Source organism: Juglans regia, chromosome 7 (assembly GCF_001411555.2).
Source record: "Juglans regia cultivar Chandler chromosome 7, Walnut 2.0, whole genome shotgun sequence".
Lineage (NCBI taxonomy): Eukaryota > Viridiplantae > Streptophyta > Magnoliopsida > Fagales > Juglandaceae > Juglans > Juglans regia.
Window position 1 is genome coordinate 35,273,341 of NC_049907.1, and position 63,503 is coordinate 35,336,843.

The following is a 63,503-nucleotide window of genomic DNA, read 5'->3' on the forward strand; positions in this document are numbered from 1 at the left end:
GTGTCCATTCGGGTTGGTTGATAACTTACATTAGAGTAAAGCATTTTTTCTATTGGGAAGGAATCAAGAAAGCCGTGAAAAAGCTTGTGGTCGAGTGTGATGTGTGCCAAAAATCCAAATATGACACAAGGCCACCATCCGGGTTGTTGCAACCATTACCAATTCCAAACAAAATTTGGAAGAAATTGAAAATGGACTTTGTAAAGGGTTTGCCGACTAGTGGAGGACATGGGGTGATTTTGGTGGTTGTTGATCGGCTTAGCAAGTATACTCACTTCATTCCCCTCAAACATCCATACACGGCCAAGAGTGTGTCCAAAGCCTTCATTGATAATGTTGTGAAGTTGCATGGGTTTCCCAAAAGCATTGTGATTGATAAAAATAGGGTGTTTATGAGTACCTTTTGGAAAGAGCTCTTTGAATTGCAAGGGAGCAAATTGAGAGCAAGCTCCTCTTACCACCCACAAACCGATGGGCAAACCGAGGTGGTAAATAAAACTCTTAAACAATATTTAAGATGCTATTGTCATGAAGAACAAGTGAAGTGGAGGGATTATCTTACATGGGCCGAGTATTGATATAACACATCTTTTCATGCTTCCATTCAAAGAAGTCCATTTGAGGTAGTTTATGGAAGACCTCCACCAATATTGGTAAATTATTAGAGGGTAGCCGTAAAAAATGATGAAGTTGAGAAAGAGTTGCTTACTAGGGATGAAGTCCTAGTGAAGGTAAAGAAGGAGCTCAAGAGAGCACAAGAGAGAATGAAGAAGCCCTATGACGGGGGAAGACATGTGGTTGTATTTGAAGCGGGGGACTATGTTTATTTGAAATTACAACCATATGGGCAAAAGACATTAAGAAAAAAGCTTAGTTTGAAGCTTTCAAAAAGATACTATGGGCCTTTCAAAGTGTTAGAGAGATTGGAGAATGTTGCTTATAGATTGGAGCTTCCTCCATCATCAAGATTACACCCGGTCTTCCATGTGTTTGTATTGAAGAAGAGGATTGGTGATCCAAACCTCATAGTTGAGGAGCTTCCAAGCTTTGATGAGGAGAGTAGGATGCTTTTGCAACCTAGAGTGGTGCTTGAATATAGGGTGGTGACACAGGGGAGAAGTATGAGAAAAGTATGGCAAGTGCTAATCCAATGGCAAGGGGTGTCGAGAGGGGAAGCCTCTTGGGAGGATTATGATGATATAGTGTCGAGATATCCACATTTGATCCTTAAGGGCAATGATGTGCTTGAAGGGAGGGGGAATGTCAGAACCCCTAGGAAAGTGGCCCTCGGCCATGCCTCGACACTGCCCCTAACATGCCAAGGCAACCCCACAACCAGCCTGCATGCGTGCCATGGCCCATGCCTTGACATGCATGAGGGGCCTAATGAGTCTACTGGCTGCGCGCTACCTAGCATGCACATGCCTGGCGAGGCTAGTGACCACGCCCATGCGCGCGCTCCTACGCACCCCTTGTGCACGCCCCTATAGCAGTAGCCAATGAAGTTAGTGGCATGCCTCCACAGGCATGTCATCCAAGCACGACCCCAGCCCGTGCCCTGTAGGCAAGGCTAGTGGCATGCCCATCAGGCATGCCATCCAGCGCATTGCTCCAACCCATGCCTTGCAGCACCAATGCCCAGGCCACTTGCTTGGGCCATGCGGAGTCAACGCCGAGGCCACCACCTGGGCCATGCAGCAAGCATGCATGGCTCGCCTGCCAAGACCAACAGCAGGCCTTGCATGGCACCATGTCGTGCCCACCAGTAGGCCCATGCATGGCACCTTACTATGCCCATTAGCAGACCATGTTGTGCATCACACCAACCTTGGACCAGACCAGCCCAGCCGAGGGCCATGAACCATCCAAGCCCAACCATGGGCCAATGCATGCAACGGACCACCATGACCCTTAACAAGATTATCTTATTGCTTTCTTTTATTTGTATTTTAATATTTTCCAAGGGACCCATTGTGAGTTTTCACTTTGTAATCTCTATAAATAGGACCATTAGTAATTTCCTTTACATCTTTTGACAATTACCTTAGAGGACGGCATATTGTTCTTGAGATCATTTTTTGTGCTTTACACTTGGGCTCTTTGGAGTGCAATTCGTGAATCTTCTAATAGAGAATCACACCTTGCAATTCGTGAATAAATGTGATTCAATTTATCAATATATGAGGTTTCCTTTCATCTTTGTGCAATTCGTGAATCAAAGTTGATTGGTTTATCTTTGCGTTCATTCAAGTTCTTGAGTGTTCATACTTTTGCATTGTATTCATCCATTCCATTGCATCCATTCAATCCTCTCCATACACATATTTCGACCACCACAAGTGTTTGTCCTAATTTCCATATTCGGTCACTTCCATAATTGCCCTTCATCCATCCCACTTTAGCTCGAAATCCTCACTTATCATATTTGGCTACACCATAAAATACTTTCCTTCCATACTTAACTTGCCCTAGCTGAAAGTCCCACTTGCCAATTAAGGATTCTTAAAATTTAGGAATCTTAATTCTCATCTATATGTGAAAGTTATCATCCTCGGTGATTGGTCTTACTTCCATTTTGAGATCCCTTAATTCTAGAAATCCTTCTAGAATCTCTCAATCGCAAGTCAATCCTACTCATCTTGCCTTAGCCAAAATCTATCAATTCAAGATTGTCTATAATCTTGCAAACCCTTCTTCCATCCAAACTCTACCCTCACCAAACATCCCAACCCTAATTGCATCTAAGTGGCGCCAACTCCAAAGATCTCCATGCATGTCATGCCTCTCTGTTTGGTTGTTGAGTTCATCAATTAATTTACCCTTTCATTATCATCATACATCATTCCATCATTAAATACTAAATCTACATTAAATTAGGGACTCATCATTGTCACGTGATGTCCAAGGCTAAGCAAGAGGGATAGTAATTTCGGACACCAAGAATCAAGAAAAAGAAAACATAGTGTTCAGAGATTAGAACGAGGTACCTAACACCACCCCCCACCCCCCGCTCTCTCTCTCTCTCTCTCTCTCTCTCTCTCTCTACATGTTTTGTTCAACAAACCACACACGATCGTAATCTCTATTTGCGAGAGCGCGAGTCGATCCCGAGAGAAATGGCAATGAACCTGTTAGCTCCTCCTAGAATACTTCAGGCTAACGAGGGTCTTTTGCTTAATGATGATGTGAAATAGTAAGAGTAGCGATGGAATAAATGCAGAAATGTATTATGGATGAATGTATAAGAATCTGTCAAGAAATGAGAATGAAATGAACGCCGGTAAGATGTATGATGAAATTCCTCAAAGGGATAAACTGTTAATCACGCTGGGAGCATTCGAGGTCTCCCTTCCTCCAATAAGTTCCACTACAAGATTCTGAACGTTCTCCCCACTACCCCACTGTCAGACTATATTCCCTTCTAACAAACTCCTCCCCTTTGATAAAATCACATCACCCAACAGAATGTAAATGACAGTAAAATTGCTCCGTTTAGGACACTTCCCCAAACGGTGCGTTTCACAATAAAAACTGAAAAACGACAACACTAATTAAAATACTCAAAACGACAATAATTCCTTCTCCATTAAACGGTGAGCTTTGGTCTTCACTTATTCTACTGCTTCCTCCAACGACGCCGTCCCGAGTACCTGTCTCGAACACTTGAACTCCACTTCGCACTTCCGAACCCTTCTCACTTTGATTCACTTCATCAGTTCTTCTAGGGTTCTTGACAACTGCCCCCTTCTTCACAGCACCTTGCCCACAAGGTGCGGGTACAGGTGCTGCAACTCCCACAGCTTCTCCCAAGTGTTATTCTCCTCCGTTGCCCCTACCCACTTCACTAAAACTTCTATAATCGCGTGATCTCCATGGCGCTTCATCCGCCTTTCAACAACAGCTTCGGGTTCAGGCTGGACTTCGCCGTGTATATCGACTGGAGGTAGAGTGGCTAAAGGCTGCGTTTGGACTCCAATCTTCTTCTTGAGACAAGACACGTGAAAAGTGGGGTGGAGCTTGGACCCCTTCGGCAATTCCAACCGATAAGCAACTTCTCCCACCTTCTGCAGTACCTTGAACGGGCCATAAAAAACGAGGAGAAAGTTTCATATTTCTTCGATTAGCCACCGATTTCTGTCTGTAAGGCTGAAGCCTTAGGTAAACCCAATCTCCAACCTCAAAGTGTCTCTCCGATCTATGTTTATCTGCTTGAATTTTCATGCGATTTCTTGCTTGGTCTAAGTTCTCCTTAAGCACTTGTAACACCTTATCTCTATTATGTAATGTTTGGTCAACTTGGTTGTTTGCTGTTGTTCCTGGTATATACGCCAACAGAGGTCGAGGCGCATAACCATACAGGGCCTCGAATGGGGTCATTTTTGTGGAGGTGTGGTATGATGTATTATACCACCACTCTGCAATTGCTAACCACTGCACCCACTTCTGGGGTTTCACACCAGCATAACATCTTAAATAATTTTCTAAACATTTGTTTAAGGCCTCAGTCTGTCCATCAGACTGTGGATGATATGCTGAACTGTGATTGAGAGTCGATCCTTGTAGTGCAAAGAAGGCTCTCCAAAATGAGCTCACAAAGATCGGATCTCTGCCTGAGACAATAGTTCTTGGTAACCCATGTAACTTAAAGACATGATTTAGGAATAAGTTGGCCACTGTTGCAGCAGTATATGGGTGGGACAGTGGAATAAAATGGCCAAACTTAGTGAAACGATCAACCACCACTAAGATGACATCGAATCCCTGGGATTTAGGCAATCCCTCAATAAAGTCCATTGAAATGTCCATCCATGCCTGTTTCGGAATAGGTAAGGGTTGCAAGAGACCCGCGGGGGAAGAAGTTTCATACTTAATAGTCTGACAAACCCCACATTCTCTTAATGTCCTTCTTCATACCACTCCAAAAAAAATCTCTCTTAGCCCTTTGGTATGTTTTCAAAAACCCGGAATGTCCTGCCATTGGATTGTCGTGTATGTACTGCATTATCTTGTTTTTGAAGGCTGAATCAGCCACAATCACAATCCTACCTTTTTTGAGTAAGAGTCCTTGCTGTAACTGGTAACCTTTTGGAGGGTTGCTGTCATGCTGTAATTTCTGCATTAACTGCTGCATTTCGACAGAAACTGTGTAGTTGGCCTTTAATTCTTCTACCCAATCAGCTGTAGGATATGATATCATAGCTAGAGCAGCCCCCACATCCTCCTTTTGATCCTCCACCCGTGATAGAGCATCTGCCACTACGTTCTCCTTCCCCTTCTTATACATGATAGAGAAATCATAACCAATCAATTTACTGATCCACTTCTGTTGAGCTGCAGTACCGACTCGTTGTTCTAATAAAAACTTTAAAGCTTGTTGGTCGGTTTTAACTACGAATGATTGGCCCAGCAAATAAGGCCTCCACTTCCTCACTGCTGTGACTAAGGACAACAGCTCCTTTTCATAAGTAGAGAGTAGTAATGCCTTTCCTTTTAAGGCCTTACTCATGTAAGCTAGTGGCTGTCCAGCTTGCATGAGTACTGCCCCCATTCCGCGTCCACTCGCGTCACACTCGATAGTGAAAGTTTGTGAAAAATCTGGAAGTCTTAGGACCGGTGGCTGTGCCACTGCTGACTTCCAGTTGTTAAAGGCTTCCATTGCATCAGTCGACCACACAAAGGCATTTTTCTTTAGTAAATCCGTAAGGGGAGCTGCTATCACCCCATATTTCTTAATAAATTTGCGATAATAGCTAGTCAGCCCCAAAAAACCTCTCAATGACTTTACATTCTTTGGTTTAGGCCACTGTAGCATAGCTGCTACTTTCTTAACATCTGCTGCCACTCCCTTTTCACTTATCACATGACCCAAATAATCAATTTCAGACACTCCGAACTGACATTTTGATAATTTAGCAAACAACTCATGCTGCTGTAATGTTTCCAACACCTTCTCTAAGTGACCCAAATGTTCCTCCCAGCCCCTGCTGTAAACAAGTATATCATCGAAAAATACTGGTACAAACCTTCTCAAATAGGGTCGAAACACATCATTCATTAACCCTTGGAAGGTTGATGGTGCATTCGTTAGTCCAAAGGGCATAACTAGAAATTCGTAGTGCCCATCGTGAGTCCTAAATGCTGTTTTTTCCACATCTTCCGGTATTACCCGTATTTGATGGTAACCGGATCGTAAATCTAACTTGGAAAATACAACCGACCCTTGCAACTCATCTAGTAGTTCATCAATGACGGGAATCGGAAATTTATCTTTTATAGTCTCCTTATTAAGTGCCCTATAATCGACACACATCCTCCAACTTCCATCTGACTTCCGTACCAACAACACCGGGGATGAAAAGGGGCTGGCGCTAGGTCTTACTACCCCTGCTTCTAGTAATTCAGCAACTATTTTTTCAATTTCCTCCTTTTGATAATAAGGATATCGATATGGTCGTGCTGTAATTGGCTTGGTTCCCTCCTTGAGGGTGATTTTGTGATCATGTCCACGTGAGGATGGTAGGCCTTTAGGTGTTTCAAACACCCCTTTGAACCGTTTGAGCAGATTCTGCATCTCTTTTCCCAAACAACCCACATTTCCTTCATCCTCCCTTATTAATAGCTGTAACAACAGCTATTTTCCCTTGTTAATCGAATTAAACAAGGATTTGTTGCTCTCCACCAAGGAAACTTCCCTTCCACCATACTCAAATTTCATTGTAAGATTCTTGAAATCCCATTGAATGAGTCCAAGAGTTTCCAACCACTCTACTCCTAACACCAAATCACAACCACCAAGAGGTAAAATGTAACAAGGAGAGTTGAAATAAGTACCTTGTATTTTTGTGTGAGCTGCCTTGCAATAACCTTCACTATATATAAGCTGTCCGTTTGCAACCCTCATAGCAATTTTCTGTGTTGCTTCCACTGCCAACATGGTTTTCCTCACGATCGCCGGGTCGAGGAAATTGTGTGTACTTCCCGAATCCACCAGAATCACCACTAACTCTCCCCCAATGGTTCCTCTCAACCTCATTGTCTTGGCACTAGGAGTTCCTGTGAGAGCATTTAATGAAATCTCGGGTTCTAGGATTGTTTCTTGGACCAAAGCTGGAGCTTCTTTAGTCAACTTCTTAGCTACCTCCTCCTCTTCCCCTCCTTCCTCCAGCCCATCATATCCTTGTAATAAGTAAATCCGGGGCTTCGTGCACATGTGATTTGGGTTCCATTTTTCTTCACAATGGAAACATAGGCCCTTCTTTCGTTTCTCATCCATTGATAATGAGGAAACTGCTTTCTGGAAAGTTCTCGGCCCCTTACTAGTACCTTCACCTCCAACCATCGAGTAGCTAGGTCCATGGCCTGCTGGTATCATGCCTCTCTCATTGTGCAGCTTAATGGGTTTACGAATGCTACTTACATATTCCTCTTGCACCCTAGCTAAGCCAAATGCAGCGTTTAGATTAAGAGGATTAAACATACGTAAGGGTAACCTTATTTCATCTTTCAGTCCGCTGAGAAAACAACTCAACTTATGATGGTCCGAAAGGCCTCGTAATCTGTTGGATAGTGCCTCAAATTGTGCTTTGTAGTTAGCTACTGACGAAGTTTGCTTAAGACGAGTAAGGGTCTCCATAGGATCGTCGTAAGCTGTGGGTCCAAAACGGACCAGCAAGGCTCTAACCATGGTGTCCCAGCTATTAAACTGAGCTGTATCAAGAGCATCCTGGTACCACACTAAGGCTTCCCCCTCCATGTGATAAGAAGCAAGTAGAAGGCGTTGAGCATGGTTTGTTTGATGGTATTCAAAATATTTAGAAGCTTTGAATACCCATGCTGATGGATTTTCCCCACTGAAATGGGGAAAGTCTAATCTGATTCCTCTCTGAAATCCCCCTCTATTTTGATGTTGATCTCCTTCATGTGCTTCATACAGGTCTCTGTTTGCATGGACATTTTGCTGGGTATTCTGATTGGCTACCATCGTACGCATCATATCCATGAACTGGTCCATCCGAGTATCAGCTGTATGCTGGTTTGCCCGTATCTCATGTAGCTCTTCGCCCAAAATGTCGATCTGGCGTTGAAGACCCTCCAGATTGTTCTGCTTGGAACCAGTTGCATCAGCCATGCTGTGAGTGGTTGTATGAGACTAAAATGGATTTCTGGTTTGGAATGAGTGTTGAGTGCGTATTGCGGAAGGTGTTTCTGGGTAGGATCAATGCTCAGGATACCAATTGTTAGCTCCTCCTAGAATACTTCAGGCTAACGAGGGTCTTTTGCTTAATGATGATGTGAAATAGTAAGAGTAGCGATGAAATAAATGCAGAAATGTATTATGGATGAATGTATAAGAATCTGTCAAGAAATGAGAATGAAATGAACGCCGGTAAGATGTATGATGAAATTCCTCAAAGGGATAAACTGTTAATCACGCTGGGAGCATTCGAGGTCTCCCTTCCTCCAATAAGTTCCACTACAAGATTCTGAACGTTCTCCCCACTATCCCAGTGTCAGACTATATTCCCTTCTAACAAACTCCTCCCCTTTGATAAAATCACATCACCCAACAGAATGTAAATGACAGTAAAATTGCTCCGTTTAGGACACTTCCCCAAACGGTGCGTTTCACAATAAAAACTGAAAAACGACAACATTAATTAAAATACTCAAAACGACAATAATTCCTTCTCCATTAAACGGTGAGCTTTGGTCTTCACTTATTCTACTGCTTCCTCCAACGACGCCGTCCCGAGTACCTGTCTCGAACACTTGAACTCCACTTCGCACTTCCGAACCCTTCTCACTTCGATTCACTTCATCAGTTCTTCTAGGGTTCTTGACAGAACCCTAGCAACGTTCTGGTAACTCTTACTGTAACTCCTTCTTTTGTTCACTTCCGCGAATTTTCTCTTCTTTTCCGTTTGTTTGCTGCAAAACTTGCAGGAAACTATTAAATTCACAATCGAGTCCCTTACGGACGTGTAACTAGTCTGCAGATTCGAGCGTTCTCTCCGTAGCCAAACGGATTTTATTATTATTATTACTACTATTGTTTAGTAGTTTTGCGTATTCATTTCTTCGCCTTTTGTTTTCTTTCCTGTTTTGTTGTTATTTTTTTCTAAGTTTTTCACTTGTTTTTTCAGCAACCAAACAAACATCTAAAATCTGAAATGTTTTTTATTTTGATTTTTTATTGCGATCAATTTAATTAGCTGCATTGTTTCCCGCTTGCTCATTAAAAAAAAAAAAAAAAAAAATTGATATTCGAATCCCTACATAATTATAGTAGTAATTGTCTGAATTTTTCGTCACTTTCTTTTCTTCGCTTTTATTTGATTTAATTTCAGCTTGCTTCTTCTTCTGCCCGGAAAATGGCAAGTGGAGGAGGAAGGAATGGTCCAACTCTAGTTTGTGCTCCAATCATGGCGGAATCGGTGGGTAAGATGGTGGCTAATATGGAGAAGGCAAAACAAGGTGGTGCTGACCTTGTGGAGATCCGATTGGACAGTTTGAAGAGCTTCAATCCTCATGAAGATCTCAAAAACCTTATTAAAGAGTGCCCGTTGCCCACCCTATTCACTTACAGGTCCACAACTGGGAATTCTTTTAGGATTGATCTGTTTATGCTTTATGTGTTTTTGTTTTCAAAATTCCATATAATACTATCATGATAAGTTTAAATGCTATTTTTCTTTAAGAAGATTTTTCATTTGGTTGAATGGGTGAGCATGATCGGGGAGGTAATATATTTTGATCTTGTTACATAACTTTGAAGGGTCAGCATAGACCTATCTGATTTTATGTATTTTTTAGACCAAAATGGGAAGGTGGTCAGTATGATGGTGATGAAAAGAAGCGATTGGATGCCCTTCGATTAGCCATGGAGTTTGGAGCTGATTACATTGATGTTGAGATTCAGGTTGCTTCCCATTTAATACACAAATCAAATCAATTCAAATAGTGGCATGATTATGTTAACAAGGAGTTAGGATCTGTGATTTAAGCAACAACTAAAAGATTTTTTCTCCCTATATATATATATATATTTTAAAATATAAAGTATGCTTTGGACAGCAGATTTATATAGTATCAATCTAAAATATAATGACCCAGGGAAAGTGCCAGCCACATCCTCTCTATAACCCCAAAAATTTAGTCAATTTGAAGCTTTCCTAGAATCACTTATGAAGCCTAGTTTCACCTAGTAAGTAGCCAATGCAGGACTTAGCACCCATGACTACCTTTATAACCTACCCATTCTATGTGAGTTATCCATATTCCCAATGTGGGATAGAGGCGTTACACAACAGCATCCATCGTGTAATTGATTGTTCAATTTTCTTTTCTCATTTTATTCTTAATTCTTATAAGATTGGTGACTTCTAAACGAAGGGGCATTATTAGCTTTTTCTTGCTGAACTAAAAGCTTGAATGGCAGAACTAATACTAGTATCTAAGTTTCATACAAGATGTTGTATTGTGATCTCAATGTAATGTACCAAATTATTGATAAACTTGTCAGAATATCTTCCAATGCTGCTCATATGCAAAGAGGCTACATTTGTCATTTACCAAGGGCTATTTACAAGATGTTTAATAGTAGTATCTCTGTCCTCCTTTACTAAGATAATAAACTTCAAGTTATCTTCACTTCATTATCTGCTTTTTGAAGGTTGCTCGTGAATTCAATGATTCCATTTATGGAAAGAAGCCTGAAAAGTTCAAAGTCATTGTATCCTCTCACAATTATGTAGATACTCCATCTGTGGAGAACCTTGGCAACCTTGTGGCAAGAATACAAGCAACAGGTGCTGATATAGTGAAGATTGCAACAACTGCCGTGGAGATCACTGATGTGGCACGTGTTTTCCAAATAACTGTGCATTCTCAAGTAAGCAGCGTATGTATTACTGAAATCACTTTTTTAAACTTTAACCTTATTCCATAAATTCTCTCCATCTTCATTGAAATTTATCTGATTTTTCTTCTCTATAACCTTAGTCCATAATTTCTCTCCTTTATCATTGAAATTTATATCATTGTTTTGATATAAATCAAGGTTGAATGAGTCATATATGGATTGTGAGAATGGTGTAAGGTGCATAAATTATTGATTGCTAGAAGATGCCACTTTAAACCTACCAAATTTCACTGCAAATGACTAATCTTTGTGCTTAATAAGACTGGCTTAATAATAAGGAAAATCTGGCTAATCATGTTATAAGGCTTTTGCCATCAGACTTCTGAAGCAATGCATTTGTAAGTTGGACTAGTGTCAATTTTGAAGCTAAATATCCACTTTGACCTTTTTCTCTTTCTATTCTGTTGCTTATTTATTTTTTGTTCTGAGCAGTAATGGTAGAACCTCTTCACATCACGTACTCTTAGATTCTTCACATATTTAATTAATTATTTGTTTATTTAATAATGGGAATTTCAGGTTCCAATTATAGGAATTGTGATGGGTGAGAAGGGTTTCATCTCACGGATTCTGTGCCCGAAATTTGGTGGCTTTCTCACGTTTGGTACCATTGAGTCAGGAATAATTTCAGCTCCTGGTCAACCAACCATGAAGGAACTTTTACATCTATACAACTTCAGACTGATAGGACCAGATACCAAATTGTTTGGCATAATTGGGAAGCCCGTTCACCATAGCAAGTCACCTATGTTATACAATGAAGCATTTAAGTCAGTTGGTTTCAATGGAGTTTATGTACCTCTCTTGGTGGATGACGTTGCAAATTTTTTCCAGACATACTCATCTGCAGATTTTTCTGGATTCAGGTTCATTCTTTTTTGTTGAGTACTCTTTGAGTGGATCTATAGCATATTATTATATTTTTTGTATGATGTGTTATTGGTCTACTTTCTTCAAGATCACAGTTTCGATAATTTCTTTTCTTCCAGTGGCCAAGGTTTTTGGAGGGTTGGACCGTTTATTAGAGTGATGGGGATTTTGTAGCTTATTTGCTTACTTGATGATGTTATTGTTAGAAGTTGTTCCAATGGTTCTGCTTTGATATATTAGAATACTGCTAGACAATTCTATCTGAAAGATTTTAGAATATAATAATAGCTCTATACTTGAAGCATGAGAATCCTTTAACTCTTTTTCTAACTGCAGTTGTACAATTCCTCACAAGGAGGCTGCTCTAAAGTGCTGTGATGAGGTCGATCCAGTTGCAAAGGTTTTGAAAATTCTTTTCATGTTTTAGTTCGTGTGATTTCCTAGCCCAAAATCTCTGGCATCAATAAATTAAATAAGAGTATTTGGGGGATGCCTTAGCTTTATTTTTTGTTTTTCCCATAAGCAATGGTATGACTTGTCACATCCTAATAATATTTCGCAGTCAATAGGAGCTGTGAATTGCATTATAAGGAGACCTACTGACGGGAAGTTAATTGGCTACAATACTGACTATGTTGGTGCAATTTCTGCCATTGAAGATGGACTAAGAGGTATCTATCATGTTGTATGATCAAAGAAAATATAAGTTAAAATGCATTGTTATACATATAAGCTTCTATTCTCTCTCTCTCTCTCTCTGGTTTAACTTCAAGGTCCTCTGGATGCTTTGTTTTTCATTGTAGGTTCTCATAATAGCAACAATACTGGTGATTCACCCTTAGCTGGTAAGCTATTTGTGGTCATTGGTGCTGGAGGTGCTGGCAAGGCACTTGCTTATGGTGCAAAAGAAAAGGGAGCACGGGTAGTGATTGCAAATCGCACTTATGGTAAAGCTCAAAAACCTTTCAAAAAATCTTGATGGAGTATGATAACTTTAACCATCAGATTTCTGTGCTTTCAAGTTTTCTATCCATCCTATCTATGGCACTGACATCTTAAATGCATACAAAACAGGGAGTGTCCATGCATGACATTATGTCCGTGCTTGTAATTGACACATGTTTGCAATATGAATGCTTCCCACTACCTCCAGAATACCATTTCTGAGGTTTATAATTACTTCTATGGTGATTTCTGATTTATACATTTATTTTGGTTCAAGACCGAGCTAGAGAGATTGCTGATACTGTTGGAGGAGATGCTTTATCTATTACTGATCTAGATAAATTCCATCCAGAGGATGGCATGATACTTGCAAACACAACATCTATTGGAATGCAACCAAAAGTTGATGAAACGCCCATTCCTAAGGTCTGCCTCTCTGCCATGATGTTTCTGTTACATGCGATTGGTTTCCTTAGAGAGAGACAGAGAGTTTGGGTCCCTTTGGTTTGGCAAGAACCTACAGCAACTGACTGGTATCACTTTTTTTAACATGAATTTGGGACTGAACTGCTGTGTTGAGAAACCAAAATAATGAAAGTTGATGCTGGGCTTCTTTGGGGCTTACTATGAACATTAACCAAAAAAGAAAAGAAACAAAGAACAAGGAACATCTCAATTATTTTATAAATATTAGATGATAAAATTGTTTTTGGAATGAGGTATGAATTGCCAGCAATATTGTTCAATAATTTGGAAATTTCCTAATGTAACGATTAAAAAAAAGCAATTTGGGTTGTTTGCTGGTAGTTTTTGCTGGTGTGAAGGCAGAGCACCAATCAGTGTAAGTTCATAATTAGGGTAAGAATACAGGCTAAGATTATATTGCAGGATGCTCTGGCTCAGAACTTCACTAATTTGGTTCTCATATAAGGCAAACAAAACCTACCCAAATTGTATGGTTGAAATTGTTTCCTGTTTTGATCGAGTTCTTATTGCTTCCTTGCACTCTGTAGTATGGGTGTCAAGTCATCATTTTCCCAGAATGAAACCAAAATGTCAACTATTTTAAACTAAACTCAATTCTTGTGTATTTTTGGATTGGCATGGACCCTTCAGTCCTGGGAGGGATTTTTAGGTATAACAATGACATTGAGCCTTGAAGTAACCAGGCAACGGAGTAGATAGCGGAGAAACAAAAAATAAAAATAAAAATGAATTCTCTACTCTTGTTTAATGCAAAACGAAAGGTCATCATGAACAAACCAAATCAAATACATTGAGATTGAGTTTGTTTGCTCCTTATGATACACCAGGGAAACTTGCACCATGCTATAGTGTTTTGTTGAGAAGTTTGTAAGCACTTTAATGATTCACAATTTGCAGAAAGGCACCGAACTTTTTGTGATATCAATTGGCAATCACATTCGAAGCTAGAGAGTAATTGGCTCTCTGTTTTGCAGCATGCTCTGAGATCTTACTCACTAGTTTTTGATGCTGTTTACACCCCCAAAATGACTAGACTTTTGAGGGAAGCAGAGGAATCTGGAGCCGTAATTGTTTCAGGGTTGGAGATGTTCATCGGACAGGCATACGATCAGTTTGAGAGGTTCACTGGGTTGCCCGGTATGTTGATTGTAAATTGCTTAGTAATCAGTCTACTTCATTGGCTATTAACTGATTCTATTCTATTGGCATTTTGTTTCTTTCTGCAATTGCAGCCCCGAAGGAACTTTTTAGGAAAACTATGGCAAATTACTAGAGGTTTGTTTGGTTACTCCTTTCATGTGGGCTTATTATATTTTCCCATGTAGCTCAATTTGAACTTCTTTTTTGTCTCTGTTTATTTGTTTTCGAGAGATTTAACGCCAGCTATTTTTGTCTGTTGCTGGCAATTACTTCACATGAATGATATTAAATTTTTATTTCTTTGATTTATGTGCCACTCTCTTTCTCCTTCATTTGGTGAACCATATCTATGACAAAAATTAGTACTGCTACCTTCCTTTGTTGCATGCCAATGAGATGGCTTGGCCGTCAGTTGTCATAAACTGGGTACTGTTATCTTCTTTATTGGGGGGTGCGGGAAGAATGTGTGATGTTATACGTGTGTTAATGTATAAATATAATTCATATGAAGAATTGCATATTGTTGGTCTAGCATCGTGGTTGCAGCCATGCAATACTCTCGCATTATCAACCCTGGTTTATGCTATGTCACCTGATCTTCCTACATTTCTTACCTCCTCTGCTTTGTATGAATTCCTCCCAGACAGGCCAATGCATTAGCATTAGCACTAAGGTCGTTACACCACACTTGCTCTCTGATTTCAATTGTCAATCTAACAGGAGCACACCTTACTGGAAACTTGAAGCCGGGGATTTTTTGTGGGAAGCCAGTGCAATAGATTGCAATTGCTGTGGGAAAGTTTATTCCTCTCTCTCTCTCTCTCTCCCCTTTTTAAGGAACAGTTGGGAATGGCAATTGATTACAAGCACACAATGCAGTAACCTTGCCCAGAACAATCTCATGGTCTTTTTGTAACTCTATATATCTATCCTCTAACCAACTTAGAAGTTCAGGTTCTCAAAGCTTTCAAAGTTTTATGAAATGAAGTTTTTGAGTTTTCCAGTTATATTCAATTCTTCTGTTGGTAAATATGATCTGGGAAGATATGAAAGTACCATTTAAAAAAGAACGCTGAAAAAAAAGGCTCTCCTTTGCAAAAAGCAGCCTAACCATTAAAGATTTTTTTTCCCTAGTAATCTCTCTCTCTCTCTCTCTCTCTCTCTCTCTCTTCCTAAGCAAGCTTGCATATTATAAATTAAAAGAGTATTACAGGCATCTAAGGTGGGTCTTTTTCACTATCAATATACAAAATAGTTGAAGGAATAATATCTAACGGAATGCTACCAAACAAAGAGTTTGTAGCTGTCCATTACGCAATTGAATGCGCAAATCGATTTTGGGATCGATTTATCTTGTTAAAACTCCAGCCATTGTGAGATTTCAATGAGTTTGCAATGTTGTCCGAGATTGGTGTTATTTGCCAGATTTGTTCCTCTTTATAAATAAAATAAATCACCAACTGAGAGTCTCCAGCTAAAGAGATGGAGGGATACTTGAGATGTTTCGCCATTTTGAAAGTTAATTTTGCCACTAGTGCCTCTGTAATCACCGGGGTTGTAGTAAAATTTTCCTCTATCCAAATTTCGATGACTTCACCTTTTGAATTTCTGCTCACTACTGAGGTCAAAGAAAAGGAGTTTCTGACTGCTGCATCAAAAGATATGCAAATTTGATTTGTGAGAGATTTTTGCCATTCTTTTTCCACTTTAGTATTGGTCTTTTCTTTCCATGCCTGTAGATTTTCTTGATAAGAGAGATTCAACTGTTGTGATCATTTGTGGAGAGAGGGGTCCTTGTGATTATGGACTTGGTCATTTCAAAGCTTTCAGGTAAAATCTAGAATTAGACTTGCAAAAATTGTGAAAGGATGTTCTTCCTAGGAGGTAAGGCCAAGTTTTTGCTTGGGGTATAGAATGAACTGAAACCAATCCTTCATTGAGTTTATTGCTAGGGAAGAGAGATTTAAAGGCCATCTACTATGACTCAAGAGAATTATAGTTATGGGGCCTTTAATGAATAGGTGTAGGAGAGTCTTTTCTTTTTCATCACAAAGAGGGCAATTTATGGAGGGAATACTTGGAATAAATCCTTTAAGGTGCTCTTGTTGGTAGAATATCCCAAAGTATCTTTCATAATAGGAGCTTATGGCGGTCATGGATCTTGAGATTCCAAATTTTCCTCCATGGAATATCCGGGATTGCTTCTCTGGTAGAGTTTGTCATATTTGATGCAAGGTGGTAGGCACTTTTAATTGAGAAAATTCCATTTTGGGTTTTAGTCCAAGTGGGGCAATCCGAAATTTGATTGGAGTTGGGCAAAGGAATTTTTAGAATTTCATTTATACTTTCTTGTTGGAAGAGAGATGTTAATATTGAGAGATTCCAAGTTCTATTATTTTGAATAATCAGATTTGAGACCTTGAGAGTAGTCGAGAGATCAGTTGTATGGGTTAGAGGGAAAGACTTGAAATTTTCCAGTGTCGGGATACATGGGTCGAGCCAAGCTCTCACAGACAAACCATTTGCAATTTTGAAACATGTACATTTTTCCAGTAATGGTCTGGTCTTCAGAATTCCTTTCTAGAGACTCGAGTCAGTTACATTTTGGGTTGCTAATTCGAAAACGCTTGATATGAGATATTTCTTTGATAATAGCTTCTGCCAAATACTATTATTTGGTTGGCTCAATTCCCATCCTATCTTCACTAACAAGGCTGCATTCATATTTTCCATCAGTCGTAATCCCAGTCCTCTATCTTTTTTTGGTTGGCAAATAGTTTTCCATGATTTTAGGCAGAGTTTGTACTTTTGATCTTTTGATTTTTCCCACCAAAAATTTTTGAAGCTAGTATTCAGTTTCTTACAGATTGATTTTGGAAGCATGTGCGTTGACATTTGGTATGTGGGGATGACGCTTGCTACAGTTCTACTGGCTTGAGAGAACATTTTTTATTTCCAACCATTCAGCCTTTTGTTTATTTTTCCCAACATTTCTTTGTAGTCCTCTTTTCTAATCGATCAAAAGTTGTCAGCATTCCTAAGTATTTTATTTTTGAGGTCGACTCTTTGTATGATAGGTTCTCTGAGATTACTCTTCTTATTACTTGACTAGTATTTTGGGTAATGAAAATAGAGGATTTGCTTTGATTGATGTGCTGGCCTGACCATGCTTGGCATTTCTCTAGAGTATTCTTGATCACCTGAATCAACTTTTCCTTTTTGATTTCTCAAAAATAATTAAATCATCTGCAAAAAGAGATATTGGAGGGTTGTCTCTACTAATTTTAATACCTTCTAGCTTTTGCAAAGGTTCTGATCTAGCAAATAGTCTTGAGAGTATCTCCGTACACAGGATGAAAGGAAAGGTGAGATAGGGTCACCTTGCCGAAGACCCCTCAGTGCATTGAAGAAACCTTTTGGAGTTCCATTGATGAGAATAGAGAAAGAGGCCGTCGAAATGCATTCCTTGATGAGATTTATCCAGGTCGAGTTGAAACCCAAAACTCTCATGACAGCAAAAGGAAAATTCCATTAAATAAAATCGAAAGTTTTTTCCATTTAAAGCCATCCGACCTTTTTTCCCCTTGTGATGCTTTAGATGATGAAACATCTCATGAGCAATTATGCAATTTTCCTTGATGTTACGACCAGGTACAAAGGCTATTTGGAAATGAGAAATTATGGTTGGAATGGATTTTTCAGACGGTTTGCAAGTATTTTTGTGATGACTTTATAAATGACATTGGTCAGGCTTATTGGTCGGAAATGCTGAAGGGAAACTGTGCTTACATTTTTTGGAATGAGAGTTATGTGGATGTGGTTTATTTATTTCAGAAGTTTCCCACTTCTAAAAAAATTTTGAACAACCGCAATCACGTCTCTTTTGATGATATGTCAGTAATGTTTGTAAAAAATATATGTCATCCTATCTGGTCCCGGAGCTTTATGGTTTGGGATTTGCTTGAGTGCTCCATAAATCTCAGTTTCTGAAGGCATGGCTATTATGCATTTATTTTCATCCTCTGAAATCTGTCTTTCAAAAAGGTTTTCAAGATGCTCCGGGAAAATAGGATTTGTGGAGGTATAAATGGATTTAAAATAATCTATGAAAGTAGATTCAATAATATCACGATCCATTGTCCAGTTACCTGGGCTCAGCTTAATTGAGTCGATCCCGTTTCTTCTTCGACGGATTGCCGTTGACAAATGGTAAAACTTTGAGTTCAGATAAGTTGTGGTGTTCCAGTTGATTTTTTACTTTTGTCTCCAGAGAGTTTCTCCATTTTTGAGTTGTTCTTGAAGCTTGAGGTGAAGGAATTTCTCTCTCAGTAAGCTCCATGGGTTCGGTGGGTTACTCTGAAGATTGCTTAGCTTTGACTCGAGAAGTTGGTTATTGGTCTGGATCTTCCTGAAGTGGGTTTTATTCCAATGATTGAAAACCTTTTTAGTTTCCTTGATTTTATTGCATAAAATAAAAGCTGGATTCCCTTAGAATTGTTGGTGCCATGCTTCTTGAATTATAACATTCCTGAGTAGTTCTCGAGTTTAGAATTCCTCAAATTTAAAAGGAGAGAGATTCTTCCTTAACTTCATAGTGTTAAGCATAAGAGGATTATGGTCTGAGGCTAAGGAAATTATGTGCTGTATATTGGCATCCGGGAAGAGTAGGTGCCATTTTGCATTTGCTATACCGCGGTCTAGCCGTTTTCTAATCATCGCTCTTCCAATCCGATTATTTGTCCATGTGAAAGTGGGTCCCGAAAAACCAATGTCAATAAGGCCATGAGAATCCATTAAGCATTGTAAGCCTCCTATGGATGAGGATGTTACTGGTCTACCACCATATTTATCTTATTGGCTTAATAAGTCGTTGAAATCACCTATGCAGAGCCAAGGACCAGTAAAGGAGCTGTGAGTTAAGTCCAAATGAGTCTAGAAATTCATTTTTTGTTGCCATTGTGCTGGGGCATAAACCAAAGTTACTAACCAAGGGTTTTTGGGGGGATCAAAATAAACCAAAATAGAAATAGCATTAGTATTAGTATGAACCGATTCAATATCGACACTCGGTAGCCATAATAACAAAAGGCCTCATTTTTTTCCCGAGGTGGGGACATGTACAAAATGGTGGAAACCTAGTCTATTTACAATAATAGAGGTGCTATCATTAGACACCATAGTTTTCGACAAAAAGATAATATTCGGATTAATTTTATTTATAAAAGCCCCTGTACTCTTGATTGCTTTGGGGAGGGCTAGTCCCCTGCAATTCCATACCGAAGACTTTATGGAATGACTAGAGGCATGGTAGAGCCTGTCTCGTTAGCTTTTTTAGATTTTCCAAACGATGATGCCTTTGGTGTAGCTCTGCTATACGGTTTTGATCTTGCAGCTTCCTTTGTTTTTTTTAACTTTCCCATGTGGCTTTGATTTAATAGATAGTAACATAATTGCCACTTATTTTTCCTCATCTCCAATATCTTTGATAATGTTCCCTGACTGTGGGTTACCAACCTCAAATATTTTCTGCACTTTTGCTCTCGTTGAGTTAGATTCCTGAACATGAAGAGGAGCCGCCCTTTTCTGTGAAGCTTCCAACTCAGAAGTGGGAATTAGTGAAGTTGAGCTTTCTGAAGAGAAATAAGAAAGACCGTGGGCTAGAGGACCATCTTGAAGAGAGGAAATATTTTTTGCCACATAACGTATGGTGGGCCTTGGTTTATTTGAAGCAGACTCATAGCATGAGACTACTGAAGGAGCACTCAACTTAACCAGATGATAAATAATGGAGGGCAAGAAATTTAAGTCTTTTGGTTTTGAACCCAACGGACTTTGTGCATTAAAAGGGGGGTCGGACCTCCATTTACTACTCTGGGCCTTACCTTCCGAATGAGGTTGGTCTTCAGTTGGGCTTTGAATGCCCTCAATCTTCCCCCACGGGCCCTGTATAATAGGCTCAATCGATTGTTGTTGTGAGACATTATTTTCCACGAATGAGAAACTAGTCAGTTTGGTTTGCATAAAAACTTCCGCACTTGTCTTCAACCATCGAGAGACCCATTCTTCGGTGTTTATAGTTGAAAGGAGAGTAAAGTTCTTCGATTTCGTCCCTGTGAGATTATTGTAGAGGGTCTGTGGAGCAAGTGATTGAGAGACCTGTGTATCTTGAGTGATTGATGGGGACATGTTTGGTGGAGGATAAATTACACTCGGAATGAATGAGGGTTTCTTGGTTGTTGGAGGGCCATTTAATTCTAGCAAGGGGCTACTGTAGTCTACCGTAGAAGGACTCATCTCCACCTTCCAATCCAATAGGGTTTTGCTCGCTAGAACACCGCTGCAAGGGGCAGAAGAAATCAGTGGAGACGTTGGAAATGGGCCAGATTCCCTCTGCCTAGCCGAATCCCAGAGGGTGAGATTTTCACTTTTAGATCTACTGCTTGCACCTGCTTGAGACTTGAGACTTGAATTGATAATCTTTTGAATTTGGGCTTGAAATAAGTTCATAGGGTGACTTTACCCTGATCGGATGTTTCTGAAGGGTGAAAACTTGATGAAAGCTCTTGTTATTTTCTTGATGAAGATCCCAGTTATTCTCCAACTCTCCTCTAACGAAAGAATTTCTTCTTACAAAGAGACTTTCTTCTGCTATAACAACTTTTACTTTCCCATACAAATATTTTGTTAGTGGTTCTTTCCTTTTTTCATTAAGAGGGGAAATGGGCAAAATGAGGGTCGACGAACCAAAACTCCTGTTTTCCAACATTTCAGTGTCTGAAAGTGTATTTTCTTGGCTCATTTCTTCTTCTGGAAAGTGATTCATAGAGAGCCTAGGGACCCTTTCTTGACCCCGATGAATAGGATTAACCGACATGAAGATAGAAGATTCCGCATGTAGCCAAGGCCCAAATGGCATCTGTTCTGTGGTGGAATTTAGAGAATTACAGAAGGTTTGGGAATGCCCAATCCTACCACAGGCATAACAAAAGTTAGATAGGCGTTCATATTTAAACAAGACTCATGTGTCAAAATTGTAGTCCATTGGTTCCAAGAGTCCTTGTTTCAAGGGTTTGGTGATGCCAATGTCCACCTTGATCCTTATGAGTTTCTTACATGCTAAACCAAACAGATGATCAACATCCACTCCTAAATATATTCTAAGAGCACTTCCTATTTTATAAGCATTTTTTCCGGTCATATGATTTCTAGCAAGCGCGTCGATTTGAATATGGAAAGGTGATATATTGAGACGAATATCTTTTCCATGTGGATTCTCAGTACAATTTTTGAGGATGAGGAGATGCCCTTTGAAGTTCCAAGGGATTTGGCTCAGGATTCTCTTTTTGTCACCAGCATTTTGAAATGTAAAGAGAAAGAGATTTACATCAAGATCTTCAATGTGGAACTTACTGAGGAAACTCCAAGCAACTCTGAAAGAAGCATGTAAGGAAATCATGTTTAGAGGTCGAGTTGCAACTATTTTACCAATGAGTGCTAACTCACGATCACCATTAGCTGGTTCGATTTTAGAGGATAGGTTTAGACCTTCCCAAGAAAGGGCTCTGTCTGGTGAATCAACTGCTCCATATCCATAGTGGGACGAATTTTAGTGAGAAGGAGCTTTGAAATTTTGTGGAAGGTCATCGAGTAGCACTACTAAGAGATGTAGAGAGAACTCAAGGAGAAGTAGAGCGGGATTTTGTAATCTTTCTCTATTTGAAAGAGGAAAGAAGAAAATTAGGGACGGAAGAAGATGTTGAACTTACTAAATCCTAGCCCAAGTTGTTTCAACTAGTAAAATCAGAAATCACCTCCCAAGACTTCATTTAAAATATCTTAGGTTGCGTTTGTGTAGTGAGGTGATTTCATATATTCTGTGAATAATAGTAAAAAAATAATGATAAAATATTGAATAGTAGTGAAAAGTAGGTAAAAAATAATAATAAAATAATGAATTGTAGTGAAGTATTCTCCACTACCCAAACTAACTATTAATCTCCTAAATTTCCGTTACTTTTACCAAATAATGTCGAAGTTTTAACTTTTTTTTCTTTTCTTTTATATTTTTTTCCAAATAAGCTTCATTCACAACAAAGAAAACTCTGCCTATTACGGTAGTACATTTAAATATTACAAACAAACAGGTGGATCTTTATCGCTATGAAAGTCTAACAGCTAAGAGCATTGGCAGTGATTTATGCATCTTTATATTCATCTTTATATTTGCATAATATCTCTTTAAATTCATCTGCATTGGATTATGCATCTTTAAATTCTTACATAGTTATGAGTAGTATTTCTTCAAATTAATACCATTCACTCCCCAAACATTATTTTTATTGTTTTTTCTCTCTCCCCAACAGAACTCTCTCGAATATTTTTCTCTCTTTACTCTCTCTCTTTCTTCAAATACGAAGGCATTGGAACAACTCTCAATTCTCTCTATTGTTCTCTTCTCTTTCTTCGACTACGAAGGCACCGAAACAATTCTCCATTGTTATCTTCTCTTTCTTCAATTCTCTCTCATCTCGTCTCTCTTTGACAACGATGGCCTGTGAACAGACTAAGAGAGATAAGCATGAAAACTAGGGGCTAAATCACACCCACTGCTACCAACTTTGAGTGGGTTTTCATCGAAGAAGACAAAGACGATTTTCTGACCAGCTTTCTGATATCTCTTGCTGCTTCTATATGGGAATCAAGATCCCCATGGATGAGCTTCTTGGAGAGTTGCAGTACGTGGGTTTGCTTTCTCTGGTTCCATGTCTCCACCACCTCCTCTTGCTTTCTCACTTCTACTCCTACAGTGTCTTCCAGTTCCATTCACATGGCCGCCTTCTCTCTCTCTCGCGAAAGACTGGAACTGAGTATTTAATAGAATAAAAAATATTTTATTATTATTTGGTTCAAAGATGCATAATTCAATGTGAGAGTTTTTCTTCATATGCAAAATCAATTTTCAAAAGATGTGATTTTGCATATGAAAATGCATAAGCCACTACCAATGCTTTTAGGGGAATTGAAATAAGGGGTATGCTTCCATCGAGACTATTGGAAGTTGTCCATTGCGTAATAGAATACGCACATCGATTAAGTTCTCGATGAATTTTCCTGATTTGCCAGCTTTGGAAGGATTGCAATGCATTCCTGATATTATGAATTATAGGCTAGATAGTCCAATCTAGGATGTTATCTAGTTCATTCACTGCTAGTATTGTTCCTAGTGAATCGCTTGCAATCATAGTCTTCTTAATTTGCTTTTCCTTAGCTTCCATTACTCCTATGAGCATTGTTGTAGCTTCTCCTTGATTTGGATTCAGACTTTGGATAAATCTGGTGTAGACAAATATTAGAGAGTCATCCTCTGACTTGATAGTTCAACTCGCAAGATGCATTTTATCTAAAAAGAAAAACAAAAAACAAAATGCAATTTAATTTTTTTTTCTTCTCCATATTGGAGTTGATAGTTGAGGGAAAATTCATAATATAATTCTCGTTTATAATATTTTAAACAAATGTATATATATATATATATCTCTCTATTATATAAGCGGCTATCGAGCCGCTACAATAATGAATAGTGAATTCTTGTCCATCTGTATAAAAGTTTTGTATTGTATTGTGTCTTTTTTATCCTTCTTCTTTATTTCTTTGTGTCCGTTTTTGTAAGGATGTAAATGTCTTTTGAGTGTTTTTTTTTTCGATTTATGTCAATGGGGTTAGAAGTGACAGTGAATCATTTTAATTTAGGGGAAGGGGATGGTTTTGCTTCTATCAGTGATTTCCAAAGGTTTCATCTTCTCTTTCATTCTTTCGTTCCATCTCTCTGCTTCCACCAATTGAAATCATCGACCTTAATATTTTCATTCGCCTTTTGCTCTTATTTGTTCCTAACTTTTCCACACAAAATTGTCTGTACCTTTCGAATTGCTCTTCATGCTTCTCAATCTGCGCATTCCCTGTATATGCTTTCCATTATTTCTTCTGTCAATCCAACATTTGTGAATTTTTACAATATCATCAAGTACATCATATGCATATAGACGAGAGGAAATAAAATTTACCCAAACAGTGTTTAATACATGTGGGTTGCCATGTGTATAATCGGTAGGGTAGACCTTCAATTGTATTAAACACTGTTTGGGTAAATTTTATTTCCTCTGTCTATATGTTTTGTTCAGTGAACAAAATCTTCCGATTTTCATAATTTTAGTAAGAAAATTGTGCTCATATACATAAATTATGTGTACATATGTAAAGAAAATCTCCCTCAATAGACAGAGAAATCCAGACCAAGCGCCTCAAGAGACAAAAAATAGAGAAGAGATTAGAACTTTTTGGAGTTAGATTTACATTAATAGATCCAAACATTCTATAAAACCTCAAAATATATGGAAAAAGTTGAAAAAAATCTCACCTCTGGGAAGATCCGTCATTGTTCTTGTTTTGGAGGCACATCTGTTTGTCATTTGGGTGGAGGATGGGAGTTTCTCGACATTCGTCTTCTTGGACCAGAATATGTGAGAAAAATATCGAAGAAGATGAGGAGTCTCAAGTCCCTATAGAATGCGGAAGCACCATTTGTTATTACAAGAAGATAAGAACCAAATTAAACTTTGGTGGAGAATTTGTGTGAGACCCATTAGGGAGAGAGTTGCGGGAGGGAGAAGAAAAAAATAGAAAGGAAAAAGAAAAAAAAAGAGTAAAAGGTTGCGACACATATGAGAAATGAGGAAGAAAAGAAAAGAAAAATAGAGAAGGAAAAAAAAAAATTTTTGCTTTCTTATAGAGGAGCAAATAAAAGATGTAGAGAAAGAGAGTGGCTCGGTGTGGGTTGCGATACAGATGAGAAAGGACGAAGAAAGGAAAAGAAACAAAAGAAAGAAAAAATTTCGAGAGAAGAAGAAAGAAAAGACGCAGAGAAAGGTAAAAAAAAAAGCCCAAAAAGCAAGGGCTCATTAGCTCGCTTGTTGATTTGGAAGTAAATCAGGGCCGGCTCAATGGTAAGACCATTTAGGCCATTGCCTAAGGCTCCATTCTATGTAAGGCATCCAAAAATAAAAATGAGGTGTGTTTTTTTTTTTTTCGAAAAAAAATAAAAACTATTTCATTAAATAAAATTTTTAATAATTTTTATAGTTTTCAATGTGTGCAAGGCCCTATAATACTAAATTTAATATTTAATATAATGAATTATTTATATACTAAATACGTTTTTAAGATCTTATTAAATTGAGGAACAAAAAGACCTCATTTTAAGTTATTGTAAATATAAATTCACAAAAATTATATTTAAAGATTTTAAATAAAATCTTATTTTATTAAAAATTTTGAAAATATTTTATATAATATTTTATATTTTATTATATTATAATTATAAATGACTTACTTAAATTTTACCTTAAATCTCAATTTATATTGAACCGCTTCTTAAATAAATTAATGTTGCTTGTCGGTTTCTTATTAATTTGCATTAAAAAGAGAGCCCGTTCTCGTGAATTGAATAAGGCTGAATTATAAAATTGTCTTTTAAGGGTAGAAATTCTTTTAAAATTTAGATGTACAAAAGATCTTATCTTATTTTAATTTATTTTATTATTATAATTTTTTAAATTTTTATATAAAAATATAATAAATAATTTAATTTTTTAAAATTTTAAAATTTTAAAATAAAAATAATTTTAAAAAATTATATTTAATGAAAAATTGAATAAATGTATAAAATTAAATTCATTTTTAATTAAATTATATGATTATATTGATTGATTGAATTAATTTAATTTTATATTTTGCAATAAGAATAAATTCTGAAGTTTTTAATTCAAATATAAATAGTAAAAGGAAAACAAATTGTTTAGTAGTAAAACAATAGTAGAAGAGGTATGATTATAAAATTATAATTTAAAAATATTTTAATTTTATAATAATTGTTATTCAACTGTTATGTTTCATTTTTCAAAATCTAATAATTATTTAATCGGAAACTACATATTTATTATTTACAAACTTTATTATTAATATTCATAAAATTTTTTATTTCATTTTATTTTTCAAGTATCTTTTAGATGCATGTTATTAGTTATATATGCATATTAATTAAATTTTCGATTTTTAAAAATTTCAACATTTTAGTAATTGATTATGTATAATTATATGGGTAAAACTGTAAATATTGATGTAAGTATTTACATATAGAACTAAATTTGTCGGTAAAATTTTATGAGCAATTTTATAGTAATTTTTTTTAAAAAAAAATTTCTGTAAACATGCATATATAACTAATAAGATATAACATTTAATTATGTCGGAATGTTAGTTTATAAGTTCACAACTTTAAGAAATTGATATTGTTTGATGATAAAAATGAACTCAAAGAGCAAAAGAATGTTAAATTTTATAAAATTAAATTTATTTTTAATTAAATTATATGATTATATTGATTGATTCAATTAATTTTATTATATATTATGTAATAAGAATAAATTATGAGGTTTTTAATTCAGATATAAATAGCAAAAGGAAAAAAAATTGCTTAGTAGTAAAATAATAGTAAAAGAGGTATAATTAAAGAATTATAATTTAAAAATATTTTAAATATATAATATTTTTTATTCAACTGTTATGTCTCATTTTTTAAAATCCAATAATTATTTAATCCAAAACTACATTTTTAAAATTTTTATTTTATTTTATTTTTCAAGCATCTTTTAGAGTATAAGTTTATATACTATATTATTTTTAATAAGTATGTACTCTATTTTATCAATTAGTTATATAAAAGTTGCTACATTTGCAAAAGATTCTAGATGATCTACAGTGGAAGATATCAGGAAAAATCTTCTTAAAACGTAGTATTATTTTTAAACTAATTCGAAATTATAATTTAAAACAACTCAAAATTCATGCAGAATAATTATTGAATAAATGATATTAAATAAATGACTTAAAAGATTCTAGAATCAGAGAAGCAAAATAAATTATTTCAGTTATTAATTCACAGTATGAAAATAAAAAGTTAAAAGATCCATACTTTTGATACTTTTATAAGTAGCTAGTTGTTGGGATATCTTGTTTCCACATTCAACTTCACGGAGCTCAACCTATATAAAAAATTCAACAATGTAATATTCTAGTAAGAACAAAAGTAAAGTTGTAAAGAAAAAAAAAATTACTATTATTTAATATTTTCAGATGGGAAATTGTAGAATAATAGAATATATAAATAGTTTTTTAAGTGATTTGTAGGAAAACATTTTTATTTGTAAACTCTCTCTCTCTCTCTCTCCTAGGCGATCCGGGAGCACGGGTGGTTCTCCTCCAGCGGAGCCCGGTGCCGCCGAGCCCCGGCCATGATCACCGCCAACACCGGCGTGTTCCCCTCACGCCGACGAGCATCCCTGGCACCACCAATGTTCCCTACGCGCAGCCATGGCTCTCCTCCGTGGAAAGAGAACCGAAATGGGTTTCTCCCATTTACGTGATATTGCGCCGCCGTACGCGGCCACCGAAGGTCACGACCACCACCGAGGAGTCCCCCTCAACGCGGTGACCGTCCCACCCACCTTCGAAGTCCGCCACGCGCAGCCGTCCGTCTCCCCCACGGAAACCGAACGGAAATGGGTTTCACCCATTTGTTTCATGTTACGCCGCCGTACGTGGCCACCGAACCTCACGACCACCACCTTCGGAGTCCCCCTCAAGGCGGCGACCATCGCACCCACCTTCGGAGTCCCCCACGCGCAGCCCTCCGTCTCCTCCACGGAAACGCACACGGAGAAACAGAAAAAAAACTTGCGAGAAACAGAGAAAATAAAAACAAGATGCAGAAGTTAGAGGTGAAATTAGAAGAGAACCGCGTACCAACGGCGAGAAGAAATCTCAAGAGCACGGGAAATTTTTTTCTTCCTGGAGTTGAGTTTGAGAATTGTTCTGTAAATCTGAATTGTAGATCAGATATTTCATCTATTATATGTAAAGATCAGATATTTTACATGTATTGTTGTATGTAAGGATTAGATATTTGAAGTCTGTAAATCATGCTAACTGAACGAAGAAGAAGACTAAAATCGGAACTGAATTTGAGAAGGCAATGAGACGATGAAACTGAATTGGAACTGAATTACTATTCACTACTGTTCATCTTTATACACGCTTTTAAGTATTAGGAAGATTAGCAGTGGCCAAACGTGCCACATCTCCCTAATTGAATAAAAAAATAAATTGTAACTTCAAATATTGATAATAATCTAATGCATAAGAATAAAATTACTATTTATTTATGTTCATATAAATTATGATATTTAAATTATGTTAAAAATTTAAATTAATTAAGTAGTTTTATTCTCTTAAAAATATTTAACAAAACTTCATCATTTATTTAATGATGAATAAATTAAAGTTGATTTTAAATGTATAATATAATATTTATATTTTAATTATCTAAACTTCATCATTTATTTAATGATGAAATATTAATATTTTATAAATTAAAATTGATTTTAAGTGTATGATTTAATATTTATATTTTAATTATCTATTTTATGTTAATTTAAATAATGTTTAAATCTCTACCGTTAGATTAAATCTAGGGATTCAAACTAAAAGGTTGAGATTTAAAATCCCAAACCTAACATTTTCCCCTCATTTTTCTTTTCTCCCTCTCTCTCATTCCCCGCGCGTCTTCCCTCTCTCTCTCTCTCACCCCATCTCCTCCCTTAAGCAGCCCAATGCCGTTGTGTGCCACCCTGCGGCGTAACAGATCATCTCACCGGCTTCCTCTCACGCCGGCGAGCAAATCCCACCGTCGAAGCCCCTTGGCAGGTCCTCCCTCAGCCGCACGCGAGCAACCTGAAATAGGTCTCGACGCACGAGTTCTCCACCCTTGCGCCACCCCGGCTCAGCCCCGGCTCCACCAAGCACCACCACCAAGTTCTCCTCACGCCGTGGATTACTTCCATGGAACCCACCACCTGTAGCTCCTCCATAGCCCCACGCACGCAGCCCCTCTACGTAGTGCTCCTGTTAGCCACCCCTACGCTACCACACCACCATCAGTAGCCTCGTCCTTCGCTGACGATCCCTTCACTTCCTCCTTTCCTTCAGCCGAAGCCCCAGCTCCTACCTTCTCTCTTTACGAGATCTGTTGATTTGTGATTTGTGTAGAAATTTATTTGGCAATTTTGTGATTTGTGTGGTGAATTTGCTGTGAGGATATAGAGAGAGACGTAAGGGGAAGTTGTGATTTTGCTGTGAGGTAGAGAGGGATGTGAGGGGGAGGAAGAAAACATAACATAAGTACTGTTCATTACTGTTCATCGAGCGATAGACACTTTTAAGTATAAAGAGATATATAGGTTGGTAAAAGGTAGGGGATAGAGGCAAAAATAAGAACGAACAAATTATTATTGTAAGGAATTGATATGACAAGTAATACAGAAATGTTTTGGGTTTCGAATTCAAGATTTAAATAGTGTTTCGAATGATTTTTTTTTTTACCTAGTGATTAAGAAAGTATTTTTTAATAATATTGTGAATTTTCTTATTTTTTTAAAATATTTATGATGATTAAAAAAATAAAAAAAATAAAATTTACTATTCAGTAAATTCATTCAAGTTATTTTTTCGATAGCTATACCAGGACTCTAAATAATAAATAGATGAAGATATTGATCTCCGGCCAGCAAGTTGCAGGCGGTCATGGTCTTTCTCATATATAATTCTATATATAATTTCTAATGATCTACATTCTAGCTGGCTAGCTAGATGACCATGACCATTAACAAAGAATACTATTATAATATCACCCTAATAAATTCTCCACATGATTTTTAGACGCTTTTTTAGATGATTTTTATAGTACATTAGCAAGTTGTATATATTGTATATTTGATATGATGTTTTACATTAGAATCTTATGTTTCTAATGTTTTTAAAATATTGTAATTTTTTTAAATGATTATATATTGTAAAAGTTGTTGGATTAGATGACTATGCAAACGTGCTTAACAGGTTGCTCTGTACTTGTGTACATATATATATATATATATATAGAAAAAATCTTCTTTACATCCTATTGTTGGTGAAAGCTCCAGCACACCTAACGTGCTAGGTTGAAAAAAAAAAAAATTATGTGAGATGTGTGGAGTGTAATGTACAGTAGGTTGATCTCTAGCATTATTCATATATATAAAGACTACGACTAAGTGTGGTAAGTGAAATAGTCTCATAATATTTTATTACTATTTATAAATAATCATTACTATTTATAAGTTATTTGATTATTTTTTATTAATATTTATTATTTTTATTATTATTATTTACAGATAATTTGAGACCACCTTAACATTCAAATATAGCCTATGCAATCAGTAATAGCAGCCATAGGCAGTAGCCACCACGACCGCCAATAATTTTCAACTTTCTTATTTTTTAAATAAATTTAAAATTATTTCATATTTTAAAAAATTATTAATTTCATAAAATATTGTAAATCCTAATTTAAAACTTATCTTACAATTATTCACAAACACATCTCACAAATTTTAATCTCATTTTACATCCACGGCCAAGAGCGTAAATTTCCGGCAGACAGGAAAGGAAGAAAACGAAAACCAAGGACTCAAGGAGGGACGAAAATATAAATGCGTAAATGGTGAGCTGTTTTCCGTAACCGGGCAAAAAGGCCTAGTGCTCTTTCCTCGCCGCGCCAGAGTGCCCTGCTGTTGTTACTCAGAGTTTACGAGGGAGTTTGGCCTCATTACCGAGGCGAAGGAGAGATTCGAAACTCCTAACCGCATTAAAAAATGACTCGCATACCTTAACATGGTTCTTTGAATTGTGAAATACAATGATATGCACTCCGATTTGTTCCATATTACATCTAAGATCGCAGACCTTGCCCGAACAGGTCGAATTAAATGCGCTCGGAAACTGTTCGACGAGATGTCCCACAGAGATACAGTCGCTTGGAACGCAATGCTCACTGGCTATTCTCAACTGGGTCTTCACCAAGAGGCGCTTTCTCTTTTCGGCCACATGAGAGTCGCCAACACCAAACCCGATCATTACTCGTTCACTGCAACTTTGAGTGCGTGTGCAGCTGCGTGTGACCTTACATACGGAATAAAAGTCCATGCTTTGGTTATTGTTTCAGGTTTCCGAACTTCATTACCCGTCGGTAACTCGCTAATTGACATGTATGGGAAATGTTCGAGTCCTTCTAGATCTAGAAAAGTTTTTGAAGAAATGCAAAGCAGGAATGAAGTAACATGGTGCTCACTTTTGTCTGCGCATGCAAATTCTTGTCAATTCGAGCCTGCTCGTGACGTGTTTTACATGATGCCGAAAAGAGTAGAAATCGCTTGGAATATTATGATTGCTGGTCTTGCTCGATGTGGTGAAGTTGAATTATGTTTGAATTTGTTTAAAGAGATGCGAGAGAGTTTGTGTTGGCCAGACCAGTGGACATTGAGTGCCCTCATGAATGCGTGTTCTGAATCATCTGAATTCTCATACGGATGCATGGTGCATGGAATTATTATTAAGACTGGTTGGATCTCTGCAGTGGAGGCAAAGAACTCAGTTTTAAGCTTTTATGCTAGACTATGTTGCCAGGATGATGCTATGAAGGTGTTTCAGTCCCTCAAAACGCTAACTCAGGTTTCTTGGAATGCGATCATTGATGCCCATATGAAAGTAGGGGATACCCAGGAGGCCCTTCTTGTTTTTCAGAAATCGCCTGAGAATAATCTCGTTTCATGGACATCTATGATCACAGGGTACTCACGAAATGGGCATGGAGATAAAGCTCTTTGGTTCTTTGTCGATATGGTGAGAAATGGTGTTCAGCCTGATGATTTTTCATTTGGTGCAGTCCTTCATGCATGTTCTAGCCTGGCAATAGTAGGGCATGGTAAAATGGTTCATGGTTGCATAATTCACTCCGGTTTCCATGCTCATGTCTATGTTGGCAACGGGTTGATTAACATGTATGCTAAGTGTGGTGATTTAGAAGGGTCAAGCCGTGCATTTAATGAGATTCTTAACAAGGACCTGGTCTCTTGGAATGCAATGTTGTTTGGTTTTGGATTACATGGACGTGCAAGCCAAGCTCTATGGCTTTATGAACAAATGATAGAATCTGGTGTAAAACCAGACAAAGTGACTTTCATCGGCCTGTTGATGACTTGCAGTCACCTAGGGCTTATAGAGAAAGGTCGCTTTTTCTTTCAATCAATGGGTTCAGTTCATGGGATTTCTCATGAAATGGATCATGTGACATGCATGGTGGACATGCTTTCCCGAGGTGGGTTCTTGGCAGAAGCAACAGAGTTGGCTAATATGTACACAGGAACAGGGAGTACGGAAACCTGCTCGTCTGAGGTTCTGCTTGGAGCATGTCATGCGCATGGGGATGTAGGTTTAGGGACATACATTGGGGAAGCTTCAAAGATTTTAGATTCTCAGAAGGAGGTAGGTTATGTGGTTTTGTCAAATCTGTATTGTGCAAGTGGGCAGTGGAAGGAAGCAGAGATGATTAGAAAGGCAATGTCGGATCACGGTGTGAAGAAAAGGCCTGGTTGTAGTTGGATTGAGGCACGAAACAAGGTGACTGCTTTTGTTGCTGGGAGCCATTCACATCCATACCTGCAAGATATCTGTAAAATTTTGCACATCCTTGAATTTGAAATGAAAAATCCATCCTTTATTGGTTTTGAAAATTGAAAGATTTCGGATTGTAGGATCAACGTGTTAATCTGTCCGGTCCTGTTTACACTGCGTGATGCGTTGTAGGATCAAAATGGTAAATTACATTCCATACATCGAGTAATAGTAGCTAGTGAAGGATTATTATTCGACTTCTTCCTAATCCTAACTATTATAACTCTTTTGAAGGATAAGATGAAGCATCATGCTATTGCTAACCTCTCATGGTAACTTATATCGTATGATTTGAATTAGGGAGAAAAATAATAGTTTTAATAGTAGTAGGAGTACTAATTTGTGTTCGAAATTGTGCTCGTGTTGTGTCAAATTATGAGTATTCAATTATATAAGTCAATCTGAACATGATCCGTTTAATTTATGCCATACCTTAAAACCATAACATGACTAATAAATAACACGATACAACCCGTATAATTCGTTTAATAATTAATTATAATTAGATTAGCACAACACGACCAGTGTTAACCCGCTCCATGCAAACGAGTTCAACTTACTTGTATAACCTGTTGGACTTGATTAATATAATTTCATAAGAAAATTAATATCTAAAATGTTTGGTAGCTACATTATAGTTAATGTCTTCAAAATATAAGACTACATAAAAAAATGTTGCTATTTTTTAGATAAACCTATAATAATATCAATATGACAATCCAAATAATAACAAAGCATATTGTAATAAAATTTAAGTAATTGCATATTAATCGGATTGACCTATTTATTAGTCATGTCTTATTTTGTCGTTACATTTTAACCAAAACTCATTTATATCAAACTCAAATATATTTATTTCATGTCGTATTCATGTTAAGTTGATGAATTATATCACATATTGTCACTCCTAATAAGAGATGATAGTTTGAGAGGTGGGTAAAGTTTAATTTATCCCAATGATTATAATACACTGGAAAAGTATAAATCATTCGTAAATTACCACAAATTTGGCATTTTACTATTTGCCCCATTTAATAATTGAGTTCATGCTATAAAACACTATATTCTCTCATTGCAATGCTCGGATATTGATGTAAACTACTTATAAAAAATATATATATATATAGTGATGTAAACTACAACTTATATTTCAAATCAGGAATTAAATAAGAGAAAAGCTTCAACCCAGATGTAATGTATTTTGCATTTTACACCCTTCAATACAAAGAAAAATGATAAACACAAATTACTTTTCATAATATTTTATACAATAATATTTTAAAAGAAAAGTTATTTTTGTAAACTAACTTATAAAAATAATATTATTTTATCAAAATATCCTTATTTTACAACATATATTATGAAATATATTGTATAAATATCATTACTCTAAGAATAATTGTATGTCTATTATTTTCCTTCGGACAGATGGTCCGGGTCTGAACGACCCATCCAGCAAATTTGAAGATCACAGGGGCATATTGACAAAATATTTTATTCAAAATAACCCTTAAAGTTCAGCATATTTACAAGGTCTGCCATAGTAAATAAAAAATGGGTGTGACAGTAGAGAATTTCAAGTCAAATCCAGATTATTCGTTCGTGCCTCATTTCTCTTCAAACATCCCGCTGGTTTTTACATGTCTCTCCCTCCCTCTCACTCTCCTCCTGGCCTGTGCCTTCTCACCTGAACCAAAACAAGTAAGCGCTCCCTCCCTGCTTCCCCTCTCCCGTGTGTTTTTTTTTTTTTTGGTTTTTTACCTGTTTTGGGCTGAACCGATTCTCGAGTTTTAGGGTTTTTGTTTTGTTTTTTTTCAACCCAAATTGTAAATGCCTCGAGAACTTTTACTTATTTTGTCCCAAATTTCTCGTTCCCTTGTTTTTCGACTTAAATGCGGAGAGAACCATCTTATGACATGCGCAGTATTTTTCTTAGTTTGTTCGGTGCGTCAAATTTGTTAGTTTGGTCTTGCATAACATTTGAGTGAAATTAGGGTTTCTGGGCCTCTCTTCTGGTTTTCCGTTTGTAATTATGGTTTTGTTCGGTTTGTAGAGTTTTTAATTGCTTTTACTGTCTTGCTCTCAGCTAGTTTGATGTGGGTCTTGTTCAGTAGTTAAAGCAATATCAATATTCAGGGCCCTAGTCATTGGGACTTGATTCACACTATGTCAATGAGGTGCGCACGGAGTCGTTTAATGGCCCATTTTACGGCTTTAGAAGATTGTCCAATGCACAGCGTGTTTTTAGTAATTTTCTTAACGTTGGTCGATTATTGTTTTGTCCAAGTTAAAACATGTTTATCGGTATGTTTTAGTTTTATGTTTTTCTTTATTTTTCTTTCTTTTGTTTTATATATTTTTTTAGTTTTAATTTCTTAGTAAAATCATTCTTGGGTTTGTGGACTGCTGAACTAATTGACCCATAATCCGGTGTTTGTGATATATGAGGTCTTGCCGTTTCATTAGAAAGGCTTGCTTTTCTGATGGTCAGTATTTTTCAAAATAATTGTTGTTTTTCCCTTACTTCCTGTTACAAGTTGAATTTCAAGCTGACAAGACAGTGAATATTTTAAAAAGAAGTGAATAAAAAAAAGAATACTCCATGTATCTTGGATTGATTTCGTTATACTTTCCAATCAAATACAATTCAATTATCTTCTTAACCAATTTAAATTAGTGAGTTTTAAAGTTCAATCAACTCATTTTCAAAATCTCAAGTGGATGAATAAATGTCTTGAGAAAATCTTTCATTTTAATATCATTATAGACAAATACCATCCATATTATCTATTGAATTTGAGCAGGAACTCTATTTACGATTTATTTTTTCTATCTTATGTAGCCTTTATTTCTTATCTCATACTTCAGCCTATCTAGTGATCTGTACCTAATTTTTATTTTATTTATTTTATTTTTTATAGCTATAAACTTAATTTTCATGTTTTTCATGGATGAACACGACATATTTTCACATCTAGGATTTACATAGACAACATATCTCACTGTCGAGTTATTTTCTTATTCTTTAGATATTCCGATTCAATTAATAAACAAGCTTCCAACCACTGATGCATTCATATCAGTTTTCCCTTAGGCTTGTTTTACCTTTTTTTAGTAAATACTTGGCTTTTACTTTTTATTTTTTATTTTTTACAAAATCTGCAGAGCCAATCTGAACGGGAGAGTAGAATATCTTGGGCGATGGGAAGGGGTTTATGGAGGGCTAATAAAGCCTCGACATTTTAAATTTTCTCTCTTAATATATGTTGAAGCAAGCATAGGTTGTTGATGTAGCTGTTTTGTTTTTTAAATTCCTCTGAAGCAAGTTGAGTCAGCTTCTGGTTTTGGATTGGTGATGGATTGTAATAAAGAAGAGGCCATCAGGGCCAAGGGGATTGCTGAGAAGAAAATGGAAAGCAAGGATTTTGAAGGGGCTCGTAGGGTTGCTCTCAAGGCCCAACAACTATATTCTGATCTGGAGAATATTTCTCAGATGGTTACTGTTTGTGATGTGCATTGTGCTGCTGACAAGAAATTGTTTGGGAATGAGACAGACTGGTATGCCATCCTGCAGATTGAGCAGACAGCAAATGATGCAATGATTAAGAAGCAGTACAGGAAGTTTGCTCTCCAACTTCATCCTGATAAAAACAAATTTTCCGGTGCAGAAGCTGCTTTTAAGCTGATTGGGGAAGCTCAAAGAGTGCTTCTAGACCGTGACAAACGTTCCTTGTATGACATGAGACGCAGAGCTTCTGGGAGTAAACCGGCTGCACCACATCGGCCCCCTCAAAAGGCGAGCTGGAACTCAAATGTCAGGAATGACTTCAGGGGCAAATTTACAGCCTTGAATCCTCAGCAGCAGCAGCGGCAGCCACAGCCAGCTCAAGCGGGGCACTCTGATGTCCGGCCAACTTTCTGGACTGCCTGCCCATTTTGTTCGGTAAGGTACCAGTATTACAGAGAAGTCGTCAATAGATCTCTTCGTTGTCACACTTGTAATAAGCCCTTCATTGCATATGATGTGAATGTGCATGTTGCTTCGCCAACTATCAACACAAGTCATGGACCACCAACTACAAACATGAGTCAGCCGGCAGTTGCACAGGAGAAATATGGTGCTTCCAAAGTGGAGGTGGGATGCAAAGGAAATCTTAGGACTCAAAATTCTAAACCAGAACCTTTCCAGAAGAAAGGTCCTACTTCTAAGTCTGGCTCAGAAAAGGTGAGTGGTAAGAGAGGGAGGAAGCAGGTTGTGGAATCCAGCGAGAGTTGTGACTCCGATAGTAGTACTGACTCTGAAGATATGAAGGTTGGCAATGATGATAATCTTCAGAATGTTTGCAATGGAGACCAAAACCCCCGTAGATCTACAAGGAGCAAGCAGCAGGTTACTTACCAGGATAACTTGAGTGATGATGATGCAATTATTGGCAGTCGGAAAAGAGCCAAGGGAAGTGAATCATCCCGTTCCCCTAAAGAGGAGAGTAGAGATGCATCTACAGAGGCATTCAAAGTTAATCCATCTGATTTAGCTGCTAATGTAAAAGAAGATCTGAAAGAGGTGAAACAGAATGGGAGCGCTTGTTCTGAGGAGAGTTTGCCAAATGGAAACATGAAAACCAAGAAGGTGAGCAAGAAAGAAACTGCTGACAATGGTGACCTTAAGAAGGTGAGCAAGAAAGAAACATCCAATTCAGGCTCCAAATTGACACCAGATCCTGAGTATCATCAATATCCTGATCCAGATTTCAATGATTTTGACAATGATAGGAAACAGGAATGCTTTGCTGTAGGGCAGATCTGGGCTGTTTATGATAACTTGGATGGAATGCCTAGATTCTATGCACGGATCAGGAAAGTCCTCTCTCCTGAGTTTAAGCTGAGGATAACCTGGCTAGAGCCAGACCCAGATGACGAGAATGAAATTGAATGGGTCAATGAGGACTTGCCTACTTCTTGTGGTAAGTTCAGAAATGGTAACTCAGAAGACACTAAAGACCATCTTATGTTCTCTCACTTGATTTCTTGGGCGAAGGGCAGCCGGAGAGATACATACAGAATTTTGCCAAGGGAGGGAGAAACTTGGGCCCTCTTCAAGAACTGGGATATCAAATGGTACTCTGAACCTGATCAACACAGTAAGTATGAATACGAATTTGTTGAAATCTTGTCAGACTATGAAGAGGGTGTGGGTATATCTGTTGCATACTTGGTTAAGGTGAAAGGTTTTGCAAGTCTGTTTTGTCGAATGGTTAAGGAAGAAGCAAGTGCATTTCAAGTTCCACCGACAGAACTGTTTAGGTTTGCCCACCGGATTCCATCTTATAAAATGACTGGTGCAGAAGGACGAGGTGTTCCGGCAGGATCTTTTGAACTTGATCCTGCATCTTTACCCCTTAATGTTGAAGAGATTGCTATGCCGAAAGATCTGGAAGTGGCTGCTGGAAATATGCATCGCAAAGGTCCATGTTTGAGGCCTTCAGAGGAAATGAGACCCGTGGTGAAGTCTGATGGAAATGCATCCATGTGCCAGGCAGATGTCAAGGGGCCTGGGAACAGCAGTTTTGGTAATGTTGTAGATGATCATAGCAGTTCTCCTGCTTCCGCCCCAGAAGCTATTGAAATTCCAGAACCTGAATTCTACAATTTCGATGCTCAGAAATCCGAGGGAAAGTTTCAGATTGGTCAGATTTGGGCTCTATACAGTGATGAGGATGGCTTGCCAAAGTACTATGGTCATATTAGGAAAATTGATTCTTCGCGGTCTTTCAAATTGCATCTTACATGGCTGGCCTCCTACTCGTTGCCAAATGACACTATCCAATGGCATGACAAAGACATGCCCATTTGTTGCGGCCACTTCAATATTAGAAAGGGTGAAACACAGGCCTATACTTCCACTGATTCCTTTTCACATCTGATGAGAGCTGATCCTGTTGGTAGGAGGAATGAATATGCCATCTTTCCCAGGAAAGGTGAGGTTTGGGCATTATATAGGAACTGGACTGCTGAAATAAAATGTTCTGACTTGGAGAATTGTGAATATGACATGGTAGAAGTCATTGAGGAAGATGATTTGCAGATACGAGTGTTGATTTTGGAGCGTGTAGATGGTTTCAACTCAGTTTTCAAGGCTCGTATAAAAGAGGGGTCAGAGTTAACTATTGGGATTCCTCGTGTTGAGCTTCTCCGGTTCTCCCATCAAATACCTGCTTTCAAGCTGACACAAGAGAGAGATGGCAGCCTCAGAGGCTTCTGGGAACTCGATCCTGCAGCATTGCCAGTTAAGTACTTTTCTTTAAATTAGAGTGGCAGGATCACAAACCTTTCATGATCTTAATCCATGCAAGCACTGCCTCTCAAGCCAGAGTCTTATTCACTGAATACTGGTGTGGTAAATAGAATGATTGATATGGGAGAAGATGCTCGACTATTCCAGAACAATTGGATGCAGAGTCTATTAAGTTTTGAGTTAATCCGTCAGTTTTGTTTTTATCGTTACTCTGCATTGGTGCTGCAATCAAGTGCATATGATGCAAGTCTTTGGCATGCAATGATTTTTTTGTCTCAGTCCCGCTGCATTGGAGAGAGATAAAGGTTGTCATGTTGGTTCCGTGCATTCATTCTTTCAGTTTAGTCATCTGAATGATGCGACGTAACTTGGCTAATTACGCATAAATTTCAAATCGGGCTGGAATGTGTGCCAAACTTGAAAATTGTGAAATTATTCACAGCAAAGTGACTATGGTTTTGTCTGGATTTTCCTGTGACACCTTGTCATAGATACAGTGAATCCACTCGGCTTGCTTTGTGCTTTTTACATCAAGTAGGTATAGTGAATCGGACGTTGTTAGACTTGTTCAATTTGGGATGGCATCCAAAATGGGGTCCTTTGTTCTCTCTCTCTCTTTCTCTCGCTCTCTATCTCTCTCTCTCTCTCTCTCTCTCTCTCTCTGAGCAAGGAACTCTTTTATTAAATCAGCTGTGCATGAAGATCATGAATGCCTGCCAATCTCAGGTTTTTTTCAGTGTAATACATCCTTGGAAGTGCATTCTGAATTAAGCAATGGAATGATGGAACTATGGCGGAGGCGTTGCACTCCAACGACAGGAATGAATTTCCAGAAACGTGCACCATCCAGTCCAACATCGAAAAGTTCCATCGTACGAGTAAAAATGTAAATCCAGGGTTTGCCCTTGAAGGAGAGTTTGGGTTTAATGATAAAATGTTGAAGCATTCTAATAAAAATTGACATTACAACAATGTTTCCAATTGAGCAAATGCCACTGCTCAAAGAAATGGCCTCTTTTATGTAGTGTATTTGGTTGCTCTCAGGGAGAATTGTCCAAGTTAATTTGTTGGGTAATTTGAATGATTTTCACCTTCAAAAAGGCATTGGTTGGGACTGGGAGTGAACTTATGGACATGATATGTGGAATCCCTTGCCACCTTAAAGAATAATAATCGGAAAATTAAAAAAAAAAAAAAAAAAAAAAAACACCAGAACCATAATCGTTTATTGCTTTGATGATTTGAATTGTTTTGTCTTCTATTTAATGAATGTGTATTCTCTGCCGAAATTAATTTTTTATTTTATTTTATTCTATCTGAAATGTAAATTAAAAAGTAAACACATCATATATTACAAATGTGTAGAGGGCATTTGGTCTAGTGGTATGATTCTCGCTTTGGGTGCGAGAGGTCCCGAGTTCGATTCTCGGAATGCCCCTCCACGTCTCCTGTTTTGCTTTCAATTTTTTAGTTGTAACTTCTGGTATTGTAAGTATATTGCCTCTAATTTAATCTTTCATCGATAAAGAATAAAATAAGATGATGATTCCTAATACATACATCATGACCTTGATTGAAAAAGAAAACACACAAGTGAAGTCTCATACACTATTTCTATTCTGATATGGATTCTTAATACATAATGATCTTGATGAATTCAATACCTTGAACATAGTGCATTCTGTTTTTCCCAAGGAAAAGCCTCAACCGTGTGAGAACATTAAACGATGTCATGAGACTGCACAATAAAGAGAACAAGAAGTTCCCAACAACAGTCGACCCATAGAAAAGGATTCTCTAACATCTAAAGTGGGAGGAACCTCAAATAACAAAATATGCATGTTTTGGGGTATTACTTGGATTTCGTTTTAGTTAAGGGTTCATCCAGAAATGAATTTATACACCGATGGTTTTCGATAAGCAAGCAAGCAACCAAACAACTGGCAGAGCAGAAAAATGCTGAGGTCTTGCAACCCGAAGGAGTTCAATCATACCGGGGACGGGGAGTTCTGTGCTGCAACCTGGACTCGCCAAGAAAAGTATCTAATATACAAGGAATTGAGACTCATGGCCATGCCAAAACCTAAAATCGAAGCAACTAATATCGCATAAATGGCCTTCAAATGGAGCTGCAACAAAATTAAGAGGTTTAGTCAATAAGGAAACAAGGACCAATAATCAAAGATGCAGAATCACCTGCATTTTATAAAAAGCAAATTTAGATATATTTCAGAAAGCCACATTACAAGGAAAGTAAAAATGAAATAAAACTAAACTGTCATAGTAAAATAGGTTTACTTTTTCTTAATCTCTTTCTAAATAATAAAATAATATTAATATGGATTCATTTAAAGATGCAATGACAGAAATAATAGTGTTGTAAGCATAACGGTAAAATGAATATATGCTGAAAAAGGATTTCATATCAGAGTTAACTCATTTTCTATGTTGCAATTATATGAGCATGCTTTTGATCCTTCCTATGCAGCTCATCTACATCTTAGAGATACTTTCTGAAAAATTAAACAATGCACTTTACCTTCCTTTATTTTAGAAGTGGTGGTGGCACGATTGGAGCGGCAGCGGACAACTATATGTTTAATATGGCCCCACTGATGGCAAGATTTAGTCTACCAGTACATTTTAATGGAAATTAGCAGTGGGAAGGAACAAAATATCACCAGCCTTTCTTACTGTTTTTTGGGGTAAAAGTTTGTCAGATTAAACTTTTAAAGCAGAATTCTATTGAAAACTTGATATCTTGTTAAGAGTTTGGTAGGGCTACCGTCATCTAAGTTGTAGATCAATGCACATGCCACCAATTTTATAGTGTACCCTACTGGGGTAACACATCTTGTGCTCTTAATGCAAGAATCCAAACGAGTATGGTACTTTTCAAGAAGAGGAAATAATTTTTTTCTCGGTAAAAGAAAATTAGAAAATAATAAGAGAAATACCATGGAGCATATTGACAAAGGTAGAAAATTAAAACACATTACGCATGAAATCTAAATTATAAAGCATTGCTCACAAAAGTGTAGGAAAGGTGAACAATGATCGCCACAAGTGCAAACTCAAGAGCTGCATAAGTCCATATGTACTCCTTGATTGCTGCAAGTCAATATACAAGAATACTAAGAAAACGATAACTCAAACAGAAACTTGTAATGTCTGGCTTCTGAGGTCAGCCTTACCAAGGATGACAGCAAAAATAGATGATAAAAGGCCAAGAGTAAAAGCAAATGGTGCCGCAATCACAATAGCTTGATTCTTCAAGTCCTGAATCTACAAGATAATAAGGCACAGGATTAAAATTGCTATGCCCGTTATCACAGTGCATATCATGGAGAAAGGAAATAAAAAATAATGATAATAGTGACTGGAACCATTCACATTCCTTCTTTCAATCTTCACACTTCCTCATAAATGCTAACTTTATCTGCTCCCCCCTCCCCCCACCCCCCCCACAAAAAAAAGGACTGCAACAAATTTTGGAGCTAATCATGTTAAAATGGCCTCTTGATCAAGTAAACGGGTATGTTAAGATATAGATAACGAATTACATGTGACAGGTCTTAGGAAAGAACATGCACTCTGCCTTATAGAATTTTGTGACAAGTCAAGTGTGTTTAGGCACTAAGTTGACCTAAATTAGATTGGATAACATCACCTCACCCAAATGATGCGGGAGTCAACAATGTTTTGTGTCTAAGTTTAATCTCGTCATTTTCAAAATGACCTACCAGTAGCTGCTCAAGAAAGAAGAAATAGCATATTGTGCCGATCAACACAAGCACCACGAAGTCCTGCCAAGCACTGCCAAAATTGAGAAATAAATTAGACATGAAATTAGTAGAAAAGTAAAGAGAGGGTGTTTTTTTTTTTTTATATATAGATAAAGAGGAAAGAAAGTGTGTTAACATGCTAGGCACCACGATCTCTCTCTCTCTCTCTCTCTCTCTCCACATGATAAAACTTGTGTTAAAAAGAATAGTAAAGTCAACTAAATTAGGTACAAAAGTGCATGAGCTGAATTCTTTAGCATTAACATGGCCTTGACAATCATAATATATCACCTTATTGTTTGTGAACGTAAATTTTGTTGACTGTGCTCTTGTGTGGCATTCCTCTGAATGGATGCAGACACACGAAGCAAAGTTACTGGTAAATTCTGAACCTCTTGCCCACATACTTCACAAATCTTGTTTCCTTTAGTACTAAACCATTTCACTGCACATTCTTCATGTACAAGTCTGAGGGCACCTTTGCAACTGCATTCCATTTTAAGTGTATTTCCTTCTTCGCATGCATCAAGACAAATTCTGCACACTGCTTCCTCTTCAGGAATCTCTTCATCATTGTCTTCCATCGGAAGAGTAGTTATTTGATCTGTATGTGCAAATAAATGAATTTAGAAGGGTTGAATAATATGAAAGAGAAACAGCCAGGCAACTAGAAATCTTTTGATCATCTTACGTTGTTTAAATATAACTGAAGTAGTGACCAGTACAATAGGTATAAATTGATGTATATTTAAAGGCTAAATGTTAAGCTCACGCACAAGTATACATAAAGCTTTAGGGAATGCACACTTTTTCATAACATACAACATGCAACCACAATACTCATCCAAAAAACCCCCCCAACAAACATTAGAAAACTGCAATCAAAGGGATGGGTTGACTTAAACACTTGATGACAGTTGAATTCATACTGTCGATGAATCTGAGTTCAGAGCATAAGTAACTGGAAAATAGAGTATATCTTACAACATACCATCACAAGGATCTGTTGGGGTACGCTGACTATGTATAGCGAATGATACAGATCTAACAATGACAACGTTTTTCCCTGGCATGGACAAGGACCTTGAAACTGCAGCTCGAAGAGCCTCTTTCTGCACAAAATTGACAATAACAACCTTAAAATTAACAATTTTATAATTACATGGTCTCATCAAACAGCAATATTGAGCTTAAAACTAGGAACAACTGCCTTGCTTAAAAATGTAGGGGTAAAAGAGTAGGGTTCAACTGGTTGCAAAAGCAGCTCCAATTGTTTTGGTAAATATAAATATATGCCCAAAATGAGATGATTGAGGTGTGCATAGAAAGAAAATTCTCAAAACAACATTTTTAATTGCATCATATGACTATTTCGTTAAATCATCAACCATTCTGTGGCCAAGCCTTTTTATCATGATCTTGAGAGCTCATCAATCAGAAAGAATTGCAACTCACATGTGGGTTTTTCCGTTGATTAAATATCCTTGCTGAAGCAGGTGTGGAAACAGAAGGAGAGATGTGTGAGGCAGGTGTAACAGGGAGAGAGGTACATCTTTTCCATGAAAATGCAGACTTGAGGTTGGCCATAATAGGACTTCCAGGAGTTGTCTTTGGGTCTGAATTGAGGAGGAAGCTTCTCTCACCATCAGGTCCAGTTCCCTTCTTTTTGAAGCTTAAGCCCCGCAAGAAGCCTCCTGATGATGAACCACCTTTAAAGGAACCTTGAGACTGAAGTACGCCTGTTCCACTTCGGCTATTGCCAAAACCTAGGGGTTTAGGGGGTATTTGAAGTGAAATATCTGGACGTCTCCCGCTTGGTCCTGGATCTGAAACTCCTTCGTTTATTTGAACACTGGCCTGCATGCAACAGATATGAATTACATCACTTCATGTCATTTTTTACATTTTCTCTATAAACATCCCAAAAAGTTTTGACACGTTTGTGTGTGTAAAGGTAATCTCACGCATATATAGATCATATCAATTCATGTTTGGAAAGAGCATTCTGATTGCAAATCCCACCAAACTAAATACAATTATTTCGTGTAAGGGTCCATGGTCATTGGTTATTTGGAAAAATTGATAATTCGCTGCCCTAAGGGTCTCTGGGTTCCTCTGAAAACGGTTTGAACTTTTCTTGCTGTAGTAATAAAAAATTAGGCAAGTTCAAATTTTAAATTACAGACTACTTTCAAGTGCAGCTGGAATAACATGGGGGGGTTTTCGAAACCAGTTCCAGGGATTACTATTCCCACATACAGGAACATGGCCGTTTAAGAATAACGTGTGGGGTTTTCGAAACAGTTCCAGGATTACTGTTCCCACATATAGGAACATGACCTTAAACGGCTTTTCATTTATTTCTAGGATCACAGATTCTTTTTTAGAATGAACTGCAAAAACTTGGATGAATCTAGGATAACAGATTCTTTTCTAGGATGAACTACATATGGATCCACAGTTCCTTAAAATAAATTAATGATAAAAATAAGTCACCCCCATGAGCTCTTAGAAGATCCACGTCCCCTAGTGATGCTCCTAAAATCAAACCACCAGCAAATGAAGATCGACCGCTAGCAAAAAGTGTTATAACTGCAAAATTCAGCATCAATTAACTGATTATTTAAATAAAGAAACACCCAAGAATCTACAATACATGAACATAGCGGAAACTGAAAAGGTCAAAATCTGAAGGACAGAGCAACAACAGAGACAAGGAAGGAGGCCTATAAGAGCCAACCTGAGAAGAAGTTTCTGCAACTGCAGTAGACGTTGCTTGAGCTGCTTGCATTATTGTTTAAATTCTCCCGAGAACTTGAAACGGATCAGCAACTTAGAAGATTACAAAGTCACAGGAGTAATAGGGAAAGATTTTTCTTTTAAGTTACTATTGTTCAGGGGTAAGAAACATAAGGATCGAAAGGGGAAGCGGGGTGGTCAGGTCGGGTCGCGCGGAAGATGACGAGAAGCTAACATGAGACTGGGAATAAAGAACAATGGTCCGGTCGGGTCGCGTGGAAGATGACGAGAAGCTTTTCTCTGACGCTCAACACGTCATAAACTTATCGTCTCTTTGCCGCATTGTGCCCAATTGTAGTCGTCACTGCTCAATTCCTTTCACACTCCCAGTCTTTCTGTCAGTTCTATACTCGCTCCATGTAGCTGCAACGTGTCGACCTTTTTCATTTTTATTTTCTTTAACGTTTTAAGTTTCTTTATTTTTACGAAAATTTTCAATTCAAGTCCTTTCATCTAATTATTATAATTTTTTTAAATTTATATATAAAATAAATAAATAATTCAATTTTTTTAAATTTTAAATAAATATAATATTAAAAAAATATATTTTAATAATATTTTATTTAAATCTTAATTTTTATTTTAACTTATCTCATTAAAAAAAAAAAAATTGTTTTCGTTGCAAGAGTTTTATTGACCCGTATTATTTGGATTTATATTAATTCAAATTATATAATTTAATTAATGATGGACATAAATATTTTAAAATTGTATAATAGTCAAAAGTTTATTTAAACAATGAGAGAATTAAGGAGAGATTTAAATTCAAAACACACCTCAATTCATCTCAATTCATCATTACAATTTTTTAAAATTTCTACGTAAAATATAATAAACAATTTAATTTTTTCAAATTTCAAAATAATTTTTTTAAATTCTCACATCAAATATAATAAATAATTTAATTTTTATTATACTATTCATAAACTATCTCAACCCATCTCAACTTAACTTAACTCTAAATCCAAATCAGTTATCTAATATAAGATGGTTGAATGAATCCAAATCTAAAGGTTTTAAGGGCCGGTTTTTAAGGTTAATTAGGTGAAAAGCCAAATGGGAAAAACGATGAAACTGTTTTCTTAAGAGCATTTTTATTGGATTAGCTAAAAGCTAAATCCAATGAGAATTTAGTTATTAAATCATAAAATAGTTCACATTGAAATAGCTATATTCCAAATATCTACAGTAATATCTAAAATTATTTCTAAATTTGAAAGAAACTATTCATTCATCAAATCTAGTGATTTGTTTAATGTGCCCCAGCTTCTAAAGCAACCACAAAATTAGATCAAAGCCTCAGCCTGATCTAATCATATAATGCATGAGGAAGAAGTTAATTTGATGACGTCTAAACAAATCACTAGTACGAAGTTTGATCAATTTGATGGCACAAGGATATCATGTGCTATATATAATAAATAAATGGGATTCAATCAGCGACATGCATGACCCATTTAACCTGTAAACAAATCATCTGATCTGATCTGATCTTATCAAATCTCCCATAATAGCTCTTGCTAATTTATATAATTAGGTTTGTTTTGAGTTACCATCGAACTTAGTTTAATTAGTCTCTTATTTCCCAATTGTATTAATTAAGTTAGTTATCTTGCGAGCAAAACCGGCTATTAATTAAGTGTGAAGGAAACAAAGGTGAATTTCATCCAACTCGTGATAAAAAAAAAAAATAATTGAGAAGCATGCAGTTAATTTCTTTTTTGAGTGTCGACCAAACAATTAAACCTAAGCAGCAGCTTCTTGTTGTTGGGTGTTTCTGCATATTAATTTATGCATAAACCATTGATGATCATCTGCATGCAGCGACTTTCGCCTTATGCGCATGCATTATTAATTCCGGCTAAAATTTTAATTATTTATGACGAAATAGTTCGCCAAAATTAATGTCTTATTATTTGTGATCATTTTTATATATTTTTTTTCTCAAAAAATAGCATTTATGACCAGATTATTGGGACCACTTTGTGGGATTTACAAATAGCTGCAAACATTTATTTGCGGCTAATTTTGTGATTTCTCCCGACGATTTTGCTCACCAGAAAAGGCCTTAAATGTTGTAGTGATGGAATTATCCGAGCAATATTTTTTAGACGCATATTTGGTCTGAATTTTCTAAGGATTGTCTGTTAGTTTGCTGCAAATATATATATTTTATACAGTTTTACATACTCTCTGCTAGATAAAGCAAATTTGCTTTGTTTTCCAATTACGTATGCATGGGTTTACATCCAAACAAATCCTTATATCCAATCTTAGAGTATTCATAATGGTTCATTCATCTTATCTGGATGGAATATTTGGGTCCTCTGAATACTGAGCCATGAGTAGGCCCAACTTGCTATGTTAACCTACGGGGCCCATGGTCCAATAGCCTGCTGGAGCATGATCTCAACAAGGGAAGCGACGTCGTTCGCAAGGTGATAACACCCCAAGATGAAAGCAATTATCCTGAGATTGATAACCCTATAAATTAGAGCAGTTATCTCCTCATCCCTGGTTAAGGGATAATTATAGATGAATATAGGGAACGGATGGTTATCTATTTCCTGGACATGCCCATGTTCATCTCTATAAATGGTACACGGAAACAAATACAATTCTAATGATTAGTGAGTTATTATATTGAGATTACTTCTCTAACCTAAGCATCAGAGTTTATCTTGGACAGCCAGTGCCTTCGGGTTGTTCTTTGCAGGTTGTTTGAGTTGCAGGTTGTCAGAGTCGGCGATTTGGTGCTTAGGGAGACATGCATAACAAGCCAAGGTGAGGGAAAGCTTGGCCCACGATGGGAGGGCCCTTACATAGTCGTAGCCTGCAACCGGCCAGGCTCCTACCGCCTTAGAGCATTGGCAATGGGCTAGCCCATTTGCCAATGCAAGTCTAAATTAGAAGTCAAAATGAGAAAAACCGTCTGCATTGGCCTAGCTAAATTGATGAAGTTTAACATTTCTGCTATAGTATATGTTACCTCCTCTCTATATCTGACGAGCTCCTATTCACGGACCAAATTATTATTTTATCATTTCTCTACTTTCCCGCTGATTCTTTCGCTCGGTTTTTCTCTGTCTTCGTCCCCAAAACCCTCCATTTCATCTTTCTTTCATTTATTTCTCCCGAAACTTCCTTCTTCTTCGTTTTCTTTTTCTCTCGAAGCTTCTTCTCTTCTTCGCCCGTTTCTTCTTTTCTTCATTTCTTTCTCCTGAAACTCCCTTATCTTCTTCGTTTTCTTTTTCTCCTGAAGCTTCTTCTCTTCTTCGCCCGTTTCTTCTTTTCTTCGCCCTTTTCATCTTCAACCCGCAAGCCATAATCTCCATTATCTTCTTCAACCCGCAAGCCATAATCTCCATTATCTTCTTCAACCTGCAAGCCATAATCTTCTAGCCCATTCTTGCCGAGACGTCGCTCTTCCTCAGCCCGCAAGCGTCCCCTTCTCTCCAGCCGTTGCCGTCGTCTTCGTTCTCTACAAACGTAAGTTTCTCTTCCTCGCTCTTCTCTCCCTTTTCTCTGTGTATTCTCTGTGCCGTCTCCTCTCTCCCTCTTCCTCGATTCTCACTTTATCTTCTTCGAGTGATTAAATCACCTCCTCTTTTGCGTTGCAAGGAGAAATAATTGTTGAATCGGCTTCATTCCACGAATCGTCCAGAAGGTTCTTCAATTTCCTCTACGAATCGGCTTGGCTCTACCCTATAAAGCACCTGCCACTACCGTTGTGTGATTTGGGTAAATACTTTGCTATTTTTTTTCTTTTTGAGGATGAAATGGTATGGTGTAATTTGCCACGAATCGGCTTGATGCTTTTTGTGCTTAATTTTTGTTGGGAATCCAGATTGAGTTAAAATAATGTTGTTATATACTCAAATCCATCTCTTTCCGTGTCAAATTTGTGGTATTTTCATGATGAGATAAGAGGCGCACACACACACACACATGTATATAGAAAGAATAACATATATATTTCTTCCAGATTCTTTGACGCAAGCAATCTAGTAATTAGCCCGGCAAGCATCCCTTGTCTGAACTGCATTTACTAAATAGCTCAGCAAATGGTGGAAGTTTTCCCTTTAACATGTGCACAATGGCTTGCATCTACCTATCACTAGTACAGAGAAATGGAATACTATTTTGTTCGGAATTAGTAAACAAATCAGTCATGAGGAATTTAATAATGTGTATTGCGTATTTGTGATCTGTTTTGGATCATTTATAGACTGTTTTAGCAATTTGTGAACTGTTTTGAGGTATTTAGTGGGTTGCTTTGGCAATTTGTGGACTGCTTTGACTATTTGTGAACTATTTTTGGGATAATTTGTGGACTATTTTAGCTCATTTGTGGACTGGATTGGGATAATTTGTAGACTATATTGGGTATTTGTGATCTGTTTTGGATAATTTATGGACTGTTTTACCAATTGTTGAATTGTTTTGAGGTATTTAGTGGACTGTATTGGGTATTTGTGGACTGTTTTTGGTATTTGTGATCTATTTTGGATAATTTATGGACTGTTTTACCAATTTGTGAACTGTTTTGAGATAATTAATGGACTGCTTTGGCAATTTGTGGACTGTTTTGAAATTTTCTGGACTGTTTTGGCAATTTGTAAACTGTTTTGGAATAATTTGGGGACTATTTTGTCAATTTGTGGACTGTTTTGAGGTAATTAATGAACTATTTTGGGAATTTGGCATTTACGTTTTGGGTAATTAATGTATTGTTCTTGGCAATTTGTGATCTATTTTGGGACTTCAGGATTGTAATCACAAAAGAATATTTGTGATTTATAACTATGGATGTAAATGAAAAAATTAGATTGAGAAAAAAAATAATTGAAAAAAAATAATTTTATTTATTAATAAAGTTATTAATTAATATATCAACTGTATTTGTAAAATAAAAAATATATATATATATTATTAAAATATATGATATTTTATTATTATTTGAACTTTAAGATAGCTAGTCCAATGTGGACTAATCTAGCTACAAGTCCATATTATAGCCAAAATTTAACATTCTAGCTAAATTTTAGACTTGGCAATAGCTAGGCCATTGCTAATGCTCTTAAGGACAATCAGGGAAAGGAGTTGCCGCATCTATGGAACACCGAGCACTTGAAGAGGTTCTATCCCTAGGGCGTTATTTTTAAGCATTTACTTTTTCATCCTTTCAAGAATGTACATTTTTAAGAGACAAATCAATAAAATAGCCGTGGAGGTCAAAAGACCCCATGACCCCCCATCAGTGTCAAGTCTAACTCGCGGTGCAAACAAATGAGTCTTTTGACATCTACGCTCCCCATCAGTTAGCCACCAGTGTCGAGTCTAACTCGCAGTGCAAACAAATGGGTGTGGAGGTAAAAAGACTATACGACCCCCATCGGTTAGCCACTAGTGTCGAGTCTAACTCGCGGTGCAAACGAACGGGTGTGGAGGTCAAAAGACCTCCTGAGCCCCCCAACAGTTAGCCAACGGTGTCGAGTCTAACTCGCGGTGCAAATAAATGAGCGTAGAGGTCAAAAGACCCCATGACCCCCCATCAGTTAGCCACCAGTGTCAAGTCTAACTCACGGTGCAAACAAACGGACATGTAGGTCAAAAGACCCCACGGCCTCTTATCAGTTAGCCACCAGTGTTGAGTCTAACTCTCGGTGCAAACAAACGGGCATGTAGGTCAAAAGACCCCATAACCCCTCATTAGTTAGCCACTGGTGTCGAGTCTAACTCGCGGAGCAAACAAACAGGCATGGAGGTCAAAAGACCCCACGACCTCCCAACAGTTAGCGACCGGTGTCGAGTCTAACTCACGATGTAAACAAATGGGCGTGGAGGTCAAAAGACCCCATGACCCCACAATAGTTGGACTTGTTCCGAGGGTCACCTCGTTTCTCCTCCAACCAGTTTTATAAGCAAGCTGAGCCAAAATGGGTGTGAGGGCACTGTAACCCCCACAACATAAGCCCATACAGAAGCGAAGTACTTGAGGCACAAAATTGTACTATATAGAGACTATAAGGCCAAAACAAAGGGCCTAATTGTTACACACAAAGGGCCAATTCAAGGGCCAAACATTGTTCAACACCAATACAAAAACCAAATTTTGCACAAATAACACAAACATTATGGGGCCCTACCAGGGCGGGCTGAGGATGCTGGGGTAGGAAAGGCGTTGGGCATAGTGTTGCATCCCAAGGCATCAACGAACTGACAAGACACGGCGTCAGGTTGAAACTCCTCCAAGTCGAACTTCTTCAGATTGTTACGAGGGTTAAACAAGAGGTGAGCCCGCAAGCGAGCCATACCAGCCCCAAACCCGCATTTTTCCCCTGGGCTAGGGAGCACCTCTCTTCACTGGTGGCGTAACGGCCTTGAGTTTACAACCCCTAACATGGGTCCGGCTGGGTGTCACCAAAAACCTATCAATATTGGCGGTAGAAAGCAAGTCCTCCGTCGCCAAACCGCTCCTGTCATTTTCATTTGCCCAATTAAGGACTATGTCAACACTAGAGCCCTCCCTATCAGTCAAATCTAACATCAAGCTTTTGCTGTCAGGGACCCTTCCCAATTAGCATGGACTGGGTAATCCCGAAGATGCATCGCATCGGCGAGATACTCCCAGTTACTACTAGAAATAAAAAAAGAACTTGTTTTGCCACTGCTTGGCATTTGAATAGCGAGGCTCGAAGGCCGCCAAGCGTTGTGACCTAACGCGAAAACTTCAAACATTGCCTGGCAAGGACTTCACCCCTTAGAAAGAAAGAAATTCTTTCACTATCAAATCTGGGCAAGTATCCCTCAGGGGCTCTGAAACCATGCAGAATACTACGCACGAACACATAAGAACATGCCAAGCGTGCGAGTGAAGCTGGGCGGGGGCTAACCCCAAGAAATCCAAAATTTCGTGAACAGGGCATATGAAAGGAAGTCACAGCCCGTGTGTCAAGGCATTCACTGTAAGGGCCACATTGCCAACAAACCCTTCTTCATCGATACATCACTCCCCGAGAATGGAAAGCTTCATCGAATCTAGGATTCAGTAAGTGGATCTTAGCTTCACCAAATCTCGCTCAGACAGGTTGGAACGCCAAGAAAAAACTCAAAGGAGGTAGGGATTTGACTGAGGGAAGATTCAGAAACATGGGGAGGAGAGCCGTTCGCCGGAGTTGGGCCAGAAGAACGGATGAGAGTACGGGAAGAACCACAGCTGGCCATTACAAGAAAAATGTGTTCTTGAAGATGACACAAATAGAGGACTCAAACAGGGAGAAGGAAAGATAGAAGGGGGAGGAAGTGCGAAAAGAATGAGTACGGGTAGAAGTAAATGAATCAAGAAAGATCAGAAAGGATAATCATGAGGGTTCTTGGAAATCCGCAAGGTTGGCTGCACTGACAGTTGCCATTTTTTTCAAATAAGGGACGTTTAAGTAGCATGAACGTCTATGGCTGACGTGGGCTACGCTTGAAGAATAGGTTTGAATTTAAGCCCATACATTATCTCTCATGGACCCTCGGCGAGGTAGGAAATGTCGAAATCTAGTTAAACGATTGCCTATTACAAACCAGTGGGGTAAGAATGTCATGTGGACACATGATATGGTGCAAAATTAATAAATTTCCTATGTGCTGGCACAAAGAAAATTAACGAGGTAACTGGATGGGATATTTGGGTCATTTGGATACCGAGACCATGAGCAGACCCAACTTGCTACGTTGACCTACGGTGCCCGTGGTCCAATAGCCCACCGGAGCATGATATCAACAAGGGAAGCGATGTCATTCAAAAGCGATGTCATTTGCAAGGTGATAACGCCTCAAGATGAAAATAGTTATCCTGAATGGATAACTCCTATAAGTCAGAGCAGTTATCTCATCATCCATGATTAAGGGATAATTAGAGATGAATACAAGGAACAGATAGTTATCTACTTCCTGGACACGCCCCTGTACATCTTTATAAATGGTACACGAAGGTAACAAATACAATTCTAATGATTATTGAGTTATTATATTGAGACTACTTTTCTAATTTAAGCATCGGAGTTTATCCTGGGTAATCAATGCCGTCGGGTTGTTCTTTGCAGGTCGTTCAAGTAGCGGGTGGTATGAAACACGTCATTTACATTATCCTAATTTAAAATACATTACCAAATCTTACTTTTTCTATTTTATATATTGACTTTTATAATATATCATACATCAACTTATCTATTTTTCTTCATATAATTTAAATTATCTTTTTTATTCTTTTTAAATATTTCATTTCTACCAATGAATTTGCAAAATCCATATATTTTTTTATATTTGCAATATATTTTTATATACAATGTAATATAGTTCAGTCCTATACACACAAAAATAAAAATATATGAGCCAAATAAGAATTTGAAAATATAATCAAAACATGAGAAAAATGGACAAAAAAAAATATTTCCAAGATGTTTTTTTTAGAAGAAAATGAAATAAAAGTGTTTTAAATGATGAACAATAAAAAGAATTTGCTTACATTATGAAAATCAAAGTAAAGAAAAAAAATAAGAGAGTAAATGAAATTTAAATAATAAAAAAATATGTACAGGATGAACAGTAGTATCCACTACCTGTAGTGGATTACTATAGCAAATTGTATTTTAGATTTTCTTTTACATAATGGAATGGAACTCATTTTTTGAACAATTCTCCAAATATTAATTTATATTTCTTGTATAATACATTAGCATTGAGAATATTGCTCTTAAATCAGATCATTCTAGACTTCTAGTTTGGAGGAGAGTAGTAATTATGAAATATTTTCTGGGTATAATTTGCCACTTCGGACTGGGATGGCCCCGGGAATATTAAAATGGTTACACAATATATATATATATATATATATATATATATATATCTATATATATATAAATACATCCAGAAGATAATGATGACTTATAATTTGCAATAACAGTTGTATGAGTTATCGACATTGATCGATGAATCATGCATACTTATTGCGCAACACCATGTTGGCACCAATATTATTGCATGCAGATCGTCCGTTTCACGAATAAGTGTTTTTTGATTTTGTAGGATTAGACTTTGAATATGGATATATAGTAAGTGCAGATTAGATTTTGGTTGCGAAATATCAAATCTTAAAGATTCGAATGATTGGGAGAGATTGTTGCATTAGTAGTACCATTATGAAGTACTAGTACTAGTACTGAAAACAAGTGCCGTTTCCACAAGACCAACTAGTTGGCTCACGTACGTAGCAGGCTAGCTAGAACTAGGTTACTTTGGAATTAACTTAAGCTAGATCATGCCCTCGTTGGGTGTAGTAAAAGAAACTGGTTAACACATCGCACCTGTTCAAACTTTTTGAAAAAGCTGTCTTTGCCAAATGATTAGGATTTTCCGCAATGTTCAGCTGCCTAGGTGCGATGTGTTAACCAGTTTCTTTTACTATATATATATATATATATATATATATATATATATATAAGTTAGCTGCATTTAGTTATAACATTAATGCTGTTAATGTTATCATAATATATGTTAATGTTGGATGTCATCTAATTCATCCTTCCATTACGCCTTCTGTAAAGAGCACATGTCACGTTCAGTCATCATGAATTGATTGCTATGATTTCCTGCTGTTCTTTTCATTGATTGATATATATGCAGATTCACTACAACATTATCAACAAATACTTCTTTTTCTCGGACTGACAGTCGTGGGAAAAAGTATATCCTTAATAGAAAATAAGTCTTTCTCATCAATTTATCGGAGACTTATGACATATAATTGGTGAGAAAATATACTTTATCCACCAACCCACAAGTTTATGAAAAAAATCTTCTTTTTACCACAATATTTGTGACGGTTAAAACATTTTTTCTTCAAATATTATCATTCTCCATGGAAAGAGGTTGTGGCAAAAAGTGTTTACACATGATATATCTTCGTGAAAAAAGTTGTTTAATAATGTATTTCTCATGCACAATATTCATGGAAATAGATTTTTCACCACGATGAAATTTGGTAAAAATAGGTATTTCTCACCAAAGTTTGGCAATCGGGAAAAGTGGCTTACCATTGCTAACATTGGTCGGAAATGTGCATTTACCATGAACACCAGTTATTGATAATACTAATTCCTCATGAAGTTTCTTGGTGGTAAAAAGTTGAATCAACTTTATTTTTTATGCACATTATTTATTGGAAAAGAGTTATTTTCATTGACAATATTTGGTGGAAATAACTATTTTCCACCAATCACCAAAAGTACTTGGTCATTCGGGAATATGCATTATCCATTACCAATATTAGTCAGAAAATGCAGTTTTTCCATACATATTTGTGACCACATCAACTCTTCTTAAAAAGAGAAATTGCTATCAAAATCTGTTTGTAGAAAAAAAATATATATATATATATATATATGTTTCCTACAATTTGTTTGTGTGATAATTAATATCCCACAAACAAATACAATCAAATACTCAAATATCACTGTATCAAACCTCTTCCAACTCAACAAACCATCAACAAATAAAACCAACACCATATCAAATTATTCCAACAAAAAATTTAGATAACCAACATTATATATAACATAATTAATACATTAATTTACAATTCTGTCCACTGGGTTAACAGTCAAGTAAGGCTATGACAATACATCAATGTTTGCAAATAGAACTCAAGTACATGAGGGAATTACCTAACATGGTCAATAATGAATATAACAAATCCTTGTACCAAGTTCATTTATGATAATTTTGGGACATATATACACATTACTCCAACAAACACAAGTTGCTCTTGTGTTCTCCAATTCATGTCATTCTACAACCCATCTTAATCCACAAAGTATGGTGTCTCATAGTTACTCGAAGAAACCATGTACTTAACTATGTTAGCCAATATAAAACATTTATTTCCTAGCTACTAGGATATTACTATAACAAATAAAATAAAGCTGATGACTAAAAAGTAATCTGGGAGATTAATCCTACTGCCTAATTAAAACTAACCCCATATCCAACCACTTTGACTTCATACACCTATTCCCAAGTGTTCATAACATGCTTGGTCCCACCAGTTTATGAATCCTCCAAATATACATTTAAATAAGTATAATATCAATCTAGACTTGGCCACCATGGAGTTGCCGAATGAGGAAGGTGCCAAGAAGAGAAAAAGATCAAACCTGAAGACAATGGCTACTCCACTTGCACAGGAAAATATTTGACAAGAAAACAGAAAAAATCTAGGGCATGGATCTTCTCAGTTTTGTATCTTTTTGTCAAGATAGTGGATGTTTTGAGATAGTGAATATAAAAACTAATATCAAACTCTTCATGATGGATACTTGCACTAAGTTTTAATTAAAAAGCTCCAGACCATATACACACACATTTATGGCATATCATAAAAGCATAAACAAATAATCAAGGTCATGCATATGGCAATAGTACTATTACTTAGCATTTAATAATAATCATAGAGAAGTACTTCTTATATCGGCAAATCGGAATAGATCTAGGCAAACCTCTAAGTCAACCAATCATATATATATATATATATATCAACTTTCAGTACTACTGACCAAGAAATAGATCACTAAAGCATACCTATCAAAAAGAAATATCTCCCCCAACAACATTGAAACAAAGTTTAAAATTAGATTCTACAAGTAAACGTGTAGGGTGATGCATGGAAAATGGCAAATGTCAAGAGTTGAATATGCACATTATCAATCTGAAAGAGTACATACAATTGAGGAACCAAGAGATTTATCTTTACACAGCAATCATGCACTTTATTATAGATGTCAACTAAGGGTACAAATCGGTTAGTCTGGTCCGGTCCGATGACGGACCCATCATTTTTCGGACTGGACCGGACCGAACACCTATAGGGACCAAACCAGACCAGTAGATATCGGTCCGGTTGGTCTGGCCTAATTATTATTTTTTTTATTTTTTTTAAAAAATCAATTAATAAAAAAATTATTTAAAATACTAAATTAAAATTTAGTGACTTATTAATGTGGATTATGTAACTAACTCAATAAAAAAAAAAATTTATATGGTCAATGATAATAAATTAGATGAAAATTACATTATTAATTTATATAATTACTATATAATTAGCTAATTGATATTATATATTAGTTAATTGATAGAATATTAACAAGTATTAATAACATATTTAAAATTTTATATTGTTAATGGTGATATGTTAGATAAAAATTATATAATAAATTGTACAATTATTATATAAATAATATATATAAGATATATTTTTTATTTTTATTTTTCATTCGGTCTGGTTCGGGGTGGAAAAACCCTGGATCGGGATTGGATCGAAACTTTTCGGTCCTCTAAAACATGGACCGAGACCGACTGGTCTCAGTCTCGGTCCAGACCGAAACGACCAGTCTGGATGGTTTACCGTTTTTCATCCCTAATGTCAACATTTCATTGGGGTCTATTTTTCAGAGATCTGCATGAACTAAACCATTCAATGCCTGTTTATGGTGGGAGGTGCTAAACAATGCTGGAAAATGTCCTTAAAGGCTGATCACACACAATATATTGTGCCATAATCTAATTTTATACCCATTTTCCACTAATAAAACGAGAGAAGTCCCCCATCCTCTACTAATGTTTTTCTACACCCCCATCTGAAAGGCTTGCTAACGTTATTATAAAATATCTATTTATATATCATCTTACTTGACTTATAGCACCAATCTCCAAGATGAATCTCTCTCCAATCTTCATGGTATAAGCCATAAACACTTGCCCAACAAAGCTTTGTTGAATAATAACAAGTTTCAAACTTGTTTACCCAAAAAGAAAAATCAGTTTCAAACCATCAAAACACTTGGAGAAATCTATAAAGCGCACATACTAGACCACTTAACGAGATTGTAGTCATTTTTAGATGAGTCAGCCCCACTGGAAATCTTGCTAAGATTTCTTAAGATGATAAGCTACACTGATGGGTTATAAGAAATAGAGAGAAAAACAAGCAAATTAGAAAAGTACTTATTACTAGAAAATATCAGCCTATCCAGTGATCAATATATTATTGTTTTCAAAACTTAAAGAGCAATTTGCATGGTATGCCTGATGATGTGATTGGCAGTGGCCTTTTATCACCAGCTTTGAAAGATTTAAATGAATTTGGATAGCTTTTAGGAGGATCTTACAGTCTTTCCCATCCAACAAAATAGATAATGTATAGCTTCAATCAGAAGTAAAATTTGAGTTTTGGTGCCCGTGATCTTTTTAAAGAACCTGAGTTTCACTCTTAAAAGGATTTTTTATTTGTCTTATTTTACTTTTATGAATAAACATATTTTTTATTTGTCTTGTTACATATACTTCCTCTCTATCTTTTAAAGCCCATACATCTACATGCATCTTATATAGGATACTCCAACTTTATAAGACAAATCCTTTCTATCTTATAACATTTTGGAGTGACTTTCTCATACCCAACTAATTGTTAGAAGTTGCAATCACTACTTTAAATATATATATATATATATATATATATATATATATATATATATAACCAAACTGCAAAGCACATCAACACCTTCAGATATGTGCAAATAGAGATGTAGTAGGATAATTCATAACTATGTATTTCAACTACGTATTTCATAAATAACTTCAATCTCAGCAAATCCATGTTTTATAGTTACTGTTGTCCAAGGAATGTAGTGCTCACTAATGCCTATTAGTTGAAAGGGTCTTCATCACCACTAGCTACAAATGACTACCTAACATGAAATTTGGTTGAAACCTGCAAACTGAATGAAAGATGTTGACATTAGCCTCCCAAATTTGGTTTAATAAATTCACAATCTAAAAACCATTAATTAAAGGAAAAAGTATAGACAAATTACCCCTTCATAATTACCACAACTCTCTGAATAGGTAGACAAATACATACACTACCTTGTATCTAACCAACCAATCAAAAGTTAGATCTTATCCTAGAATTCCCAAAACTCTAGCAATTTTGTTTTAAAAACCAGCTTCATTTCCCAGCCACTGGTTCTAACACATCTTACCTAACACATTCCACACTGCAGCTAGTAAAATATTTCCCTTTCTACAAACTGCCATGGCCATTGGATTGTTACGTCCACGAAAACAGTCCACAAAAAAATTCTGATGCTCCCATCAAGCTGAGTCTCTCTATGAGACTCACTATTTCCTTCCAATTCAGACACCCGAAAGTTCATTGCTTTCTCAAACTCAGAAAAACTCCTCCTCATAGGTTCAATATCATCCATCATCGGGTCTAGTTTGCTCTTTTACATTTTCGCATCACTCTTGTTCCGTTCATTCTCCTTCGCTAGATGCATAAAAACTTTGTTCTTCTTCATTAAAGGAGAGGGATCGAGAATGACCATGTGCCCCATCCCTTGTGCGTACCCTGATCTGAAGCCTAACACGTCTTTGAAAATAGCGTCAGCCTCTTTGGGGTCTTTCTCATTTAATCTCTCCACCATTAGATTATGAAAATAATTGAAAAATAAAACCAGCTATGCTTGTAATTTTAATGCAATATATAGTCTACCAAAAATAAAATCAAACAAAATCTCACGTAATTGTGTTCAGTCATGACATTGATAAATTTTCCCTTCTGTGCTGACCAATGTGTTTCTTTATAGAAAGCGACCATCTTAGTTGTCATCTCCCGCTGCCACACATCATTAACAGTTAAGGCTTAACTCAACATAGTTTTAATACTTATATTATACATCAGAAATTGCACAAACCTTCTCTTCCAAAATCCTAACAAAGAACTTCCTCCCGCCTGTATATATGTTTCACCTTTAGCTTTAATGCTATAAGTCAGAAAACTGGTATAAATGCTATAAGACAAAAAATAGATCATTTATATATAATTTCTTAATTAAAAGAATAGAAAAGAGAAAATTGTTTAACTACATGGCCTTTGTTAGTCTTCTAATAGAGAAATATTACAATATTGTGCAATTTATTATAAATAACTTATTACGCTACGAGTTAATGAGCCCATTTTTTTGATTTGATAGATAGAAAATCTAACTAATAATGAGCCCATTTTTCTCTAGTAATTCATAGCATGGGGCCTAGCTAGCTAGCTAATTCCTAGAAACCCCCCATGACACCTAAGCAGTGTTTGAACAATAATTAAAGTTTCCATTACTTGGTTACTTTATTTTGGGTCTAAACATCTAGTAATTCAATAATGGAGATCGTTGCCTAGGCTTGTTTAAATATATAGGATGGGTATTCTAAGTCCTTTAAATGTGCTTCAGTCATATTAATTGGCAATTGCCGCTGATTATATATTAATGGTTTTGATTGATGCTTCAGGTTAGTAATTAATTAATTTCTAATTCTTTCTATACATTATAACAATATTTAATGCTAGTTGCATCCTTCTTTCACTGATTATTTAAAAAGGTAGCAAAATAAATCATCTCACATCTAACACAAACATGTTGCATATGCAATGTAAATTGCCATAATTGAAGTTGAAATAAAAATTAGAGTATACCTTGAATATTCCGCTTTCCCACCTTTCACAAAGCCACTGCCAATCAGGGTTTTTCACCATCGACGTCCCATCACATAGGGCCTCCTCATGCGATGCATATTTCTTGTATACTTTGTGTAGTTCACAGTGAGACACATTGTACTTATCAGACAAATGCGTTATCACCATTTCACGATGGTTATTTTTTGTCCAATCTAATACAAAGTCTGCTTGCAAGTTCAAAATATTTATTGTCACATATTGTCATCAAATCCACAATAAGCTAAATGACATAAACATCTACATTTTAATGGGTTAATATAATATAAAGTCCTACCAACACAATCAATAAGCTTTTGCTTCCTCAGGTATAGAACTCCAGCTTGCATGCCTCAGTTCAACATATACTTTAACGATCCATATCACTCGACCAGTGAAGATGGAGGCATTCTCGTACAATGGACCTCGATGGCCATCCTTTATAACCAAATGAATCTTACTCACCTTCCGGAGGCATCCAAATTGTCTACCCCGAGCAAGCCCTCTACATTGTTTCTTAATGGGTGGAACTATATCTCGAAAAATTATTACATTAAATCAAGAATTAAAATATGATCCAAAAATTAGATTAAATGCTCTAATTTTACTTCTATATGAATTTATCACAAAAGATGCATAACTGTGTTATAAATGGATGACATACTTGTATTAATATTCCCCTCTCCACCCCATGCTACATCCATGGACTCTTGTTCGCCTGCACCTCTTACTGTTTGAGTCGATTCAATTGAGTCTGGCTCGTCTAGTAAAATGATTCTTAGAGGCAATGCTTTTGCATCTGGGCTGCTACATATGACAGGTCTTGAGTGTCGGACTCGCCCTTCCTTTCCCCCTTTATAGATTGCCACATCATTGCCTTTGCTGGAATTCAATATAGTTTTTAACATGCAACCAACAAAGACATCAATACTATAATAAAACATAATTGAACTTTAGAGACTATAATAATTTGGCATTGCCCACTATCTATTGAGACACTATTTATTAAAAAATTTTGTCTTCTTGAACATGGCTATATTACACTTGGTTATACCAAAAAGTTAGTAAGTTAGAGACTAGAAACAAGTTTGTGTGGATTTGAGTGTGTTTTGTTAGCGTTTTTGGTGCCTTATCTATCATTTTAGAACATATAGATGATCCATTTGTCTGCACTATTTTAATCATCCTCTTTGCATATGAATCATATCATTAAGGGTATGGTTCTTATTTTCATAATTTCTTTCTATGGCATTACTTTCCCCTTCATTATTTACTGCTTTTTGGCAGATTAAATGAAGCAACTAAAAGTTTGCCACACATATATATATATTAAATGGACCCATGGCTTGTATCCTTCATGTATTAAGTATGGTCAAAGTTTTCCCTCCTTCTTTTGGTTAATAATATGAATGAAACATTATCAACTTATGGTTGTCACACAAAGTAACATATGCAAGAATGGAATGGATTCATTTTCTCTAGGGGTGCTTTATATGATTCTATGCTTAGAAGATCAGTGAAAATTATGGCTGTGAATGCTCAGTTGTTGTCAATTGCATGCATTTTAATTGGTTAACCCTGTTGCAGATCAATAATAGGTGATGAGGAAGTTGGACTTTGCAAAGGAGACTTGGTGTTTAATTTTCAAAATTGGTTTTTAACCTTCAAATCTAGCTAAGCTTTTCCCTCCATGAACTTAGGAGACTTGTGGATTTTGATTTAATTTCCAAAAGCCTTGAATCTAGTGTATAATCGGAGAAAGAAATAACTACCCTTTTATATTTGTGTGATGCACTAATTATTGGTGCAACTGTGAAGCATGGTTGTCTCTTTGCACGAGCAGTGGAGTTATTGACAACCACATTAATGTGTTTGCTTAAACACATCAGCTACGTAGATTTTATCTCTAGAATGCATAGTTGAGTATATCTAATAGGTTTTAATCTAAATACTGGCTTGTTATAAAGTGTATTATTAGTTGAAGTATGAAATCTTAAAAATCAAAATAATCAAATT

At 36.7% G+C, this 63,503-nt stretch overlaps 4 protein-coding genes and 1 non-coding gene across 9 annotated transcripts; 4 read left to right on the forward strand and 1 right to left on the reverse strand.

Annotated features, from left to right (window-relative positions):
• The first annotated feature begins 3,060 nt into the window (after positions 1-3,060).
• On the forward strand, positions 3,061-15,369 carry LOC108995064 (bifunctional 3-dehydroquinate dehydratase/shikimate dehydrogenase, chloroplastic-like). 3 transcript variants are annotated; one of them, XM_035692061.1, is made up of 13 exons: positions 3,061-3,124; positions 8,843-8,861; positions 9,348-9,586; positions 9,814-9,919; positions 10,673-10,900; positions 11,441-11,787; positions 12,128-12,191; positions 12,354-12,462; positions 12,595-12,738; positions 13,014-13,162; positions 14,197-14,359; positions 14,455-14,497; positions 15,083-15,369. In XM_035692061.1, the coding sequence occupies exons 1-12, from the start codon at positions 3,117-3,119 to the stop codon at positions 14,493-14,495; spliced, it is 1,617 nt and encodes a 538-aa protein (XP_035547954.1). In that variant the 5' UTR covers positions 3,061-3,116; the 3' UTR covers positions 14,496-14,497; positions 15,083-15,369. The 3 variants fall into 3 exon arrangements, with proteins under 3 accessions (XP_035547954.1, XP_035547955.1, XP_018826110.1); XM_035692062.1 differs by having other exon boundaries at positions 10,673-10,891; XM_018970565.2 differs by lacking the exon at positions 3,061-3,124 and having other exon boundaries at positions 8,730-8,861.
• Positions 15,370-30,893: 15,524 nt separating this feature from the next.
• LOC108994977 (pentatricopeptide repeat-containing protein At2g36980, mitochondrial) lies at positions 30,894-33,108 on the forward strand. Its single transcript, XM_018970423.2, has one exon. It carries the CDS (start codon positions 31,214-31,216, stop codon positions 33,083-33,085), a length of 1,872 nt encoding a protein of 623 aa, XP_018825968.1. The 5' UTR covers positions 30,894-31,213; the 3' UTR covers positions 33,086-33,108.
• Positions 33,109-34,608: 1,500 nt separating this feature from the next.
• On the forward strand, positions 34,609-39,928 carry LOC108995033. Of its 2 annotated transcripts, none has more exons than XM_018970491.2 (2): positions 34,609-34,723; positions 36,188-39,928. In XM_018970491.2, the coding sequence occupies exon 2, from the start codon at positions 36,378-36,380 to the stop codon at positions 39,330-39,332; it is 2,955 nt and encodes a 984-aa protein (XP_018826036.1). In that variant the 5' UTR covers positions 34,609-34,723; positions 36,188-36,377; the 3' UTR covers positions 39,333-39,928. The 2 variants fall into 2 exon arrangements, with proteins under 2 accessions (XP_018826036.1, XP_018826038.1); XM_018970493.2 differs by having other exon boundaries at positions 36,345-39,928.
• A 755-nt stretch (positions 39,929-40,683) lies between these two features.
• TRNAP-UGG lies at positions 40,684-40,755 on the forward strand. Its single transcript has one exon. It is a non-coding gene; the product is annotated as a tRNA-Pro (tRNA).
• A 105-nt stretch (positions 40,756-40,860) lies between these two features.
• LOC108995069 lies at positions 40,861-46,208 on the reverse strand. Of its 2 annotated transcripts, XM_018970571.2 has the most exons (9): positions 45,843-46,154; positions 45,599-45,694; positions 44,558-44,959; positions 44,094-44,214; positions 43,394-43,706; positions 43,061-43,133; positions 42,512-42,602; positions 42,349-42,428; positions 40,861-41,446 (listed from the first exon to the last, which is right to left on the reverse strand). In XM_018970571.2, the coding sequence occupies exons 2-9, from the start codon at positions 45,602-45,604 to the stop codon at positions 41,306-41,308; spliced, it is 1,227 nt and encodes a 408-aa protein (XP_018826116.1). In that variant the 5' UTR covers positions 45,605-45,694; positions 45,843-46,154; the 3' UTR covers positions 40,861-41,305. The 2 variants fall into 2 exon arrangements, with proteins under 2 accessions (XP_018826116.1, XP_018826115.1); XM_018970570.2 differs by lacking the exon at positions 45,599-45,694 and having other exon boundaries at positions 45,843-46,208.
• Positions 46,209-63,503: the final 17,295 nt, after the last annotated feature.

What these genes read in the sequence shown, in the direction of transcription:
- LOC108995064 (XM_035692061.1), top strand. An exon ending in GCAGATTTTTCTGGATTCAG is followed by an intron (nt 11,788 to 12,127) that starts GTTCATTCTTTT and finishes TTCTAACTGCAG; the next exon opens with TTGTACAATTCCTCACAAGG. An exon ending in AGGTCGATCCAGTTGCAAAG is followed by an intron (nt 12,192 to 12,353) that starts GTTTTGAAAATT and finishes AATATTTCGCAG; the next exon opens with TCAATAGGAGCTGTGAATTG.
- LOC108994977 (XM_018970423.2), top strand. Translation starts at nt 31,214, where the DNA reads ATGCACTCCGATTTGTTCCATATTACATCTAAGATCGCAGACCTTGCC.
- LOC108995033 (XM_018970491.2), top strand. Translation starts at nt 36,378, where the DNA reads ATGGATTGTAATAAAGAAGAGGCCATCAGGGCCAAGGGGATTGCTGAG.
- LOC108995069 (XM_018970570.2), bottom strand. Translation starts at nt 45,893, where the DNA reads ATGCAAGCAGCTCAAGCAACGTCTACTGCAGTTGCAGAAACTTCTTCT. An exon ending in CCCAACAGATCCTTGTGATG is followed by an intron (nt 43,707 to 44,093) that starts GTATGTTGTAAG and finishes TTGCACATACAG; the next exon opens with ATCAAATAACTACTCTTCCG. An exon ending in TTCACCTTTCCTACACTTTT is followed by an intron (nt 41,447 to 42,348) that starts GTGAGCAATGCT and finishes ATTTTGTTGCAG; the next exon opens with CTCCATTTGAAGGCCATTTA.